Source organism: Taurulus bubalis (assembly GCF_910589615.1).
Source record: "Taurulus bubalis genome assembly, chromosome: 13".
NCBI classification, from domain to species: domain Eukaryota; kingdom Metazoa; phylum Chordata; class Actinopteri; order Perciformes; family Cottidae; genus Taurulus; species Taurulus bubalis.
The window spans coordinates 12042198-12112594 of record NC_136601.1 but is presented as its reverse complement, the minus strand read 5'-3'; the positions used below and the strand labels follow the sequence as shown (position 1 = coordinate 12112594).

At 41.1% G+C, this 70397-nt stretch overlaps 9 protein-coding genes across 9 annotated transcripts in view; 7 read left to right on the top strand and 2 right to left on the bottom strand.

The window, feature by feature from the left end:
• Window positions 1-9782, bottom strand: part of slc16a2 (solute carrier family 16 member 2) — a gene marked incomplete at its 3' end in the record, with an annotated part of 18071 nt that extends 8289 nt beyond the window's left edge. The window contains exon 1 of the mRNA XM_079229177.1: window positions 9350-9782. Coding sequence (XP_079085303.1) covers window positions 9350-9779 — 430 coding nt within the window. The 5' untranslated portion in view covers window positions 9780-9782. The remainder of the gene's footprint in view (window positions 1-9349) is intronic.
• A 9433-nt stretch (window positions 9783-19215) lies between these two features.
• On the top strand, window positions 19216-25273 carry LOC306745916 (thiosulfate:glutathione sulfurtransferase-like; the record flags this gene model as incomplete). Its single annotated transcript, XM_079228780.1, has 5 exons — window positions 19216-19228; window positions 20429-20491; window positions 24497-24625; window positions 24828-24990; window positions 25090-25273. 5 exons carry the CDS (start codon window positions 19216-19218, stop codon window positions 25142-25144), a joined length of 423 nt encoding a protein of 140 aa, XP_079084906.1. The 3' UTR covers window positions 25145-25273.
• A 2819-nt stretch (window positions 25274-28092) lies between these two features.
• Window positions 28093-29377, top strand: LOC306745566 (thiosulfate:glutathione sulfurtransferase-like). Its single transcript, XM_079228378.1, has 4 exons — window positions 28093-28142; window positions 28567-28695; window positions 28893-29055; window positions 29163-29377. Exons 1-4 carry the CDS (start codon window positions 28130-28132, stop codon window positions 29215-29217), a joined length of 360 nt encoding a protein of 119 aa, XP_079084504.1. The 5' UTR covers window positions 28093-28129; the 3' UTR covers window positions 29218-29377.
• A 184-nt stretch (window positions 29378-29561) lies between these two features.
• On the top strand, window positions 29562-35753 carry top6bl (TOP6B like initiator of meiotic double strand breaks). Its single transcript, XM_079228379.1, has 14 exons — window positions 29562-29965; window positions 30164-30287; window positions 30762-30815; window positions 30889-31010; window positions 31215-31298; window positions 31385-31440; window positions 31753-31824; window positions 31999-32194; window positions 32764-32887; window positions 34190-34342; window positions 34432-34553; window positions 34976-35086; window positions 35317-35415; window positions 35530-35753. The coding sequence occupies exons 1-14, from the start codon at window positions 29945-29947 to the stop codon at window positions 35575-35577; spliced, it is 1386 nt and encodes a 461-aa protein (XP_079084505.1). The 5' UTR covers window positions 29562-29944; the 3' UTR covers window positions 35578-35753.
• Window positions 35754-36124: 371 nt separating this feature from the next.
• On the top strand, window positions 36125-42171 carry pola2 (polymerase (DNA directed), alpha 2). The gene is made up of 18 exons (XM_079228235.1): window positions 36125-36370; window positions 36932-37056; window positions 37139-37227; window positions 37350-37407; window positions 37514-37623; window positions 38001-38200; window positions 38399-38487; window positions 38832-38984; window positions 39362-39424; window positions 39592-39643; window positions 39793-39911; window positions 40030-40068; window positions 40257-40330; window positions 40439-40547; window positions 40839-40945; window positions 41133-41189; window positions 41277-41403; window positions 41724-42171. The coding sequence occupies exons 1-18, from the start codon at window positions 36289-36291 to the stop codon at window positions 41874-41876; spliced, it is 1806 nt and encodes a 601-aa protein (XP_079084361.1). The 5' UTR covers window positions 36125-36288; the 3' UTR covers window positions 41877-42171.
• Window positions 42172-46826: 4655 nt separating this feature from the next.
• On the top strand, window positions 46827-50898 carry zdhhc24 (zDHHC palmitoyltransferase 24; the record flags this gene model as incomplete). The annotated part of the gene is made up of 3 exons (XM_079229106.1): window positions 46827-47131; window positions 47614-47891; window positions 49258-50898. The coding sequence occupies 3 exons, from the start codon at window positions 46827-46829 to the stop codon at window positions 49548-49550; spliced, it is 876 nt and encodes a 291-aa protein (XP_079085232.1). The 3' UTR covers window positions 49551-50898.
• A 1294-nt stretch (window positions 50899-52192) lies between these two features.
• Window positions 52193-55029, top strand: LOC306745914 (uncharacterized protein; the record flags this gene model as incomplete). The annotated part of the gene is made up of 10 exons (XM_079228778.1): window positions 52193-52338; window positions 52611-52722; window positions 53397-53447; window positions 53563-53640; window positions 53726-53782; window positions 53901-53960; window positions 54108-54172; window positions 54279-54414; window positions 54681-54745; window positions 54834-55029. The coding sequence occupies 10 exons, from the start codon at window positions 52193-52195 to the stop codon at window positions 55027-55029; spliced, it is 966 nt and encodes a 321-aa protein (XP_079084904.1).
• Window positions 55030-56635: 1606 nt separating this feature from the next.
• On the top strand, window positions 56636-66810 carry LOC306745913 (sodium/potassium/calcium exchanger 3-like; the record flags this gene model as incomplete). The annotated part of the gene is made up of 17 exons (XM_079228777.1): window positions 56636-56744; window positions 56970-57062; window positions 59815-59891; window positions 60020-60094; window positions 60718-60802; window positions 61635-61738; window positions 61912-61986; window positions 62126-62151; window positions 62311-62364; window positions 62543-62673; window positions 62980-63149; window positions 64179-64434; window positions 64827-64993; window positions 65209-65323; window positions 65569-65681; window positions 66405-66470; window positions 66700-66810. The coding sequence occupies 17 exons, from the start codon at window positions 56636-56638 to the stop codon at window positions 66808-66810; spliced, it is 1827 nt and encodes a 608-aa protein (XP_079084903.1).
• A 1739-nt stretch (window positions 66811-68549) lies between these two features.
• The window catches only part of LOC306745912 (zinc finger protein ubi-d4-like), a gene marked incomplete at its 5' end in the record, with an annotated part of 7504 nt that continues 5656 nt past the window's right edge, over window positions 68550-70397 (bottom strand). Inside the window, one exon of the mRNA XM_079228776.1 lies at window positions 68550-70208. Coding sequence (XP_079084902.1) covers window positions 70123-70208 — 86 coding nt within the window. The 3' untranslated portion in view covers window positions 68550-70122. The remainder of the gene's footprint in view (window positions 70209-70397) is intronic.

The following is a 70397-nucleotide window of genomic DNA, read 5'->3' as shown; positions in this document are numbered from 1 at the left end:
GTCTCCCGGGGAGCAAAGGTAGCTTTAATGTCTACCATGGTGTCTGGGCTGTAGGTCACACTGATTTAACAGCTCAATGGGAATGAGACAAGAGTGCAAGATAAACAGGTGGATGGACTGATTTACCTACTTACACACACACACACACACACACACACACACACACACACACACACACACACACACACACACACACACACACACTCTGAGTTCAGTGTGAAACATGAGCCCTACGACACTGTCACAGTCTTTGTTATGGCGGATGACCTAAACATTTTGTACTGTACAAGCACACGTCTGCCGGTACATGGTGTACACTACAAAGTAAGGTTTTGTGTATAAGGGTGGGACTGTTCCCAAGCCTTCCTATAGTTTATTTATCCAAATGGAACAAGACGGCGGGAATTCTCCTATTTAGCATGCACTTCATGAACTACCACCATTGTGTACATTTCCTTGCAAAATGTTGAGCCTTGAGGCGCAACATTCACACACACAAAAAAGTCTTTGTAAAAGTATTTCATATCACATCAAAGCATACAGCAAATGCTTGCAGTGTATCCATATGTGGATATCAGTGAAATAGGTAAAATGTTGTATTGAGTGTCAAATGGTTGTTGTACATTGTCCTTCCAACCCATTTCAACTGAAACATCATACATAGTATACCATTAAGACAAAGTTGCATGAGATCAGATTAGCCCTCTTTGCTTAATAAGGCGAGGAGTTTGGACTTGGCTTCCCATAAGCACCTTAGCGGTACAATTGCATCATACTCAGCACTTATAGAGCTAACCAGCACTCTCAGTATAGAACTCGGTGTGCTTCAAACTTAGTACTCTTCAGGTTGACCCTAACCCACATCATTCAGAGGCAATCTGTTTTGACCTGCATCTGAGGGGTATACAGTATCTGGCTCTTTAGCCGCTAAATGCTGATGGTTGTTCACCTGCTAACAAAGTCATATAAAGTCCCAAGTCGTAAAACCAAAACCCGATGAGCTGGAAGATTAGGGGAACTGCAGAGTTGGCTCACAATTCTCTGTAGGTTTATCACTACAAACAACCCCTTTTCACATTACACATAGTATTTTGATCCAATTGATGTCAATATAAAAATATTGACTACAGCAGTTTTAAATATAATGAACCCTTAAATGTTAAGTAATAACTGTATGTTATGTTTTGCTACACATGTGTTCTGTTTAGCTCTTGCACCATATTTGGCCTGAGGGGCAAACATATGGCTTTCCAGTAGGGAAATACCTAGATTAAAGTATTAAACTATTCAGACTGCTCTCTACAGATTTTGCATACAGCAAACTTGAAATCGGACTTTGGCCAATAATCACTCCAATAAGGGCTACTGTAGAAGAGATGTAGATAATGTAGATGATGTAGATAATGTAGATGACACAATATATACATAAATATAGGCTACATAAATATAGAATGGTTTAATGATGGCTCAAAGGAAAAAGCTATAACAGTCGTAAAATGACTCCCCTGACTATAGTGGTAATTGTGATCTATGAGAATAGACTGCAGACTCAACCGTGAATGCAAAGCCACATAGCCTATGTCAGAAATAAAACTGAAAACCTGAAAATGTAATGACAAATGTACAGTACAAAGCCCTAAAAGTTAATCGCCAGAAAAATGACCCAAAACTCCTCGGCTCAGGTTTAGTTTGTGTTGCCTCTGGTGCCGGGGATCCCTTTGGCCTTCCCAGCTTCTCGTATTCCTTCTGCTTGATGTCACTGAAAACAGCTCAACCTATCACCAGTACCACTTTCTGTTCCTTGTCCATTACCTCATGTCCAGATTGATTGTCTGAAAGAACCACGCGATTTAAAATCCTTTCACTCATTATTAATCGCCCCATCTGGACGTCCTGTATTTTGTGTACTCTCTTCGTGGTTCATCCTTGGAAGTTCTCATACAATGTTTTACAGTCGATATGGGGAAGTCTGGTCGTGAGTCTGATAACTACTCTTTCCATCTGTAGTTTTTTGTTTGCTTTTCTGTTACTGAACTTCAGTTCTGGGTACATTCGTTGTATAACAGGGCATTTTGCTGTTTTTCTAACAGAGGCTGGCACTCCAGCCGCAGTGGCAGCCACCATGGCTCAACACACACAAAAAAAAATCCAAGGAAATATACTGCATGTCACTCACAGTAGGCCTACTGTGTAAAACTGCTTAGTATCAAGGATGGAGACAAATAACAAATATCAAAGATTACAACATTGAACTAACACCGTTTGCGTACTGCCTATATCCCTGGTTGGATATATTATTGCAGGAGACGGGATCACAAAATGACAGCCTGTAGAATAATGGGGAAAAACTATAGAAGGAGACAGCATATTGTTGAGGCCAACTACACTGAACTCAAGGGTCAGCCTTCCACAATCAACTCCTTTCAGCATTTGCATTCTCAATCATTTGCCCAGCTTCCAAAAAAAGAAAATACTTCAGAGGAAGAAAATGGTGCAATTGGAAGCTGCCTTGTAACATGCAATCATAAGTAGTACCAGCAGTATGTCTCATTGTCGTGTTAGAATCAAGCAATTATTTAATTCAAGCCTGCATCCACATGTTTTCTTGACTGAACCACTGTGGATAAGATGATTGCAGTCCCTGTTAGAAAGTGCACTCAGTTCCTGTGTACAAATCCAACATATAAGAGACAATTTTCAACCAGAGCAACATCTCTTATTAATCCTCTCCCTCCTTTCTTTTCCGATTAACCCCACCTCCAAGCCCCAGTTTCCCCCTGTCCTGGCACAAGCTAAAGGTCTGTGAATAGACTGAGTGGAGTGTCCTCATTACAGTCTATTAGGGCTCCAAACAAAAGAAAAAGGACACAGCAATGAAAAGATGTGTGTGTTTGTGTGTAGTGGTGGTGAGGAGGCTGAACAAGCGTTCCTCTCTTGAGTCTCTTTATGGGCCTTCTGTACATTGGAGGAGCCATCTTCTCTTTGGCAGGGAAACACTGTTGGGGGATGTTTAATGTACTGAGAGAGTTTCACAAGAGTACTTAGTTTTGCTCCAGTTCCCTTTTTCTTTTTTTTTTAACTATGTTCATTTGTTTCAATGTACGTCATGACAAAATAAGACCAAACATATGTACAATATTGACATATATGTATGTACAATATTGACATATATGTATGTACAATATTGAAATATATGCTTAAGTGTCTACTTTGACTGATGCCATATGTGAGTATAGTTGAAACTGGTCCTAATTTAGTTCAGTATCTACATAAACATCCTCCTGCATGCTAAACAAACCCTCTTTTCTCCCATTGACTTATTCGTGTCGTTCAGGTTCTCCCGCGCCTTACAAAACAACTCTTACATTTCCACGTGTATTTTCATAGCTGTGATGGAACGATTACCTCAACAAAGCGGTTACAATATAAAGCCCAAAATGAAATACACAAAGGTTGCAGCTAAAAAAACTTGCAGCTACAGTGAAATAACAAAGTATTTGGAAAGTTTCTCCAGTTTGTTGTGTTTGCCTTATACTCCTAGATCTCTAAAGAGGTTAAAGCACAAACTATAAGTATTAAATTAGCAGAATTTGGATTAAAGACCTTTAGTTCCTCAGTTTTAGTGTTAAAGAAACATAAGAAGTTATTTCAAATTAAACTGTACACAGCATGCTCTTTAGATTATCCTTAGAGGCAATGGCATTATTTATGGAAAGGTATGTTGCTCCTGGCTGTTTTAAAAGTTGTCACTGTTTTGAGCAGTACCAACAAAATGTTATCCATCTCCATTGTAATTACAACTATCTGCTTAGATAGATGTCAGTGCAAGTAAGTAATAAACAATATTTTTGGTGAATTTCACTGAACCAACAACAAGAAATCCACCTCTTTGTCCCTGTTTCAATTCACATCTAAAGTGTGCCTTCTGGCGGATTACAGTATTATCTTGAGACACATAAGAGAAATATTCCATCAACTAAACAATGCAGCACATGTGTTTGGAATTGTCTTAGGTACACAAAGTTAAGGAAAACAATCGCCATACATATTTTTAAAACATTAACAGAAAGGCTGCGGTACAAGCCCATTTCCTGGATGCCGATTCAAACAACTGCCATTTTCATCCGTTCACCAGATTCCGTGGTACTTTCCCTCCTTTCCCCATCACTTAACTGCCACACCCCTCCACACACCTGTTCCCACTTCCCAAATCAGCTCTGCCTGGCCTGACCCGCTTACCTCCTCACCTGCATCTCATTCCTTTGTCTACCCCTCTTCACGTTTACCGGTTCACTACCTTTGTTCCCATGTCAGACCATCGTAGTCGCACTGCTGTGTACCGGCTGCCGGTTTCCTGCCCACTATTTAGACTTCCTGCCTGTGAGCCATCAACTGTCTGCATCTGGGTCCAATCCCTGTTGTCCTGAATACCAGCGTTGAAGTTGCTTACTTGCTACCGCTCATTAACCGTGATCAACTCCTTTAGATATTTACTAGTTATATATAGCTGCAAGTTACCAATATTCACTGCCGTACAAACAGCTTGTGTTGGCACTATTAATAATGCATGAGGGGGTTGAATAGGTTTGTATGGGATATGTTTTGTAGAGAGTTCAATGAGTGTATGTGAGTGTAGCAGCACAACTTGACTCTCAGACTTCCCTCCTGATACACAATCTGTTGTGCTACTCAAAAGCTTTGGTTATACTTTCCGCAAGGACGGTCACACAGACATGAGCTGAATCAGAATTGTGACAAGGAAAAGTCTTGTGATCCAAAGTTCACTATTTTCTCCACCCATCCACATCTGCGTAGTTAGAAAATGTTGGATCTGCAAGGACAAGCAAAAGCCTGCCACATCAAACGCTTGCAAAGGGCCGTGTCTGAAGATGCACATGCAACCCTTGTGGATGCATCAAGCATGACACCATATTTCCCACAGTTGTGAAAAGGTTGCTGTTTATCACCTATCCACTCCTTTGTATCGGCTGGGGAGAGTTTACCTTGTTTTTTCCTAACTATTTACATTTGCCCCTGCAAAGCTATAAAACATTCCATATTTAAATACCTTAATTTATTGACGTTAAAGTAAACCCACTTTCAACAAAACAGTCCATCCCTGTTTCTGATCATCTGTATGTACCTGTTTCTGAGTATGTGGAGCTTTAAGAGACTCTAATCCAAGCCGAACTCATTCCCCTGTCCTTTGGAATGCCAAAAATGCATTCCTTGATCTGCCAACCTGGGATTTCCAGCTGCCCTGAAGATGGTGAAATCCGGGGTAGCAGAACTATAATACAGCAGCATACTAATTATTGGAGATGTTTGCGTATGACAGCATAGACCCCTTTGTTAAATCTTTTTTTTCTCTCTCTCTCACTCTTTACAGAATTGAGATTTGAGTGTTGGCCACATTTGATGTAATACAAATGTACATTCTGACCACAACTTAAGAAATACATTGTTGAAACCGGCTACTATGTTATTTAATTAAAGGCCAAGGTAACCAACGGATTGACCATGGGTCAAATTGGGCATTGTCCTTTAAAGATTTGCTAATTCTATCCCCAGGTAATAAACACCTGCTAAATACTGTTCATCTGCAGCTTCAAACATGTTTAATGACTATATTTTATTACTAAGCCAAATCAATTCCAAACCACATTTGGAAGCAGTTCAAAAAAGAGATTCTAAACTAATTTCGACAGCCCATGGATATATAAAGAGAACAGGATACAGTGTTGTAGGCAGCGTCCCGTTCATTCCTATGAAAGTTGCTCAATGGTGCCAATGATGCTCTATAACACAGATGATGCTTTAGAAAGCAACGCCAATGGTTTGAAATGCTAAGTAGGCGTGGGCATTGCCTGGTGTAGCTCCTCTGGGAAGCGGTGCAAAGGTTTAATTAATAAATAAGTAAATATCTAGAACGTAGTATGCATATTTATAATATTTAATTGTTCAACACAGGCTATTTCTGTAGATACATTAAATATATGACAACAGAATAGAAATTATTTAGTTTGACTTTTATACGGCACTTTATTATAGGCAGACGTTTTCCTGGCGTCCTTACAGCCTTTGGTCCAAAATGGCGGAGGCGTAGCTCTGCTGCTGCACGCTGGTGTTGCAATGTAACGACCAATTAGCTTTCACTTCTTATCGACTTGACAGTGTGATGGTTTCGAAGTGTAGCTACGTAGTTACTGACTCAAGCAACCCATGCCGATGTCTGGACACACTAGGTACCAAGCCAAATAAGGCAGCATCATCAACTCAAGATTTAAACACATGATCTCTGACTACTTGTACTTGTATGTTACTATTGCTTCTCAACTATTACTGCAATCACTATGAGCTACTCTGAACTACTACGACGTGTGAGTCAATGTATAATTGTGGCACAGAGTTGCTTGTACCTTTCTGATATATTTCTATTTTCCCATTTTTATCAGTGTCTTTTTTAGCATTTAATGGAAAACTCCATTAACGGCTTAATGCTGCTGTCATTAAGACGTATACTCTGTCCACTTAACTGGAGTGAAACAACACAACAACCACTCCTTTAGCTCTACATTTAGACATAAACAGACACAATGTACTTGAATGAGCCTCTGTTTCTATGTCTCGTTTGCAGTCTTACCATTGATCTGTTTCACACTAGTGGCATATAGATGGGAAATCATTTCAAGTATTAAGAAAAGATGAATCACTTGCTCACTCAGCCCCTTTCTTTGCCGCTTCGCTCGCATTCCCAGTTTTGCAAACTCTGTTGCAGCCGGAACGTCGCAGCATGAATTTTTCTTAGTCTGTTGCACATGTGGCTCACCCGTGTTCAACCACACATCACCTCATCACTCCCCATGGATTATAGAAGCTTTACAGTTTTTAAACGGTGTTGGTTGCACACCTTTTACATGAAAGCAACGTTGTACATGTGGTAACAACAGAACTTAAACTTCTTACCGTGCCATGCTGTAATCATTGAGTAAAACACCAACATCTGCAACTCATAACCCCCAACTGCATTTCCTTCTTTTACTTAAAAAAAAGCTGTTTTGATCCCCCACCTTGATACCTATAAGCTATTTTGAAAATCTGTTGTTTACCCCTTAAGGCTTAATAAAAACCTTGTTGATTCAAGCTGGGTAAAAAGACCTAATTAATCGCTTTGTTGCCTTCTCTCCTTATGTTGTTTTAGGATGTTCTACACATGTGTATGTAACTTTTAATGATCTCTCAGACTGGATAGTTGTTTAAAAGGAGCTTTTACAACTGTGGCCATTGTTTTTAAACTGTTTCCCTCTGTTTTCTTTTATTGCAGGGGGGGAAAGGTCAGTACTTAGCCTACTAGCTTAATCCTTTCTCATATGAGAATAACCAAGAATCAAATCCAAGGAACGGCTTGAGATGAAATCCTTCACAAGCCAAAAAAAGTGGGAAAGCTGCCTAGTAATACCTTGACAGCAACTGCCCTCTGTTGAATGCAAGATATACTGTAAGTAATACATCTGGCCTGGAATCTGTTTTTAGGCCCAACACACTCACTGACTCACTGTCACGCAAACGCTAAAAGTAATGTGATGCCTTGTCAAGCTGCCCCAGGCAGTAGTTTCCTTCACATAAATTAGAGATGACAAGATTCAAGACGTCATTAAATAAATTAACCTGTGCCTAAATGAGCCTGATTATGCCTGAGCTTTTTGTTTTTCACTTAATGTTTTCTATTCCTCGGTAACTATTTGTCATGCTGATGAGAAATGTTTAATTTGTTCCAGGGAACAGTCTTAGAGCCGTAATCCCTTCCGACATCCTGAATTTAACCTTTGCTGGGGATTGTGGATCTTGACAGGAAGTTAAGAAAATACCTACTCCTGTTACATGCTACTCCCCTCCTAAAAAAAGCATTTATTTTCACTATAATCTAAAACAGACCATTTCAAAGTTTCATCCATCAGAAAATTCTTCCCTTAATAATGACCAATTTAGTGAGTAGTCATTTATGTGATTAACAACCTCAAAGCTAGAGGCCAAAGCTCTGCAAAACCATCAAGGGACCAAACCTCCAAAGATGCTTTACGGATAATTACATGGATGTGGAAGTTTTTTTTGATTAACATTTGGTTGGTATATGCAATATATGGGAACAAACACAAGCAAGAAAATGTCATTTATGGATGTTCTTTGTTTTCAAAGTTGGTCTGGAGACTGTTGGTCTTGTTCCTTGAAAGTAACATAAGTGATATTAAGATGTATGTGTCTGCTACAGTATATGGCTGTATCCATCCAGTATGTTGAGAAAACATTCACCAGAGAAAGCTTGTGATATTTAAATAACAGAATGGTTTCAATTGAAGCATGCGGGGAGACCGAGAGGTGAACATTGGCCTTATTCTGGTCATGAACGGCATGCGGCCAACAACAGCTTTACTGTGACACATATGAATATAAATTCCTAGAATTAAATTATCACGAGGTATTTTAGCTTATAGACTATATTTAGCACTGTGGTTATGTCTGTCTTGAGTCTAGCATAGGATTTGTGTCACATGCCACCCCTCACTTTCTCAATCGAGTCTTTTAACTGTAAACAGTCCGAACAATGAAAACCCATAAAAGAAATGTAATAATAGAAGAAATATTGGATATTTGACATTCTGTGAAATATTTAGGGGGTGCACAAATTTTAAACAGAAACTTTTTGCAAGTTGGAAAGTTGTCTGGGTCACACTTTTTGAGTGATTAAAAGGTCTGCTGTACATTTCTGTAACGTTCAGCCTTTGATCCACTGACAAAAGAGCCGTTTGTGACCAACAGAAATGTATTTGCTGCGTCTAGTTAAATGAGTTAAAATAACAGTGATGTTGATAAATGAATAGCGAGGAAAGAGCTGCTCAGCCAAACATCTGTTAATGAGTCTCCGAAACATGCAGCTGTTAACTCAAACAAGCATTTTTTTAGAATGCATGAACACTTTTTAAAACAAAAAACATGTAATGGCGAGGCCCGTTATGTAACGTAACACTATATGTTTAGTGGGCCACTTTAAGTGCAGGGAAAACCCACTTGAACTCTGAGATGACCCATATGTCTCTAAGTGATGAATGTGTGTGTGTGACACGAAACCTACACGGCACACACCGCGCTGCTGTTACATGAGGAGATGATGCTGATATTCTTTCAAACCAAGGTCCAATTTCCACATTTTAGCTTTTCATATGACATGATATGATTATAATTAACCATGCATGCATTCAAGACGAATCAAATGTCAAATCAAATGTCCGCCAGTTGATGTATTGTTTCATCTCGTCGTCGAGCTCGCCTCAGCAGACTGTCTGGTACTCACCCACTTTGAACTGAGACGTCTTGTCGTCTGGGTCTGCGTGCTCCTTCATCAGCATCATGTGCAGGATGCCGAAAGAGTTTTGAATGCCGAAGATCGACCCATTGCACCAGGTGGCCGCGAACACCACCAGCCAGCCGTAACCTCCTTCGGGTGGGACGAACGGGGCTCCGTGGTCGGGCTCCTCCACCCGGACCACTGACTCGGAGTCACACACCGGGGAGAGGGGCGGTTTGCAGTCGGCCTCCAGCAACTGCACGGAGCTGTCCTCCTGCACGAGCTTACACCCGCTGCCCGCCGCCTGGCCATCCTTCCCGCAGTCTGCTTCCCGAGGAGCAAAGAGTTGCTCCGTCTGAGGCTCCGCAGCTGTCTCCTCCGCCCGGGACACTCCGCTGGACGGCTGCGCCTTGTTGTCTAACCCGTTGATCCCCATGCTGTCTGGTTTGGCGAGGAGGTTACTGTGGGCTTTTGGCGCACATGCATGGGATATAGGTCACTGACATAAGAGCGCCGATTTGAATATCAGATTTGATTGGCTACCTGTCAAAAATGTGCCAGACAGACGGTCCTTGCTGACACAATCCTTTCTACACGCTGCTTGTAGCCTAAGTCTGAGCGTCAACTTCGGTGAATAAACCCCAACCTGCAAAACTGTAAATGTCTCATTCTGGTCGGAGCTCTGTGTTTTTCCAGGAATTAGCAGGCGCCGCCTATTCCTCCTTTAAATGTATGCCCGTGTCGGTTGAAGCCGCCTATAGACTACAATCATGTGGGCTACTTTTGCTGGCTCCCCAACAGATCATCAACCTGTGAAAACGTCCGCTTGGTCTCGACACCGCGTCGTCCCTTCACTCAGTCCGCGCGCAACATCCCCTCCCACCCCCCCTTCCCCCGCCGGCCCGGCCGCCCGCCTGAGTTAAAAGAAACGATTGGTGCGCTCCTCCTCTTTGATCTGACGCTGTTCCACGGTGTACATATACGATATGTAGGCCCGTGTAGGTCCCGGTGGCTGTCTCTGCTCTCATAAGTGTAAATAGAGCAACGGCCGTCATTCAACAGCCCGCCCCCGCCTCCCTTCCCCGGCGGATGGGCCGTTCCAACCAATGGCGGAGCTTCGGTACAGTTGTGGAACGAGTTTGCGCTTCGGGTTCACGTAAAAATCCGAGTATCACTCGGCTCTGACGCCGACGCAGCCGACTCAACTTCCTTCACACTGCACTCACTACGTCCTGTAGTAAAAGGCAGATGTAAAAGAGTCCCACTGCCGTGAATGCAAAGGTTTTATCAACGCATCGGTTTTTTTTGGGGACAAAATACGAATATATAGGTTTGTGGAGGCGGTGTTCATCCAACGCTTTTTTAAATGTGGTTTCTTTGACGCGTGTGTTTTATGTTTTCCTGCCCCGTGTACTGTACCTCGTGTTTCTGGTACACTGGAGTGAAAGACGAGCTGCATGTTCCTGCCCATTGCTGCTCTCACTCCAGCTGAAGTGTTCGCTCTCAACAATATTCAGATGAATATGTAACGTTTGGCTACATCTACTCAAGTACTAGGTTGGGGCCGAGAGTACTTGTACTTTACTGTAGCATTTACATTGTATCCTTCATTCTACTTCTGTCATTATAAGTGTGTTTTGTTAGTATTGGGTATATAATTGGATTATAATTACTCATGGATGAATGTGGAAACAGAATTTACTCCAAATGCAACATTTGGAGTTCATCATATTTGGGCTACGTGGTTGCAATTGTTGGTGTATCCACATAGTTGAATAAAACTATTGTAAATTGCTTTGGATGAAAACATCAGCTAAATACATGTAATGTTGTAAAATATAATCTGAAAAGTATCAACTAACTATTGTTGTAATCTATATGTAGTATAAAGTGTAAAGAAAATAAATACTCAAGTGAAATACACGTAAAACATAAAGTGCTTCAGTAAATGTACTGTATTTTCATCACTGTCATCTTATACTCAAGTAAAACATCTGGATGCTTCTTAAACCACTGTGGAATTAATTGTTTTGTATAGAATAGATGTTGAGATCAGGCCGTGAGGATCATTTAGTTTTTCCTCTGAACATGTAGGTCAACAACACAGCTGCCAAGCAAAATATGGTCTGCCTCATCTGCTTCATCTTTATAAAGTGAGTGAGAGTCCCCAGGCCGAGATCATTATTGTGAAGGAATTTCACACTTGAACAGAGTTCTCCAGTGGGAGAGCTACAAAAACACCACGTTGCCATGTGGAGCGTGTGTCTTTAGACATGCCTGGCTCCCTTCCCCTGGCACAAAGAATGAATCAAATCAGTCCATTTCCAATCCATTTGATTCAAGATAAACTCAAACAGAAAAGAACGACTGTCAGATTTGTCCCAGAGATATGCCAGGGGATTTATTTATTTGTGTTCACGTGATTGTAGCTGACAAGTACAAGTATTCACCACTAAGTGGAGCTATACCTCTTTTTAAGTGGTTTGTTTAGGTTGGAAGTTTTCCAATATTTAACATTCAGTGGAATTTATTTATTGAGTAAAGTTACAGATCTTAACTTACTGTAGAAATGTTATTCACGAAGCACAATTGTATTTTTTTTTAAACTGCATATACCTTTGTCATAAATAACAATTATTTTTTACAATCAACACTTGAAATGATGAAGGCACGGTAGACTCGGTAGTACAAAAATGTTTAATTTTTACCTCTATACTAAAGATTTTACTAAACATATTTTTTTGTCATTCTGACATGTCACAGTAGGTAAAAATAAAATAAAGATGGCTGAACTTAATTTAGCTGCTTCAGTTTCAGGGTCCTAATATGTGTAACACTGTCACAACTAACAAGGGCACTTGATTAGAACCGAGCCATCGTTAATGTTATTGGCAACACCTGTGCTTTTTTACTATGACAATAAGTCTAAATGTCTGCTTTAAAAAAGGCATGTTATGTGATGGCACGGTTGAGGACCAAAAAAGCATTTTAATGTAGTCAAATTGTTGTTGTGGTTTATCAGTCAGTGTCCCTGTTTCCCGATTATGGTTGCAGGCAGATTCAAATGTTTTCATTTCACGTAGAATAGCTGAGATGCGTGTGTTAGACCCCCACATGCTGTCATATAGAAGATTGTATACCGTAAATATCGATAATGATCCAGTCCCGTCGCTATAAACTCTCAGCAGTCCTACACGCCCACTTTTCACTCACATTATGTATATTTTATATTGTGTCATCTATCTAAGGTGTGTCATAAGATCACACAAACACAAATCAACATGTGAAGTTGCCATAACATCCCCACTTAATCCAGTCAAAGTTGCCTTGAGTTGTCTTGTATGACATTAATAGGACACATAAAGGGGTATTGAGCACATTTTCCTCCCCTAACAAAGATTAATGTCAATCAACATCCACGGAGCTTCACTTAAGCAGGGTGGATTTAAGATGAACTCCGCTTGTTGCAGCAGGGTTTCTGTGATTAGACCACTCCTCTACATAGTTTTTAATGACCCAAACATGCTGCGGCGGCAGGAATGTGGGACCTCGTCATCATCAGATGGAGCTGCTACATCATCACATGTCTGCTTCCAATTAGCCCCGTGTGGACCAGTGGACTGCATTAACTCCACAGTCTTTTTTAAACCTAAAAATAGACGTTCACACAACTTCCACACAAGAGTCATGGTTGCAAGACTACCCCAGGATTCTTTTTGAATGTAATAGAGGTCAAAGGTGCTTAGTAGTGCTTCCTGTTGAAATTGGAATACTTCAACTCCTTAGAGAGGTGTGGGTAGGAGATGGAATGAGCATCTGTGAGAGGCCCACACATTTCTGAGTTTGATAAAGTCATACTCTGAGGCTTGAAGGCTGATTTGACTGAGTGCATGTGTAAATAAAGTGTATTTGTTTTAACTTGCTGAAGAGGCGGAGGGGAATTCCTGCCTTAAAAGACTGTCATCTTATTGAGGTAAGAAATAAAGATCTTGTTTCTCACAGAAGCAACAGCACTTTAGGGAAATTGTGATCTCCAATCAGATGATGGTGATGGGGATATATGCAGGTTGTCTGATACATGTCGAGCAGCATGCTCTGACATGCTGAGGTGGTGATAGATGGGAAATGCAATGACGGGCTAGTCATTATCTAGACTAGTATGACTCACACTCAGCGACTTCCTTTATTGCCTTGGAGCCACAGTTTGAAGAAAACTTCAGCATGCTGGCCTGTCACTAGCAGCAGGAAAGCACCGTCTCCTCAGTGATGTCGCCTATTTTGAAGAAAACTATTGAAACAGTTCAAATGAGTTCAGATGAGTCAAGACATTCAACAGGGATTGACTCACCTGCCCATGATCATGATTGCTACTGAACAGTTCATTTGTTTTTCCCACTGATAAGTAATATGAATATGACAGTCGGAGGAAAAGTACAAAGAGACAAAAAAGACGATCTGAAGAAGATGGTTGGTGGTCTCGGTAAACATTTCACATACTTGTTTGTGTTTCCCTCTTTCTTGTCTTCTTCCCTTATTTGAACAAGATAGGAACTCTTTCATTTTCAGATGTAATCTGACCCACGCAAGTACAGTATGAGCTCATTCATAGAAATAGCATATGAGCGCGTCAAACTCTTTCTAACTCACTTCTACAATATTAATAGCTGAATTGATCACAGACTAATTCTGTGTCCACCCACTCACAAATAGAAACAGTGACAAACTGCCATTACCATATCCCCACAAATCGCTGATGTTATGTTTGTATATGTGTGTTTTTTTGTTTTTTAAACTTTGTTTATTCAAGTACAGGGTCGGATTTTTCAACCATCACACATTATAGTGTGAGTGTAACAATGGTATTACAATAAGAATGAAGAATGTTGAATGATGAATGCTGAAATGCTGTATAGCTTGGATATGTGAGAAAAGACTGCTGCAGATGAATTGTTTCACTCAGGAGTGGATGTTGAAATGAATCACTTCACTTCTTATAAGTCACAGAAACGTGTACCATCCAGTTGCAAGCAGGTTGTTGAGGCTTATCAGCTCCTGACGTTGAGGAGCGGAGGACAGGCGGGGGACAGGCGGGGGACAGGCGGGGGACAGGCGGGGGACAGGCGGGGGACAGGCGGGGGACAGGCGGGGGGGGATGGTTGTCTCATGCAGCCAAAACAACCTTAAACTTCAAGCTGGAAAAACTGACGGTTGTCTTAAGGAGAAGCCTCTTTGATTCACATCTACATCATTTGATAAACAATATAGCAATATATGCCTTTCTGAATTTTCCTCTCTAGTGTGTTGCATTATCATCCATAATAAATACAGACTAACCAATACACATACATATAAATGAAATTGAAGTATGATTAGTTAAGTATTTCAGTCTGCTCGAGGAAGTTTCATTCAGCCCCTCTTTTCCTTCTTCGTAGACATCTGGCTGGAAGCAGCCAGCCGGCACAGGAGAACACGGCTGTGTGTGTCATCCAGCCCGGAGACAAGATCATTCAGATATAACATGCCCTCCAGGTATGACAACAACAACCAAGAGGCCACCAACCAAGCTGGCCTCCACAAAATGTGGAGGAGCGGAAACGCGTCTCTCAACTTGCAGTCCACACATTTTCCAATTAATCACACATGGTTATTACCACATAACTTCAGCCTCTTTCCAAAAACCTCCCTCACCACCAACACATTTTACAATTCTTCTCCCTTCTTCATTCATGTCCCGCCCATATTCCCTTCAGCATGTTTGCAAGTTCAAAATGAGCAACACTGAGTCATCAATATATGTGCTTCATGAAGGTGTGATCAAAAGCTACATGTAAGCTACTCCTCAGTTTGTTCAAAGTTAAGTGGTTTTATGATTTGGGATTCTTTTACATTCAATCTTGTGGACAGTCTTGCAACCTCTCTTAACTGTGGTCTGCTTTAAGTTGTTGGTTTTGCTCCCCCAATAATTCCTTGTATAGCAGCCTATATATACATCCTCGTAAATCAGCTCAAGTTTAAATGAAGCCATTTATTTGAGGAAAAAGCAGATTAAGTAAATCTTCTAGTTTTTGAAGTTGAGAAAGAAGAAGGCTTCTGCCGTGGTACTTTTCCCCTCATCAGTGCATGTGGGTACTTTCAATAAGAAAGAACGTGCCCTCTTTGCCAGCTCGACCCCTTAAAAGGACGAGAGAGGAGAAAGCCTGTATCGTTCCCCTCCAGCTTGTCACAATGGGGGCTACAAGAGGGGGAGGGGGATGTCTTTAATAAATACACATGCATTCCTCACCCCCCACTCTCAAAGGCACACATAAACACACTGCAGTGACCCAATGTCCTGTTAGTTTCCACAAGAACACCTGCAAAGTAAGCAGAAAGTTTAGCTCATAAAGAAGTAATCAAAAACAGGCCACTGCACCTACGGATTAAACAAACACATACTGCAACAAGCACATGCCTGCCTCCTGCTGCCAGCCGGCAAATCAATATGCAGAGCAGCCCACGGGCACATGGTGGCTCTGAACCCCCCCTTCCACTTTTTCAACACACATTCACACAAAAATACCAAAGAAAAATAAAAGAGCAGAGGCGGCTGGTTCCAAGTCGAGAAAGAGAAGGGGGTAAGACATGAAAAGAGAAAGAGAGAGAGAGAGGAGAACAAGAGAGGCAGACCACGACGGAGAGAAATGGGAGGGAGAGGCACTCAGGGGAGAAAATGTGGGGGTGTTGAGGAGGAGGGGAGAGTCTGAGGGAAGCAACTTAAGACAGTGAGAGCAGAGGATTGTAGTGAGCACACGGTGAGAGCAGACAGAGTGGGAACCGGAGAAAATAAAGACTTGAAACGTCCACCAGCATCAAACAGGTACGCTTTTCTTTACTTTAAAGTCACATTTATCACAATGCTGATTTGTGTGTTCACCAGATGCAAAACACTGGCATGGTTGGAAGTTTATTCTTAGAGATTTAGTCATCCGCCTATGCAGGTCCTATAGTATTAGGGTTATTTCCATGTATTATTAATAACCAGAAAGTGTAAAAGTAAAAATGTAGTCATGGGTTCACACAGAACTAATTTGGCTTGGTGCCAGTAGAAAATAGAAGTGCTCATCAGATCACGTCAATTGTTGTATTTCTTTCTTCCAGCACTCAGCATTTATTTATCTTAAGTTGTTTACAGGATGGAAACTAGAACAAATGTTTGATTAACAACAGATCCATTTCCAAGCCAGAAACTTTGGTAAAATAGCCTCTTTGTCAACAAGCCAAAGTTTAAAGTCTTACCACTCTCAACAAATCTTTCTTTAAAATTCTCACATGATCTATCTCTTATCCTTAGTACTTTTGATCCTTGTTGCATTGCTTATTATTATTATTATTATTATTATTATTATTATTATTATTGTTATTATTATTATTATTATTATTGTCTGGTATTGTAACTAAGTTCTGTATTTTGGTTTCTGTGTTTTGACGCAGTGACCACATTTCAGTTTCTTTACTCCAACTTATTTACACTTTAAATTCCTTCTCATAACTGGCCTCTAGGTAAAATTAAATGTTACAAGGTCAATAGAGAATGAAGGCGTATTTCCTTCCTTAGACTGACTGGATGAACATACTGTTCATGGTGTTAAGGATGTGTTTGTTTATCTATTTTCTGTATTGTTTTTGCAATGATCAATATTTTTTTAATGAATTCTTATAATTTGTCACTTCTGTCTACAGAGATGACGTCACTGCGTAAGAACCTGGCTGTGCTTCTCCTTTTTCTGAGTGCCTCTCCATTCCTCCACTCCCACCTCTCCACCCATGCTGCCTCTACTTCTTCCCCTCCTCGTCATCGGATCATATTCATGACTGACTTAAGCTCAGATGATAACTATGACGATGATTACCATGACAATGATAACCACAGCTCTCCTCCTGAATTGCTGCACACAGTGAAGACTACCTTATTCCAACAAAACCCGCAGCTCTGCGAGCACAACCCCTGCTTGGAGAATCAGGAACCCTGCAAACAAATTTCAATAAGGACTGGGTGCCTCTGTCCTGGGGTCAGCGGAGACAATGAGCCTCCTCAAGCACCACGCATCCTTGTGCTGCAGCCAATCAGTGAAGGGGCTGACAGAGGGAAGATAGAGGTCCAGTGGTGTGCTCCATCTTCTGTGGTGTCTGTGTACAGAGTGTTGATAGAGGGAAGTGAAGCCCTGGAGTTTCAGGAAGTTTTGCGACGGGGTTTGGTCGGATCTTTGGAAGTTGGCACGAAGGTGTGTGTGGAGGCAGTGAACAGTGCAGGACATAGCGTCCCCTCAGACTTCTCCTGTGTGCGATACGATCTTCCTCAATTTGCTGACCATAAACTGTTTGCTGGGGTTATAGGAGGAGGAGTTGCCCTCCTTCTACTTCTCATCATAGCAGCTGTGATCCTCTGGAAGCATCAAATGCGTAAAAAGGCAAAGAGGGACTCTGCTGATGGACTAGGGAACCCTTCTTACAGCACAGAGGGGACTCTGTGATCAAGACCAGTTCAGCACAGACAATTCCTCCCAGTCACACTGAACAGGCCCCTGGAGACAAGGGGCACAGCAACAGTGACATTATGAACAAAAGACAAACATCTACAGGGTGGTGTTGATGATGATTGATTATAGAATTCAGAATCAGAACCATTTATTGCCATGTATGTTTTCACATACAAGGAATTTGTAAACAATAAACAGAGTGCAAGAAATGGGAGCATGAAATATACAATTAAATATACAATAGAATATAAAATTAAGATAAAGTGCACAGACAAAACTGATGACAGTAATTAAGAAATTGTTCATACTCCTGTTCCAAGGAATATGTAAACATATTGGGGAAAATTGGAATTGTTATAATAGAATAACACTAACAATTGGTACGTCTGTTTCATTGTGGTTTCAACTACAGGGTTATTTGCTGGCAAATTAAGCTTTGTAGGTTTATTGCAGTGTGTTTATATAGTGTCATGGTTGAATTTATTGTAGATATTCTTTTAGTATATAGGTACTGACTTTTATAAGAAACTAAAACTTATTTTAATAAAAAACAATGTGTCAAAGGTCTTGGTTGAATGTTTTGCTTGATGTGTTGTGACATACAGCAGGGTGACACCTTTAATCAATAGTGAAAACAACACAATGTGTCTTCATAAGGTGTACAAGCTATAAAACAGCTTTAATGTGCATTGGCATTAAGTCGGTCCAAACTGCACCACACGACATGTCTACATTGATTTGAATGGAAATCTGGTGAATGCTGAAGCCACATGATTGTCACCATTTTAACCTATGCTTTTAGTGCTTTTCAGAACATTCATTGACCCCTTTTATGCTGTATGAAAGCATCTGCATTTGTCATGTTTGTCTTTTCATTTGACCTCTGGCATATATCTGTAATCAATGGCGCAAAGTATCTCCCTTTAAGAAAGGTAGTTTTGCTTTTATTTATTCATTGTATGTTCTTCTCCACTACTATTTCAGAGAGAAATATTAAGTTTTACTCCACTACATTTATTTCAGAGCTTTGCTTACCTTTTTTCGTTTCAGATTAAGATTTGACATATTTGCCTTGTATAGATGAAACTTGTCAGCATGGTATAAAATTGGCCAAATTTGCAGAGTGTACTTTGAATATTTATACTTTAAGTAAGTGTTTTAAATAACTTAAACTTGGCAACTTTTATTTTGAAAATCTTGTAAAAGCGCAATTAGTAGGAAGATGATTTTATTGTCTAACAACTGGAGGTTCGTCCCGCCTTTCGTCGGCGTTTAAGCCAATGACTGCTCACTAAACAATAAGATGAAGATGTATTTAATGTTAACAGCGTGTGACATTTATTACCAATAAGCGGAATGGCGAGCCCAGGTGAGTCTCATGAAGTTATTGAGAGTGAGACAGAAATTATTGTGAGTGCAGAAATAAATGTAAACTTCCCTCATGTTTACTTGTTTAGCTAGTGAATAAGTATCTAATAGCTTACAACAATTTGTGGTAAAGTGACGTTACGTTGTTGTGGAGGGATTGTATAAACGGAAGGTCTCTAACCTCAGTTGTTGCATTAAGTAAACTATCTTTAGCAGATATTTAACCATCTAATGAATATTAAACGAAAAGGGATTCTTATAAGAATATGAAGTTATTCACTGCTTAAAGATTCAGACAGACTGAATGTCTTGACAACGTCAAACCGCAAGCTTTCCTCAGGGAATAATGGTTGCTGTTTGTTATTCAACCTAGAAACCGTTTCATAATAGTTTACTCCCAAATTAAGCTCAACACGACTGCACACCGTAACCTGTTAATCTAATAAATCTAATAAATATTAACTGAAGAAGGAATCCCTTGTTATAAGAATATTAAGTTATTAACTTCTTAATGATTCAGACAGACTGAACGTCTTGTCAACGTCAAACCGGATGTTTTCTGTATCCTCCGGGAATGTCAGCTCGTTATTCAAACAGCAACCAAGAAACGGGTTTCATAATTCACTACCAAATTAAGCTCAACAGGACTGCACACCCGTAACCTGTTTCATCAAAGGCCACTCAGTGCATTGTACCTTTACTCCTAATATTTCAGTCACACACACACACACACACACACACACACACACACACACACACACACACACACACACACACACACACACAGTCTGATAAGAACAAGTATGAGTGCCATGGGGGAGCAATCTTCTGGAGAGGAATGTAACCTGAAGGTGGAGGGTGCATCAGGAATTTGATCAAATCTACATTTGCCTCTCTCTCACCCTTTCACAGGCACAGGTCATAGCTTAATTCTTTTCCTTTTGTCTTTATTTTATGCAGCAAAACGTTAACTAAATACACAAATAATAAACTGTCACACGGTCGAAAAGCGATATGCTCCCATGCCTGATGCAGCCCTTTGTTTTGCTGCTGCTGCTGTCATGAGCTCATTAAATGACAAAGTGGGAGCATCTAGCATTAACATAAATGTCTTTCAATATTTTTTTCTATAACTTTTTCTTCATCATCTGATCTTCTTGTGTTCACATTGCTTCTTGCAGTAAACACAGTTTATTTACAGGTCTCTCCAGCGTGCTGGTTTTGGTCTGCAGCATCACTCTGCATACAGCTGCACTGGAGTCAGGTATGGTTTGGATTATCCTTCCCATTATCCATGTGTTTCGTGGTGACAAACTGTCAACTTCCAGCACCACATCTCCATGCTTAAAGTTTCTCTTCAACCTTTTGCTAACTGTAGATGTACATCTGTCTTGGAAGTCTCCAAAGAGAAACCTTTGCTTGGCAGTTAATAACGTTAACAAGATCAGCAAATCTGGCTCTGTCTTCCACTTTCCTCGAGGTCAAATGCGTTGCGCCAACTCTCTCTCATTTTATTTGGCAATTTGGATACTACAATTCTCATATTTGTGGGGTTATCCATCTCCTCCATGAACTCCACATCTTCCATTGTATTACGAAATCCAGTCAGAAAAATAGCATAAGCATTCAGTGCTTTCCCATCTTCAGACTTTATTTGTGGCCACCTTAAGGCCTGTCATTGTAAGCGCTTGCTATCATCAGCTCATCTCCATAGTTCTTCTGAAGCAGTCATTTTGCTTCCTTGAACCCTCTGTGTGAGGGCATGTGCTCACAGCTATACGTACAAGTTCCTGCGATTCTCCTGCAGTGTATTGTTGCAAGTAGTACAGTTTGTTTTTGCTTTACTTGAATAATGTCATTACTGCTTCTGTCACACTTGTCTGTCTGTCTGTCTGTCTGTCTGTCTGTCTGTCTATCTTGGCCTCACAGTTTGTGGCTCTGTAAATTGCTGCAGCCGGGTTGGAACTGAACCTCCATGTATAGTCATGTTAGTGTGTGGGGAAAGTCTTTGCTCCTCCTCCTTCACTTGTAATTGTCTTAAGTGTGAGTGAAGATAACTATTCATGCCATCCTCTGATCTCATAGTCTTTCAGTACTTTTTTATTTTTTCAGCGACTGCTGTTTCCAAGTCAGCCTTTCCAGCTTGGCTTTAATACGCGCTTCCTCCAATTCAAGCTCCTGCTTCTTCTGTAACCACTTCTCCACTTGTGAAGCATTATCCTCAGGATCCACATCTTCTTCTCTATCTTCATCTTGATCCATGTATTCATTATCAGCAGCTGTACTTTCTTTGCTTATTTCTTTTTCACTCAAAGCACACATCCATTGTTCAGCTTCTTCTGCAAACTGTCAAAGTCAGCTTTATTGTCAATTCTAACATGTGAGACAACATATATATTAAGAAAAACTATCATTCTGTATTTTAGCAGCAGTCAGACATAGGATTCTAAAAGAGAGGAGGGAGTGGGAAGAGGGTTCAGCTCCCTGAAGCTGTGGATGAAACAGTTTATGAGAGTCTGGTGGTGTGAGCATGGAGGCTCCGGTATCTCCCTCCAGAAGGCAGGAGGCTGAAGAGACTGTGTGAGGGTAGCAGGAGTCGCTCATCATCATGGTCACTTTGCGAGTGAGGCGGGTGTCATATATGTCCTGCAGGGAGGGGAAGTGAGAGTGAGGCACCAGTGATCCGTCCAGCTGTCCTCACTGATGTCCACCCCCAGGAATTTGGTGCTGCTCACTTTCTCTATATCAGCACCATTGATGGTCAGTAGTGGGTGTTGAGTGTGGAAGTCTCCGGAAGTCAACAACAATCTCATTGGTCTTGCTGTTATTCAGAAGGAGGTTGTTGTCTCCGCAACACGTGGTCAGAAGGCTGACTTCCTTCCTATAGTGTGTCTCATTATCCTTGGTGATGAGATGTGTCGTCTGCACACTTGATCATGTGATTGGTGCTGTAAGGTGTTTTGCAGTCGTGTGTCAGGAAGGTGAAGAGTAGTGGACTGAACACACAGCCCTGAGGGACCCCTGTGCTCAGTGTGATGCTGCTCGAGGTGTTGTTGCAGACACATACTGCTTGTGGCCTCTCACTGAGGAAGTCCAGCAGCCAGTTACACAACGAGGTGTAGAGCCCCATCTGATCAAGTTTGCAGATGAGTTTTTGTGGGATTATGATGTTAAATGCTGAACTAAAGTCTATCAACAGCATTCTCACATATGAGTCTTTTTTGTCCAGGTGGGTGAGGGCTGGGTGGAGAGCAGAGCAGATTGCATCCTCTGTGGACCGTTTGGCACGGTTTGCAAACTGGAAAGGGGCCAGGGGGGGAAGAATGGATTTGATATGTGAGATGACTAGCCATTCAAAGCACTTCATTATTATGGGGTAAATGCCACTGGACGATAGTCATTAAAGCAGGACGGAGTGGATTTCTTTGGCACAGGTATGATGATAGTGGCCTTGAAGCACGTTGGAACAACAGCTTGTCTCAGAAGTATTAAAGACATCCGTGACGACATCCTTAAGCTCCTCTGCGCAGTCCTTCAACACACAACCAGGGATGTTGTCTGGACCTGTTGCCATGCGGGTATTGATAGTGGAGAGTGTCCTGTTCACGCTGGCAGCAGGCAGGCACAGAGCCTGATCGTGGGGAGGGGGCGGAGTCTTTGTGTGCTGTTTTGTGCTTCAAATAGTGCAAAGAAGCTGTTGAGGTTATTTAGCAGAGAGATGTTGCTCTCGCAGGTCTGTGGCACGGGTTTGTAGTCCGTGGTGGTCTGAATGCCCTGCCACAGGCCCTGTGTATCTCTGCTGTCTTTAACGTGACAGGTTATCTTATTTCTGTATTCCTGTTTTGCTTTCCTGATGCCGTGGAACAGGTTGGCTCTTGCTCTTCTCAGGCCAGTTTCATTCCCGGCTCTGAAGGCCTTGTTTCTGGCCCTCAGCAGCTGATGGACTTCCCCTGTCAGCCATAGCTTCTGGTTAGCCCGAGGGGTGATGGTTTTTATATGGGTCACATCATCAATGCACTTACTAATGTAAGAAGTAACAGTGTCTGTGTACTCCTCAATGTCTGTGTGATTGTTGTATGTGGCTGCCTACTTAAACATTCCCCACGCTGTTGAGTCAAAGCAGTCTTGGAGAGCGGAGGAGGCCCCCTCTGGCCACACCTGTACCCACTTCAGAACCGGTCTGGAGACTTTCACTCTTGGTCTGTATGCTGGCATTAGAATGATGTGGTCAGAGAGTCCTATTTGGGGTAGGGGTGAGGCCTTTGTGAATAGTGTAGACTAGATCCAAAATGTTGTCCCCTCTTGTTAGGAAATCAACATGCTTTTTGTTCTTCAGACAGAAGACCTGCCACTTGCCCACTGATCTTTTTAAGATCACTGACAAGAGTCACACTGAGTTTCTTTTCTTTTTCCAGCTATCCGAGCTAATATCCTGTCCTGGTTCCAATGAGCCTGTGCAGCTTCTCCTCCAAAGCTCTCTCAGTTAACTTTCTGGTTCTCTTAGATTCCGTTTTTTTAGCATTAATTACCTCCTTATCTTCAGCCATCCTATCAAAGCAATGCGCAAATTGCGTGCAAAGGATAAAAAAGTATTTCCACCTTCTGAAACACACAGATACTTCAATGGCTTTTAATGAGGAGCGCTGTCTGATTTGCATGAGAAGTCTTGAATAAAGCGAACATCCTGAATTATATTAGCAAAATATAAACGAAACACACAAATAATAAACTCTGTCACATGGTAGGAAAACGATATACTCCCATGCCTAATGCAGCTCTTTGTTTTGCAGCTGCTGCTGTCATGACATCATTCAATCACAAAGAGTCAATCATTAACATATCTTAGTCCTACACAATGAGCATAATTAAGAAAGTCCTGAAATTCCACTTAAATAATATATACACTTGTGGCTCTTACAATCCCAAAGCAATCTATTCTGTTTTGCTCTTATGATGCCGCTTGAAATACCTAAACTCAATATATTTTCTGAGTCTCGACACCAGCGCTTTCTTTTTCTCCAGATTCAACATTTGTATACCTGACTCAAACTTTTTTGTCGATCCACTATTTTACTGCTGTGTGCACCTCCAAGAGTGGAGAGCCAATAAGTTTCACAAAGTGAAGTATGTTCATTTTTAAAAAAAAATTAATAAAATCTTTTATCAGGCTGAATTTAAAAGATGTAAACTGTACACTTTAACGGGAGGTCCCAACAAAGGCTCATCATACTCTATAAAGCCTTTAATGTGTTTCCTCTCTCATTTGCAGTCGCCAAGGAAATCTCCTATGAGGATCTGAAAGCACTCCTGGGAAAGAGCGAGAATCTCCTTGTGGTCGATGTTCGCACTAAAGAGGAAGTGGATCAAGGACACATTCAAGGATCTGTTCACATCCCACGTGAGATCATTTTTAATTCATTAACATGTAGGGGAAACAAAATATCAAGGTTAAACATACAGTAGGGCTCTCCCATATTGAATAGTTAATTTATTTTTAACTCAATTTAACCACCTATCATAAACCTTCAGAGCAAAGTTCTCCTGGATGTGTGCCATCATCTATTTCATCTGAAAATATTTGTCTTCCCTTTTTTACTCAGTTGATACAGTAGAGGCTGCTTTTACAATGCCGCCAGGTCAATTCAAGGCCAAGTACGGAGTAAAAAAGCCAAAATTGGATGCGCGAGAGCTGGTGTTTCACTGCCAGATTGGCTTACGAGGGAATATGGCCACAATCAAGGCCTACGAACTTGGATACAAGTAGTAAATACGTTATTGGTTGCTATACATTACACACAAACATCACACAGCCTGTCTTGCTTTTACGACTAATGTACACTTATTTATTTTCTTCTGTTTCAGTGCACGTAATCTTACCGGAGGATACAAGGAGTGGCTTGAGAAAGAGGGAAAGTGATTTGTGTTGGAGGAAAGTTTCATAAGTTAAATAGTGACTTTTAACCCAACAAAATCGTCCTATGCTGTTTTGTTTTAATACTTCATTGTATTAATATGAATAGTTACAAATGTAATAAATTAAGTTATCTTCTCAGATTAACCTGTATTTGTGGGGGTCATTTCAGAGAGCTGAATGTCTAGACATGCAAAAACAGGAGCGAAAATACACTACATGCAAAAAGGTTGTGCACAGTGGTGGCATTTAATGTTGTGATGTACAAACAGACATATACAGAAGAAAAAGTCAGCTGAGGAATACAACTCAAGAAAAAAGGTTGTGACTGGGCCTTCAGTAAATACCATGTCCTCAATAGAAATATATATTGGAAAATTATGATAATACATAGCAGTAACTAATGTGCAATATTTGTTTTATTCCTTTGCAGTCAGTTATTATTTTTATTGTGTATTCTTTACTTTATTTAATTTCCCTGATCCTCATAGTACGAGGTAGTTTTAGCCTGAGAGCAGTTGGGTTGATTATTCCTTCAATGACAAAAGGGCCAATGTAACAGGGTGACAGTTTCCGTGAGTCGGTCTTCAGCGGAATATTCTTGGAAGAAAGCCAAACGCTGACCTGTTTCCATCGGCAACAAACCTGTGGCAGCGCTGTTCAGAGAGTTGTAGGCATATTCCACCCATGCCAATTGTGAGCTCCAGGTGGTGGAATTGGTGGCGGTTACACACAATAGAACAGACTCAAAGTCCTGGTTAGCCCTCTCAGTCTGGCCATTTGTTTGCGGATCAAAGCATGAGGCGAGACTGACCATTGCACTAAGAGCTCGGCAGAATGACCTCCATACATGCAAGATGAACTGGGGTCCTCGATCAGAGACGATGTCCAGGGGTATACCATGGAGGCAAAAGACATGGTTCACCAAGACGTCAGCGGTTTAACGGTCGGTGGGCAGCTTAGGGAGGGCCAGAAAGTGAACAGCTTTTAGAAAAACAGCACAAGGATGGAGTTTCTGGTCAGAAGTTGAGCGTTGCGAGAGGAGAGGAATAGGGCTGAATCAGGATTGGGGCTGAGGTGAAGCTACTCTTTAACTCAGAGAAGGCAAACTCCGCCTCAGGGGTCCAAGCAAAGGAGATGGAGGTGGATGTGAGTTTGGTTAGGGGAGCTGCAACCCTGCTGTCTCTCATGAACCGGCAATAGAAATTTGTGAAGCCCAGGAAGCACTGTAGTTGCTTTCGGTTGAAGGGTCAGGGACAATCGGTCACTGCTTTGATCTTCTCTGAGTCGGCCCTTACCCGCCCACTCTCAATGATGTAATCCAGAAAGCCGACTGAACAGGCGTGGAACTCGCATTTCTCTGCTTTGACGAAGAGCTGGTTCTCCCGGAGTCTCTGGAGGACCCGGCGGAGACGGGAGACATGGTCAGACGTTTTCTGGGAAAAAATAAGAATGTCGTCCAGGTAAACAAAGGCAAAACGATGGAGGGTGTCTCTTAGCACAATAGTTAACCTAGTGAGGCCGAAAGGCATTATCAGGTACTCAAAATGTCTGAGTGGAGAGTTGAAGGCAGTCTTCCATTTGTCCCCTTCCCGGATTCTGACCAGGTGGTAGGCGTTCCTGAGGTCCAGCTTAGTGAAAACTGTAGCACCCTGTTGAGGCTCAAAAGCAGAGTTTATTAGGGGTAAGGAGTACTTGTTCTTCATGGTAATACTGTTTAATCCACGAAAACCAATACAGGGTCACAGAGAGTGATCCTTTTTCTAAGGGCGACTTGGTGTGGTGACCTCTGCAGGGGGCAGTGCTGATTGCAATCAGGCAAAGAGACAAAAAGGTCTCTCTGCAGACCAGTCGATGTGTGGGTTGTGCAATCTTAAACAGGGGTGACCCAAGACTAGCGGGGAATTAGGGGAAGAAATGATGTTGAGCCGAATAATTTCCCTATGGTTACCAGACAGGACAAGGGACAAAGGGGCTGAACGATGGGTTCTAAGGGAAAACCAGCCTGGAGAGCCACGTCTTTGTCTAAAAAACTATCCTCTGCTCCAGAGTCGACCAGATTGCTCCTGTCTTTTCAGGTACAAACTACTATTACTGAGAGCCTTAGCAATTTTCTTCATCTCATTAAGTTACTTATTACTTAATGGATCAAACTTATCCAAACGTCAAAAAGTAATGCTACACTTTCAATTTGATATATTTTCTTTAAATGTGATTATTGATAAATGATCACAATCACTCTGCACTGTATAGATGAAAGATGCAAAGCTTTTCGGTCCAGGGTGCTGTGCTCGTAGATACTGCACCCATTCAGTTTGGCTAGAACCGTTTCACTCAAAACTGCCTGATAAAGTCTGCAAGGATTAATTTAGTCACGCTGTATTACAAAGAATGTATCTATGTTGTTTAATAAAGTATGCATTATATTAAGTTACTTTATCAAGTTGCTATGTTTTGGCTGTTATGAGTTAGAGCATAGTTCAATGGCATGCTGTATAGAGTATATTAACCTATATTATACACTTGGAATATTTATACTTAAGTATTTTTTGCTGATAATTTTAGTAAGATAAAATAAAATAATCCTTTATTAGTCCCGCAGTGGGGAAATTGCAGGATTACAGCAGTAGTGCACACAAGAGACACAGTAAAATAAAAGACAAGTAATATAAATAAACAGTAAAACAGTAATATGAAAATAAATCACAATAGCAATATTATATGTAGTATATTTAGACATGTACCTCACAGAATACCTTTATATTGTACTATCCTTCGTTTCACAAGACCTGAGTTTTTAAATAACTTAAACTTGGCAACTTTTATTTTGAAAGTCTCGTAAAAGTGCAATTACTAGGAAGTTCATTTTATTGGCTAACGACTGGAGAACGTCCCGCCTTCCCTCGGCGTCTAAGCCAATGACTGCTCACTAAACGAGGAAGAGATGTATTTAATGTTAACAGCGTTTGGAATGTATTACCTTTAAGCAGAATGGCGAGCTCAGGTGAGTCTCATTGAAGTTAACTCATTGAGAGTGAGACGTCAATTATTTTACTGAGTGCAGAAATAAATGTAAACTTCCCTCATGTTTACTTGTTTAGCTAGTGAATAAGTATCTAATAGCTTACAACAATTGCGGTAAAGTGACGTTAGGAACGTTAAGTGTTGTTGTGGAGGGATTGTATAAACGGAAGGTCTCTAACTATAGTTGTTGCATTAAGTAAAGTGCACCTGCACACACGGGTACAAGAGTGGCGAGCCAATAAGTAAAAAAAAAAAAAGAAAGTGTAATAAAATCTTGTATTAGACTGTTTTCTCACTTGTAGCCTAACCTGGATTTGAAATATGATAATGGCACACTTTTATGGGCGGTCCCAACAAAGGCTCACCATACAAAGCCTTTAATGTGTTTACTCTCTCATTGCCAGTTGCCAAGGAAATCTCCTATGAGGATTTGAAAGCACTCCTGGGAAAGAGCGAGAATCTCTTTCTGGTCGATGTTCGCTCTAAAGAGGAAGTGGATAAAGGACGCATTCAAGGATCTGTTCACATCCCAGGTGAGATATGTTGACTAACACGTAGGAAAACAAATATCAAGGTTAAAATATATACAGTAGCGCTTTCCCATAATGAAAAGGGAATTTATTTTTACCTCAATTGTACCACCTATCATAAACCATCAGACCAAAGTTCTCCTGAAGGTGTGCCATCATCTATTTCATCTGAAAATATGTGTCTGCCTTTTTTCACTCAGTTGATACAGTAGAGGCTGCTCTTGCAATGGCGCCAGATCAATTCAAGGCCAAGTACGGAGTAAATAAGCCACTGTTGGATGCGCCAGAGCTGGTGTTTCACTGCATGATGGGCATGCGAGGGAAAACTGCCACAACCAAGGCTTACGAACTTGGATATGTAAAGTAAATAAGTTATTGGTTGCTATACATTACACACAAACATCACACAACCTGTCTTGCTTTTACGACTCCTGTACACTTATTTTTCCCCCCTCTGTCTTCTGTTTCAGTGCCCGTAATTTTACCGGAGGATACAAGGAGTGGTCTGAGAAAAATGGAAAGTGATTTGTGTTGGATGAAATCTTCATAAGTTAAATAGTGACTTCAAAACCCAGCAAAATCTTCCTGTGCTGTTTTGTTTTAATACTTCATTGTATTAAGATGTATGAATAGTTACAAATGTAATAAATGAAGTGATCTTCTCAGATTAACCTGTATTTGTGGGGATCATTTCAGAGAGCTGAATGTCTAGACATGCAAAAACAGGAGTGAAAATACACTGCATGCTAAGAAGTTGTGCACAGTGGTGGCATTTAATGTTGTACAAACAGACATATACAGAAGAAAAAGTCACCTGAAGAAGACGACTCTAGAAAAAAAACTTGTAACTGGGCCTCCAGTAAAGATCATGTCCTCAATAAATAAAAAGTAATGAAAATATATTGCAAATTATGAAAATACATAGCAGTAACTAATGTGCAATATTTGTTGTATTCCTTTGCAATCAATTATTATTATGTAGTTATTTGATGGGCATGTCTTCTGTTTTTGCAGTGTTTTCTTTGACATTTTCTGTTTACTTCATTTTGTTTTAATGACTATAAACATTTAGCAGGTTTGGCTGGTGGAATCGGACCTCAGTGTTTCTAAATTCCTGACTACTTTGAAGGTGCTTTAAGAATTCCAATGACAAGTTAAGTGGTCATTTCCCCAAATGTGTTGTTGATTCAACAGGCACGTGCTCAAACTGAAAGGCGATTCAGCGCGCGCATGGTAGTTCAATTAGCTGAAGATGCTGAGAGAAATACAGCAGGTAAGGTAAAGGTTTGAATAAGTGCTATTCCAGTGTAATTAACAGTGTCTAATCTGCTCGTAATGATATATAAAATGACCACCCATCTCATGTCTGAAGCTAGCTAGCATAATATCATATATGCTAACGCTATATAGTTAGCTACAACTTTCACTAGCTAAACTAACTTAGGTGTTTGGTGCCTCATTACCACTTCAGGTGTTGCGATTGGTCATGCTTTTGGGAAAACGGAACCAGCAGCTTCGTTTAAAGACTGCAGGAGGGCTTTTGGTACTTCTGTGGACGGAAACGGGAGCTTCTGTTCAAAGTATGAACTGCACTGGTAAGTTTAAAAAACACACCATGTGCTCATGATCTGAGCTATTTCATCAGGACTAACAGTGGAATAAAAGCGCCAAAATATGTGCTTGAACACCTGTTTGTTCTGCTAAAAATCCATAAGGCTTCAAATGAATAGTTCCAATAGCAGAAACTGATGGTTTCAATCAAAAATGGCAATGCTAACGTGTAACCATGAAATACATTAACATTTCAGATAAAACAAACAGTACATCACGCACTGCATATCAGAGAAATCTGATTGTGCAATCCCCCCAAAACAGAAATAGAAACAGATCACCACAATATAAATATGTGATTAATTTGTTGACATAAGCAGGGATGCATTTAGCCTGCACGTGATTGCTGAAAAGAAAAACTCGATATGGATGAAGGAAGGAATGTGATTGTTGCCAGCAGCTGTTAGGATTTAGCCCATACATCAAGTGTTATAACATTGTTCACGTTTGTGGTGCAGTTGCAGCTGCTGGTCCTTGGTGCGCAGGAATTGAAATGAAAGTACTCCAACCTGGTATGTACACACGAGCACCTAACATAATCACACATCTCCAGCTTCTGTACATCATCTCCTTTTACCACATCAGTCCTCACAGATTTGAAGGAGAGCATGTTGGCCTGTACGCGGTCGAGTCCTCAGCCTGATCCTGAGGAACTGTGTGCCTTCACTGACATGCATGGTTCTCTCAGATTGCTCCTGTCTTTTCAGGTACAAACTACTATTACTGAGAGCCTGAGCAATTTTCTTCATCTCACTAAATTACTTATTACTTATTGGATCAAACTTATCCAAACGTCAATAATGAATACTACTTTTAATTTGATATATTTTCTTTAAATGGGATTATTGATAACTGATCACAATAAGCCTGTGAGTGAATATCATCTCTGTCTATTTCTCTGCACTGTACAGATGAAAGATGCAATGCTTTTCGGTCCAGAGTGCGGCGCTCGTATAGAGGCGTTCCTGCACTCATTCAGTTTGGCTAACGCACGGGTAGGATAGGTTTCCACAGTATGTATCCACCATATGTTTTTTTTTTTAATTGGCCGCAATCATTTTACTGCCCTTCTTTTTTACAGATCAAAATCCACTTTAAATTCAAATTCAGCCAGCAGAGCTTCCAGCGAGACTTTAGGTATGAATGCCAACGATGCAGGCAAAGCCTTAGCTTTCTTTTTTTATTGATTCAGGAAATTTCCCTCATGTTAGATGGCCACATGCTAACTCAACACAACTCAACACAGCCTGATAAATTCTGCAAGGATTCATTTAGTCACTCTGTATGACGCATCATTTATCTATATTGTTTAATAAAGTATTCATTATATTAAGTTACTTTATCAAGTTGCTAAGTTTTTGGCTTTTAGGAGTTAAAACACAACGGCTGATTATTTTGTTAAACTCCCTCCCTTTTTATTAAGTGCTTAACGTGTTAATATTCTTGCAGAGTGAAGATCGAGAGAAAAGTTGCTTGTGCAAACAGAACATCACTGATCTTGGATGTCACATGTAAAACACAGTCAGTAAAGCTGTTTTAAGCATTATTTCATGTGTAGTTGTCTTGTGGATCAATTCTGTCTTGTCATGTGTAAGCAAAATAACTTTATTTTCATCTATTATTGCAACAAAAACTAATATACATTTGTCTACTGTTGTTTATAGAAAGTGATTCTCTCTCTCTTTGGGTTTAAAGGCCTCCAGAGTGCGTGAAGAAAGGATGCTGGTGTCATGGAGGACACCCTGTCCTTGGAGGCAGGTTGCTACTCAGTATCCCACCTGCAGCCATGGACCATGGCCTGTTTGGGGAGCTCAGCATCCAGCCTGTCACTCTCCTGAGCCCTTGTGTGCTTCAGTACCCTAATCTGGCAACACAACTCACTGACATACAAATATCCTTTGCAGATGTTATGGCCTGAGGATTGCGTCCCTGCTCATTTCAGATGACGTGGTTCAGCTGTCTTCGTAAAACTATGAATTCCAGTGCACACTGGGACAGTTTGGGGTTTGAAAGCCAGGATGAGGGTTAACTCCTCCACTGCTCTCTTCGAATTGGGAGTGAGTCACTTCTCCAAACAACGGCGTTCAAGTATCTTGGAGTCTTGTTTACGAGTGAGGGTAAGATTAAGTTTATGCTCGAATAGTTTTGCGAGTTTATGCTCGAGAGACAGCTTATTTTCTTACATCAGCACAGCTGGCCAATCACGGCATAAAGTGATTGGCCCGCTGTCGGTTTGGGAGAGTTACAAAAATGGTCAGATAAAGTCCCTGTTCCCTTTGGTGAGCTACGTTCCAACCACTTACACCAAATTAATAAGCTTTAGGTAATGACCAAAGCATTGAAATCTGACATCTGGGGGGTGGGACTCAGACTTAAACCGCAGCTCACATGCGTCGACTCAGTTGAGATGTTTCGGGCATCTGATTTGGATTAGTCTTCCTTGACATCACATGAGTCCAGGTTTTGGTTTGCGGCCCCAGTAATGTTCCTGTCACAGGCCCCTCCGGCGTACTCCAGAACCTCCCTGCTCATCTGGACTGTCAGGACCTGGGCCTGCATGGCCTTCACTGCTCCTCCTTCAAAGGTAGACAACAACCACTGATGGGAACCACACGTACTGATGGCCAGTTTACATTTCATGTAATTTGCAAGAGGAACTAGGAACACAGTGTATCTGTATCTGAAACGCTTGATGAGGCCTGAGTTGGAGACTAATTTCAACCACCTGTGTTTACTTGTTAGCAAATGAGCACACAGCCCTGGCCTAAAGCTGCCTATAACAACTTTATTGGATCGCAAAAGGCCCATGATTTAAATCATTTGAATCCAGATAGAACAATGGACGTAGAAAAAAGAACACACATACCACATAGTATATAAAACCCTTAAAGGGACAGTACTTAGAGAGAAAGGGCTCCAACACTGTCTGCTAATCTGGGCTCTAGCAGCAAAATGATTGTTACTGTATTTTATCGACATGTCTCCTGGGACTTATGACCACATGCAACCAATCTTTGAACGTTTATTGAGAACAGTTAGTTCTGATGGAAGAAGTAGTTCTGCATCCATATCACAAAAATCTCACAGCAGAGATTTAGTGTTTGGAATGTGTTTGAGTTGTAAACTGAGGGCTCAGGTTTCCGTCCTGTCTTAAACTAAACATCAGTATTTACATTTGTCCCATGGTGTTTCCCTTACCTTACCTAAGTGGGTTTAGTGGCCAATGTTAATGTCTGAAACTTTGCATTTTCCCCAAAATACATTGTGTTTACCGACCGTGTGAGAGACTTTCTGGAGAACTAAGCTTAATCCTCACTGAACAATCTTTGTATCACTTATACAATTTGACTGGTTTCTCAGAAACTCAGTGTTTCTTTTCCTTTCACATTCACACAATGAATTACACGCAAAAAACAGAGGTCTACATAAACCACAAGTAGCTGATTCATTCCCAAGACAGAGTATTTACTAAAAAATGGCCCTGTGATACAAACTGGTCTATCTTTGCCTGCTAGAGAGAAGACCCAGTGTGACAAATATTCCATTAGTGAAGTTTGATTTACTCTAGCCTGAAAAAGGATCCATTTTGAAGTCAGAATTGTTTTGGAAACATCTGCTGACTCATTCAACATGAGTCAACTAGAGTCACTAGAGTTGTAAAACCAAATGTTGAAACAATTATTTGCCCAACCCAAAAGGTGCGTTTTCCATTGCCCCAATGTTATACATGTTGTGATCGTTAACCCTATGTTGAACCAGTGTGCCTTCAGCCAGTGTAGACTTGCAATGTTATCTGTTTAAAGTCAATATCGTCACTAATAATCATGTTTTCCTTTAACTTCCTTTTAATTTTATACTTATATTTGAACATTCTTTGCCGATCTAGTGCACAGGAGTGGCACTGTGTACACAGTAGAGCAAGAGAACGGTGTGGATCCAGAGCAAGATTCAAGTCTCCCCCTCATGCAGCAGAGTCTCCTGCTTTACCTCTTCCTGCAGCACAGTGACCCCTTCACCTATCAGCTCTCTGATATGATGGGTGAGAGACAGCTGCATGTATAATCCCAGAACGCTGAGTTAAAGTTGGTCTTCCTTACTTCTTTTTCTGTGTCTGTGATCCTCCCGCAGCCACAGAGGTGCTGATAGAGCACCACCTTGAGGCTATTCTGAACAACAACAGGCAGGCAGTCACAGCAGCCCTGCAGGCTGAGCTGAAGAATTCACTGAAATCCCAAAAGCACAGAAAAAAGGCAAGTCTGACATACACTGTAATCACCAGAGAGGAAATCATTTCTTTGAATTGTATATTATAGTGTGTATTACCTCAACAATTAATTGACTAATCGATCCAGAAAAAACAACATTTTGATAATTAGTTTATTGTTGAAAGATGTCAGACATTTGTAGGTTTCAACTTCTCAAATCTTAAAAGTTGCTCCTTTTCTTTCTTTTTTCATTGACAATTATAATATATTTGGGTTTTAATCTGTTTGTTGGGCAACATACTTAAATTGGAAGATGTCACCTTTGGGACATTGTGATGATCATTTTATTCATTATTTCTGACATTTTAAAGATCAAACTGAATCAAATTAATTGGAAAAAATAATCAATGGATTAATTAAAATTAGTCATTTATTTGGGCCCTAATAGTATATGTTTGGGTGTTCAGGTCCAAGAGACGCTGCATTCAGCTGCTGAGGTGATTCTCAGTTCAGCCATCAGTATTGTGAGCTGCAGCAGCAACATGGACTTCAGAAACGCTTGTCTGAACAGCATGAAGGTTTGACTTTTTAATTTTTTTTTATTCATGTGCATATATTTATAGTTCATTTTAAAATAAAAGTGATTCACTTAAACAACTCATATTTTAGAAAGTTAGCCACTGGTAAACATGTAATTAGATTACGTGCTACACTGTTAATACACTTGTTACTTACAGGGATGTGCATGTGTTGATAGTGTGACAGAAGTCAGACGTGCATCCACAATGGACACTTATGTGTTTTTCAGGTGAGGGACACTCATGAACTGTCAGCCTCCCTCTGTGAATCACTGAGGAGGGTGACATCATGGAAATTCACTCCCAGGGGCAGGTGCTACTCAGCTCAGGTGAGTGGGATGTTTGTTGTTCACTGATACCAACCAATTACTATAGCAGCACTTCAGTGGTTTCAAACATGTGATTTTAACCCACAACCTAACGCCACATTTTTACTTTCACAGATGGAAGACCATCCTGACTGTGATGATCCCACCAGAACAGAACTCTGAGCATGTCTATGTGGAAGCAGTTTTCACTGAAATTTATATTTGTGGCAATTTAAAGTCTGCTAGTAGTCAATGTCGTAAATTTGGTGGTGATTAAAATAGCTATTTAACATGTCATTTTACATTGAACTGAATTTCTGATCTGAGTTAACCCTGAGATGCTTTTTAAATATGATTATGTACCCCAAATTAAACATATGGTACAATAACATGAACATCTGTCTAATATACTGTGATACTGTGAGCGTGTACATTATTGAGACTGTAAGGTACTGTAATTCACGCTACTGTGTGTGTGTGTAAAACAAGTTAATCCTGGATAACCAGACGGTTAAACATTAAACTATTTAGACATGCCTGAGGGCTCAAACTAAACATACATACATTGTGACCACTAGACGGCGGTAGAGGCTTTGGTTTTTGTGACGAAACTGACTTCCGCTTATTATTGTTTTTGAAAGTGACGTATTTCCGGCCGCCAACACCAGCAGCGCTTTTTTTCGCGGCAAAATGAAATGAGCCTCTAATGATTTATTCTGCCAGCTAACGTGTAACGTCGGGTTATTGTTGGAGAGAGTATTTAGAGATTATGATGAGCTCTTCGGCGCTGCTATGAATTCATCGTAAACAAGCAAAGTTTCAAAAATAAAGCTGCATCGTCTGACGTTTTAACCTCCACAACTATCCAATCTGTCAACGGTACAGCTCAAAACAATGGCACTAGTGACCGGAGAAAGCCTCAAAGCAGAGCTGGGAATGTTCGGCATAGATATCCAAGATGTCGTCCTCGACAAGAGTAAGTAACTCACTTTGTCCTTTTTGAGGACAATTTGTTCGGCAAACGTAGCGAAGCCATTGAGTGTAATTTACCTACTCCAACATATATAGTCAACGGGGTGTCACGTCACGCGATTGCACTGCTACATGTTGTATAACGTCCCCATAACGTGTGTCCCTTTACGCTGTGTTTTAATGATGTTTGATGTCACTTGTGCTAATTATGTAATGCCTTGCTCATTTATTTCTTCAAAAGCCTAACATCAATATTTATAGGGATTGCAGGTGGACAATCTGACAATTACGTAACAAAATCAAATGTATTTAATGCGCATCATCTCTCAGTGGTGTATAAAGGTATCTAACTCATTAGTGTAATTTAAATGTGTGCATGTCAGAGTGATAATGCACATTTAGCGCTTCTGTAATTACCCTCCAGAGCGAAGTCACAACATTGTGTCATCTTTGAAATGTTACACTTGTGGCGCCTCTGTGTGCTGTATTTGCAGTCATCTGAGTTATTACATTTTCCTTTCTTACTTTCTCTCCTTCCTTCCCCTCATACCTGCTCCTCCCTCAGTGGTGGAGCAGTGTATCTGTAACAGGATACAGGCAGAGGAGATCGTGCTGGAGTGGGTGGCCTTCAGCAGCACGAAAAATGGACTCAAACTCACCACGGACACCCTGGACCAATTTGAGCATGAGGTACCAGCGCTACTGATACCGTTGCTTTGAACTTGTATGTCAACACATTTTTTCATTGACGATGAGTTCATTTTCTTTGAAGGTGTTAAAAAAGAAGAATAAATCCAAAAAAAGCATCAGAAAAGAAGAAACTCATAACAGAACCAGAGACATCCACTCGCTACAAGACTTGTATCCTTCACAGTGAACTCTTCATGCTTGCCTCTCCAGCAGCGTCTCTTTCTCTAGTTATCTGTTGTCATGGGGGGGATGGAATTGCGATTGTGTCACCGTCCTTGACATCGTTTGATCAGAATCAAAGCGGAGGAAGAGGAGGAGAATCTACTGGATGCGTACTCTACTCCTGCTAAGGTAAGCTGTCACTTTTGACCTCAGACAGTCATTCTGTTGAGATACCCATTTTTAAAGCTTAGCGAAGTCGTCGCAATTTACTTGTTGACTGTGTGTTCACGTGTAGGGTTCTCAGAAACGAGCGCTGACCACTCCTGAACACCCTCACTCTAAAAGAAGTGCAGCCCTGCTGTCCAGCCCGGGCCTGCTGCTGTCTCCTGCTCGCTTTTCTCCCAGGTACTCTGCGCCTTCACAGACTAACAGTCAGGGAACTCCTGTGAAACCGGCTCAGCCCACACGAACACACCACGCTTCCTGGTTTTGATGTTTACCCACTGTTCACAAACAACGTATTTAAGACTCTTTTGGACAACGTCTTCATTCATTGCAAAGTCTTCTTTACCACCGGCATCCAATGTCAAGTTGCTGTTTCGTACGTTAGCGGACACATTTTCCTAATCTTTCCAGGTCTTTAGACCGCTATGGAAACGCAGACAACAATAGGCTGAAGGAAACTTGTAGTTCCTTGGACAGTCGGCCCAGGCACTAACATTTCGAGGGACTTCTTGGTGAAAACGCAGCTAAGGTTGACTCTTCCCTTCTCTCTTTGGAAGCACAACACCCTCGCAGAAGTACAGCCAGCGAGGAGGCAAAGGGGAGGTGGTGGTCTCATTCGGGGTCGTGCAGGGCCCCCGCTGGGCCGGCAGAAAGAATCTGGGTGCCGGCGTCCAGCTGCAGCTCCTGGAAGGGCCCGAAGACTCGCTCGGCTGCAGCTACAAGTACATGTTCCAGAGGCTGCGCGATGTTCGAAATGGTGAGACACAAAACCATACTAGAAGACATAAAAGTACTTTGTATCAAGAGTCCTTTAATTGTGTATTCTTGAACAACATGTCTCCTGCGTTAACCTGACATTCATACATTTGGACTGTACACCCTGGTCAGACGATCCGAAACAGTTGACATGATTACACCTCGTTGGAAGTTAAATACGTTTGCGTCTGTTTCACAGTGTTGACGGAGAAGATAGAGGAGCTCGGAGACGGCCTCAGGACTCACTTCAACATCGAAGAGTTTGCCCCCGTCTCGCTGCCCGCTCAGGTACAGAGGTGTTCCTATTACATGGATATCTTATAGTTATAATTTGATATTTTACTTTTAAAGTTGTATTCCTCGCTACTGTTTTACTTGTTGAAAAACTTTAGAGCTTGTTCGTGCTAAACTTTGTACATTTGAATCAGCCGTTGAAATATTTGATCTTAGATGCAGGTAAATGTTATTCATGATATGTTTATCTCTGCAGGCAACCTGTCTAGTTATTTCTAGGAAAGCTTCATTGTGTGCTCCACATTTATTGCTTTAGCTCTCCTAAACTAGATACAATTTATGTATTTGTATAATTAAATATTTCCTGACTGCTCCGTTTGTTGTTTTTATATCTCTAGGACAGTATAACAGTGTTGGGTCAGGTTTGCTGTGACAGTAATGGCAAACTGAACGCGCAGTCGGTTCTGTTGGAGGCGGGGCCAGAGCAAGGCGGTCAGCAAGTACCTGTAGACCTATCAGAGCTTAAACAGTACTCCCTGTTTCCTGGTCAGGTGAGCAGAAGGAAACTTCTTGTTGTTGCAGGTTAAGCTGCAGATGGGTCTGCTTTAAAAGTCTTTCTTATTGTATTAATTTTTATCGATATTGTTCAGTCACAAAGAACCATACAGCTTTGTATTCCACCATTCTAAGTCACTAGAGTAGAGGGCATTGTGAAGGCTGTATTGAGCGGTGGTCCTTCCTTTTCCTCTGCACTGAGCTGTGTGCAGCAGGTTACACGGCCACCAAGAGTAACGGAGCATGCCAAGGACCTGGGCAGGAGACTCGCCCAGCGTCTGACCGAGAACTCTGACAACCGATCTACAATTCTCACATGACGATAAATGCCTGCCACCTGCCTGCAGTGTATGAAACTGTTCTCCTTCCTCAGGTGGTGGCGTTGGAGGGAATGAACACGACAGGGAAAAAACTGATGGCTTCCAAACTCTTTGAGGTCAGCGACAAGTTAACAAGTTTTATTGACGCATGAAGAGAGATAATGCTTTTACAAAATAACATTTACTTGAAATATTGCAAATTAAGTGGTTCAGAGTATCTCAACTTTTAGAATTAGGGCACGTTTGTGTGTCTTCTGTTAATAGTCTTGTCTTTTTTTTGTAGGGAGTCCGTCTTCCTTTCTACTCTTCCGAGATGAAAATGGAGATGGATGAAGGCAAGTGTTGGTTCATAATATTTGTAAAATTTTCTGGTAACTTGGTGATTTAAATGTTTATTCTTAAAGCCTTTAACCAAGGAGTGAGCCGTCTGCGTGTGTCCCTAAATGTAAACTGCATACATACTTGTCGTATCATGCAATTGCAGAGCCGGTGAATGTACTGGTGGCATGTGGACCCTACACTCCCTCTGACAGCCTGACCTTTGACCCTCTACTGGACCTGATCAATGTCATTGTCAAGGACCATCCTGATGTCTGCCTGCTGGTATAGTTACTTATTTTTTTTCTCTGTTTCAAAATTGTTTGTTCTTCCACAAGCGAATGCATGTCTTGAAAGATGCACAAAAAGCTCATCTTTTCTAATTCTCCCTTCACTTCTCCAGCTGGGCCCGTTTGTGGACTCCAAACATGAACAAATTGAGGTACGTTTATCAGTGGAGAGTTTGTGTCTTTGTCCTATAAACCCACTGCTCCATGATCTAATGTTTTGCATGTTACAACAATCTAACCCTTTAAACCTCCTCATCCAAATTCAATGCATCAATTTATTTTAAGTTGGTTTATTATGTATTTATGTGACCATCTTTATTCCCACCTGTTTGTGGAATAGAAAGCTCAGGTGACCGAGACATTTGAGGACATTTTCTTAAGATGTATTGAAAGCATTGTGGATGGAACCAAAAGGTATGTCATATCTCCCCTAACTATGATTACACTATTTAAACTCCTAACGCTCCTTAAAGAGCAGCATTTTCCTGAACCATAATGACAGCTAGAGTTTTCTTTGTCCAGCGTTGGCTGCCGCTTGGTGTTCGTGCCCTCCCAAAGAGACATCCACCATCATTTCATCTACCCACAGCCTCCCTTCACCCTGCCGAACCTCAGCAAGGACCAGGCCCAGGTCAGACACACAAGCACCTGACTGCAGCATTGTAAACTACATTTAAGGTTTATCATTTGCTGATGAGCACATACAACAGGCTTGTGAGCAATCACGGAAAAATTTTAATTGTAATTAATAGTATAGCTTTAAACTTTTGATTTGTGGAGCTGCTGGTCTTTAATTGGGTCAAGTAGCTACACCTCCTTCAGGCTTGTTGTGACCAACGCTCAAGCAGAAGAGCCGAGGAAACCCCCAGTTTAATGCACAGGCCGATCAGTCTCACATGGTGTTCCTCTTCATGCTCTGCAGCGTGTCACCCTGGTCCCTGACCCCTGCACCCTGCTCATTGATGGAGTGACTTTGGGCTTGACGTCCACTGACATCCTGTTCCACATGGGCGCAGAGGAGATCAGCTGGTGAGCAAGAGTTCTCATTTTCACAAAATTTGTTAGAAATAGATTTGAGAGTAAAATGTGTCGATGAACTTGATGTTTAGTGTGATTCTTAAGCGTTCAAACCTCTCAGCTACACTTTCCTCGGTATATTTTAACTAACGGCATCACTACAATGTTGTGTTGAAACTGAAAATTCATTGTGTTCCAGCGGCACTGGTACGGACAGATTTTCACGCATACTGAAACACATGCTGACCCAGAGAAGGTAGAGTCCTAAAAATAAGTTTCCTACTCTCTATTTTGAGGATGCTCCAACATTAATGACCCCCATGTTTTGTGTTTCCACCCCCAGTTACTACCCGCTGTACCCGCCTGTGGAGGAGGTGAACATGGATTATGAGAAGATTCAGAGCTTCGCTCAAATGCCGCTGACTCCTGACGTCCTCATTATTCCTTCAGAGCTGCGCTACTTCGTAAAGGTACAGAACTCCTGTTTCTTCAGTACAACATTTGGTCCAGTTACAGATTACGGGCCATATTATGCATTGTCAATATGATTAAGTGCAGCTTTGAGTTCAGTTTTATAACACACACAAAAGTTCATTTAATTTAGAGATGAGTTCAAGAAACGATTCAAAACAAAGTTTAACAACATGTTGACGTCGGTAAAGAAAGTTGTTTTTACAAAAGTTTTCATTTAGAGATTTTACTGAAGGCCGAACATTTTAAGGTGTGCTTTTCCTTTTTTAATTATTTGACACATGATGTCTTTTAACACCTCATCTCAACTTGTCCTCAGGACGTGGTCGGCTGCGTATGTGTCAATCCTGGACGGCTGACCAAAGGCCAGGTGGGCGGGACCTACGGCAGGTTGCTCATTCAGCGCAGAGCGGCATCCGAAGACGGGAGCCGAGTGAGCCCCTGTTTGGCAGCTCAGGTGGTGAAAATATGAATCTGAAAAAGGAAATTAAGACTCTGAATGCTTGTTGACCAGTTTGCAAGCAGCTTTGAACGCTGTGCTCTCCAGGCACGCTGATGTAAAATATGTTTAGAAAACCAACAATTCACTGTACCGTCAAAACCATTTTGCCCATTGGTCTATTTTTACATGACAAACATGTCTGTTTGTTGGTGTCATTACTGGGCAGGAGTATCAGTCTCTCAGGCACAACAGCAATAACAATCTCTTTTCAATAAATTGTTTTTTTGTATTGTTTTGTTTAATAGTGTCGTAGTAGTGGAGTAATGGGTGGTTGATAATTATACATTCAAGTATCAATCTCTTATCAAACAAAACCATTAATATTAAACCATTACAGACCTCCTTTTTCAGAAGTTGTATCTAATATTATACCGTTTCTGATGTAACACTAAATTCTGAGGTAGGTATTTGTCCTTTGATCTCAGATTTGAGACAAACATTTAACCCCAAAAGTTGTCAAACTCATCAGAGTCACTTGGGTGATCAGACTTTGTCGATTTGTCCGGCTCCACTTGAAAAATCTCCACGTTGTCACAAATTTCTGGAAAAGAAATAACAGTACACCATCTTAAAAAAAAAAATTGTGTACATCCTGCGCGTCTTTTAATTATAAACACTGGCGATATGATACTGTACTTTTCGGTTGCTCATCTGCTCTCAGGTCCTTTTCTCTGAAAATATGTAAAAAGAAGAAAACATTTTTTAGACTTATTTCAGGATGTAGTTTTTGCTATCAGTAACGTCAAAAAAGGGACTCACTCTTTTTTCTCTGATAGTTCTTGCGGTGCAAGTAGATTCTCAACGTCGTCGTCATCACTGATCTCATTCGAGTCATCGTCAGAGGATCCTGTTTTATTTCCTTCCTCTGCCTCCTCATCTTCTTCACTTGCCTCCTCGGGAATAATGTGCATCTTTTTAGACCTGAAAACAGATTGCATAAAGTTTAGGTGATGTTTGTGTTTGAGATGATTTATATTCTTTACTTTACTTTTCCTGTGGTGAGATGATACTGTCGTCTGAGTCTCTCTCCTCCTCTGGTTCCCCTGCTATGTCTCCTCTCTGTTCCTCTTCGTCTGACTCCTTGTCCTCCACGTTGTCCTCATCTCCGTCACTCTCGTCCTCGTCCACCTCTTCGTCCTGAGGAGATGCAGAACCCTTTTTTCACTTCTCACCATATTCATTCTTTAACCTGACTGACTTATTCTTCTTCGCGGCCACCCTTTCTTTACCTCTGAATCCTGCTCCTCATCCTCTGCTCCGGTCTCCTCATCTTCCTCTGTTGCATTGTTTCTCTCAGAAGCTTCATGATCCTCCTCCCCATCTCTCTCCTCTTGCTCTTCATCTGTCAGACTGTTCTCATCTTCTTCTCCATCTTGATCTTCCTCATCCTTTTCTCTGACAATGCTTTGTTCTGAGCTGCTACTCTGCTGCTTTTCTATTTCATCTCCACCTCTGCTGTCAATCTTCATACTGACACTTCCTGATTCTTCTTCCTTCTGGGATCCAGACTCCTCTCCACAGCGTTCTGATTTATCGCCAGGGTTTTGATCCTCTGCGTTTTCACGCCTAGATTCCACAATTAGACTCTCTAACTCCTCACTTGTAGACTGACTCTCCTCGTTGTGACTCCCTGGCTCGTCTCCCTTGCTTCCCTTCACCCCCTTCTCATCCCTTTGTGATCCAACAGCAAGCCCCCCACTTCTCCTCATTCTCCTTCTTGTGCTGGTTCTGCCTTTCTCTGATGAGGCTTCACTCTCTGAGCTTTGGACCACTTTGACTGCAGCAATGACGATGGCACTGGAAGACCTAGATGAGGTGAAATCATCAGTGAATGAAAAACAAAATTGCACTAAATAAGAGGACAGTGAATTTGTGGATTTTAGGCAAAACAGGTCATACAAGTGTCAGATTTGTATTTACAATTACAAATGAGTTCTTATAGAATATTATAGAGAGAATTACTTACTCCTGAGAAATGCAGCTTTGGCTGTCTGAGGAGGAAGACTGTGATCGTCCTCCTTCCTCACTCTTCTTTCTGTCCTCTCTGCTCACCTGGCTGGGCTCCCTGGTGCTCTCACTGCTGTCTGTGATACCACCGGACAGACGAACTAGGCGCAGTACGTACACAGAAATTACATATCAGAGGTGACTGAAAATTCTACTGAGGAAGATAATTTGCATAAGAAAAAGGCAGATTCTCATATTTTCTTTTCCCACCTGGTTTGATATCCAGCTCCTGGGATAAACGACTGCTCCTGCTTCCACCACCTCTCTCTCTCTTTGAGTTTGTGTCAGTCTCCTGCCTCACCACCTGCGCTTTCCCCACATCAGGAGGAAGCTCCTCCGTGTAGAGCTGAGCCTCAGAGCCAGAAGGGATCCCAGCTGCACCTGCAGCCCAGGGGTAGTCGGGCTGCGGGGAAGCCCAGCCTGGTGGATTTTGCCTGGGTCTGTGGTGTCGATCACCGGGTGAGGAGGTGAGGTGGTCGAGCTGCAATGAGTGAGGATGTGTGAAGATGTGTGGTGGGAGGAAAGATGGAGGGACATGAGAGGAACCCTGAGGTTGATAAAGTGCTCCGATAGGAAACCTAGCCGTCTGGGATTGAGGGCGGGTCTGCCAGGAAGACTGCACATAGGAGAGATGAGGGGAGCCATCTTGGTTGTAGTATAAGTGGCTGTTTGGACTGTAGCGCTTTAGAGGTGCAGCAATATTGTGATTCATTGTGGTGGAGCCTGCAATAAAGATGAAGATGCATATTAGATAATAGTGTGTATGTGTCTTTAACACACCATTCAAATTTGAAAATTCATATGATAAAATAATTTCTTTGAGTCAGTGAAGAGAAAGACAAACCTTGAACCGGTAAATGATCTGCAGATGTTGTCTCTCGTTCCTCTGTGTTCTTTAGACATGACCTCAAATACTCCAGCCTCTGTGAATGATGCATTGTTTTACACTGATAGAGCTGTACAGCATGCGGTAAAGGTGAACAGAAATGCCTTTTACATGTATAGTGAGAATTTATTTTCATATATATATATATATATACGTACGTTTAATTTTATACACAAAAAATCTGTCTCAAATTGTATATTTTGATGGCTCTTATGATCAAACCAGCTGTATGTATTGTCCCCAAATGAAGTGAATTGTGACTGATTTGCTTGTACCTTCCTCTGAGCAGCTTGTGTTTTCTCCTTGAGTTGCTGCTGCCAGCGGGGGCAGCTCTCCTCCAGGTACCGCTCATACTCCATCTGGAGGGATTGAAGTTCAAGAAGAGGGTTCAACACCAAGCTTCCCAGAGGCAGGGGTAAAGTACAAGATGGGAAGAGAGTGTGTGTGTGCCTGTTCACCCGGATAGTTTTCATGGCTGCAGTGAGGGTTAACATTTCTTTCAATGTGTCCTGGGCTTCTTCAAACTGCTGCAGCATCTGCCTGTTGTTTTGTTGGGCTGTAAGCTCTCTCTCCTTCAGCTCCTGCCAGCGCTGTTGCAGATGCATCCCTCTGCTGCAGGAAACGCACAGAGTCAGTTATTAAAAACATTTACACCAACACACAGGATGATGCATCTTGCTGCCTTTTGTATTTGCACTACAGCTGTTGCTGACTCTGAGTAGTTGAAAAGTCAGGTTTTCAAACTACAGATGCCTGTTGATACTGAGATAAAGCATCATGTAACCCATCCCACACATACATACATACACTTCTTCACCCTCACACACAACCATAAGTTGACAGTACTACTATAATTAAAAACAGCACTAAATGAGCTTACCTCACTTTTAGTCTGTGCTCTTTTTGTTTTGTGAAAGTGTTTCTTTTTGGGCCGGTCAGATGCTCAAGAGACAGTAAATTCTCCTTCCGTGCAGCCATGACTGCAGGCGTTCAGTGGATGCAGAGATTATCAGGGATTAAGGTCTGTGTTTTGGATGGAGGGGGGGGAGGAGGAGGGACCAGAGACGTGCGCCCAATCCACACATGGTCATGGTAATGGGGTTAATCAGTGGTGAGAGATTTTTTCAATGTCACACAGATAAAAAAAAAGTTATTGAAACTACTTCATCTATTTAAATAGGGTTGGGCGATAATTCAATATGATAATCTTTCAATGCAATCATATTGTGATGAAATCATACATCAAGATATCATGACACAGTTATGTCGATAATAACAAGCACATACTAACTAATACTTCTCAGAAAATCTGATTACTTTGCACTAAAGTTATTTATTAATTAAATGACCAAATATTAATTATATTGTGTGAATATTTTAATAATATAACCCTGTGGCTATTTCATACGGACCCTGGTCACGCATCTTTCTCACTCTCTATGAAGCAAGATGATATTCAAGACAATTTATTCCTGCAATAACAGAGCCCACAAGTTGATGCTGGTTAGGTGGAGGGAACCAGCTGCATTTAGCAGAGCAGTGAAACAACAACAGGCTTTTTTTTTAAACTCAAATATCGATCAAACAAAAAGAAGACATGATACTAATATCCAATACAAAAGTATAATAAAATCGACATAACTTATTTTAATTAGTATTTCAAAATGGGCATACACACCGAGGAGACGTTTTACACGCGGAACAGGTGTGTTGTTGCATTCCGGATGTATTTTCACGTGACACTCCAAATGGAGTAGAAGCTTGATCCCGTCAAGTAGCAGAGATCGTGACCGGAAAAGAGTCAGACAGCGTAACATTTCAACTAGTAAATGGCATTAATTTGTCCGGAAGTCATATGAAGTATCATTGATGTCATGCGGTTCATTTAACTTCGCAGAGAAAGCTTAACGGAGCGGTTATTTATTGTATTTTGGGCTGACGAAGCTAATCAACGGTTATCACGGTGCGTCGGTCAAATCGGTCCTTCCACTGAGCTCGCATCGCGGAGAGGCGGACGGACAGGAAACATGACGACTTTTGCCAGTCAAGTTTTTGCCAGGGTGGACAGGTTTTGTCGCCCCCTCCCCATGGTCCTCAACACCGTCTTGGTCTTCTCCATCACCGGGGAGGTGAGCTACCTGGTGCTGGTCGAGGCTCCGCTGGAGGCGGACCAGAAGAAGACTGTGTGGTCCGCCTGGTGGAAAGCGGTCCACCTGTTGGCTCAGTACTTCATGCTGGGGAACATCTGCTGGAACGCCCTGCTCTTCCTCAGAACCAGCCCCAGCATCAGAGGGGTATTTTTGGGCGTAGAGGGCATGGGCCAGGGGTGGAGGTAAGGAGGAGCTGGAGGAGTTAAATTACAGAAATTACAGAATGTATCACACAGCATTGATTTGTGGATACATAGAACACTATATGGTAAAAAGTATTAGACATCCTTGTCTACACTTGTCTGGTCTGTTTTCATGGTTTAAGACAAGCCCCCTTAGTTACAGATTGTTCTATTGCATATATTTTAGACAATAGTGCTCTTCCAAATTTGAGAGAATAGAGAAGATAATATGTAATACCAGCAGTCAGACGTCCACACATTAGAAGTGTAAACGCCACAAAGAAACTCAGTCCTTCAGTTTTTCACAGGTTCAACAGGTGAAAAGATAGATTTGTTTTAAATTAAGACTTCATGAGAATTATTTCCATGAGCTCCAGCTGATGGCCACAATCTTTATGTTTCAGTTAGATCAAAAGTCTGTGAGAAATCTCTGCGTCTTGGACCAAAAATAATAGTGGTTTCTCTGTTCTTTCCCCTCATAGATACTGTTACACATGTGAGGCACACACTCCTCCTCGGTGCTCCCACTGCTACGACTGCAAAGTGTGTGTGCTGCGGAGGGATCACCACTGTGTCTTCTTTGGCCAGTGTGTGGGCTTCCGTAACTACCGTTACTTCCTGAGCTGCTTGCTATTTATGTGGTCAGGGCTGCTGTATGCCACTCTGATGAATGCAGAGGTCTTCATTGTCATATTGAAGGAGGGTGTGACGATGCACAGTGTCCTGCTGCTGATCATTCCCTGGATTATGCTAGTTTCAGGTATGTAGCTGTGCTGCTTACCAGCGTAACCTATACTGTACACACGGATAGGTAGAATGTACTCTATAAAGTTTTCTATATTGACTCAAAAATGCCCGTCACATTTTTACAGAGACAAGAAGGACTTCTATGATGTCTAGTTTTTATTAAACAACAAATATAATTGATCTTCTGGTCATTAACTAATTAATTAATTGACTAATTGGGTTAGTTCCCGCTTATAACCAGACATCCTGTGTGAGCTGTCCATGCGCTCCATTCTTACAGCAGTGTAAGAGGGACAACCTTCACCCATTGAGGACCAGCTGGTTTTTCAAGGTGTGGTCATTATGAGTAATTCCACAGGAGGAGTATGAGTGTGTATTGCCAGATCCTCATTATATACATTAGAATAAATGTACACTTTTAATTGTTAACAATGCCCTCTATCCTAAGACCCTCAATTCAGATAATCCCCCACCCCCTCCCCAAAAAAAAGGCAGAAACCTCAAGAAGAGCAACAGAGGAGGAATTGCTCCTCCAGGATGGTCAGACAGGCAATAGATGTTTTTTGCTGCCTGCTTATGTTCTTGTCTGCTCCATTTTGTTGTGTGCCAGAACCCAGTTAAGAGAAAGCTTGAGGCAAAGTGTTACATTCATCCCCTCTAGTGGTCTACAGGGAAAGTCACATTCATAATTGTCTCTGTCCTATGTAAGGCAAGGCAAGGCAAGTTTATTTGTATAGCACATTTCAACAACAAGGCGATTCAAAGTGCTTCCCATAAAACCATTAAAAGCATCAAAACATAATGCAGATTTAAAAACGGTTAAGAAAACATTAAAACAGTCAAAAAGCAAAATAAAAAATAAAAGTTGAAAAAGCAAAATAAAAAATAAAAGTTGAATAAAAGTTGCAGTGCAGTTTAAGAAATAAAATGCAGTAGTGAGATGCAGTAATTGAATCTGGTTCAATTAAAGGCAGCAGCAAACAGAAAAGTCTTCAATGTGGACTTAAAGAAGCTGAGGGTCTCAGCAGACCTGCAGCTTTCAGGGACCTTCTTCCAGATACGTGGAGAAGAAAAGCTGAACGCTGCTTCTCCATGTTTAGTTCTGACTCTTGGAACAGAAAGTAGACCCGTCCCAGATGACCTGAGTGGCCGGGATGGTTCAAAAATTGTATTTGTTTATTTTTGCACACACACATCTCTTCAAATTTGAATGCAGTGGGGTGGTTTATTTATGCTTGTGGACACATTTGTTCAGTTGTTTGTGATGAGATGGATCCCAATAATGTAACCAAATATATTTGATGTACCAATTTAATCCAGGCTTGGATTTATATCACTGGCTGTGACTTAATCAGTGCGGCTGTCTCTTCTCTCCCCAGGCCAGGTCTCAGCACGTGCATTTGCCTTCGCCTTCATCGCAGATACATGCGTTGTGGGCTTCCTGCTGGTGTCCGCCTTCTTCTTCTTCCATCTCGTCTTGATGCTTCGGGGACAGACCACCAGGGAGTGGTACTCGACCCGCCGACCCTACAGCCTCGGGTTCCGGGGCAACCTGCGTAACGCGCTGGGCCTTCGCTGGTACCTCTGCTGGCTCTGCCCACTCATCTCATCACCTCTCCCTGGAGATGGGATAAACTTCCAGATCACAGGATTGCTGCAACCCTCCCGGTAACAGCTGAAACAGGCCACGTGTCTTTGCTTTATTGGTGATGGTTAATGTTATTGGGAGCAGCAGCAGGGAAGATCGCCTCAGTTCAAGAAGAGGCAGCTTGGGATGGGAAGAAGCCAAAACGGTGTGTGGGTGTTATGATGTCACTGGGTATAACTGTCTACACATATCTTCCCCGTAGCCTTTACCTGTGCTGAGTCAAGGAAGTTATGGTTCTACTGTGGAAGGTACATTGATCTAAAGGTAATCTGTACAATCTTTGAGGCTTGCCTCTGAATAGTGTTCCTCTGGAATACTGAGCACTGAAAGTGTATGTAAACGGCACTAAAATGAGAATGTATTTTATTGATTGTAAAGAATATATACTTGACAACAAGCACTATTACTACCCCTGGTCATTTAAGTGGTCACTTAAATTGTCCTTACTATTATTGTATATTTTGCCTAAATGTAAAGGTCATCTAAATTTGCACTGTTCCTAAATACTTAAATTGATTATAAATCCGCTTTTGTGTGTTAACAGCCATGATCTTAATGTTCTTGTGCTTTCCACTTGTCTTCATTCACTCCTAAACTTCAGCTTATTTTTATTACATTGAGCCTTTTACTGGATACTTTTGCACCAAGTTAGATAATGAGAGAGGGTGGACAATTATGTGGAAGAAAACAATCAACAGATACTGTACATGTTGTGAAATCTATTGCAGTTTACATGTAAAGTCATCTAGTGAAAACACAGTTTAAAATGTACCCGTAGACGGCACACGTGAACAGCTTTTCTCCATGTTTCACATTATGTTTTTTATGTTTTAGTCAGTACTACTACACACTAGGAACCAGCAAACACTGTTTATGATCATTATATCATCCTGTTTTGCAGTAAGTGTACAGAAAACCAACATGCACCACTAATGTGTTTAATATGTTTGATACAATAAACTTGAGGTACATGTTTTTCAAAAATATGTAGTTCTTTTTTAGTTTTCTGAGGTGGTCTTCAGGCTGTTTCACCTGACTGTCTGCTATGTAGAACACACTAATGGCTTGAAACCTGCTGTGATTTAGTATGTATGATTTTGAATGTAGTCTGGATTTGAGACCCAGCTAACATGCCTCACATCACTTGATGCCAACTGGACTTCTGTTAACTTCAAAAGTTTACTTAATTCTGCTTTCCTTTAAATGTAGTAAATAATTTCAAGCCTTTGTTTTGACGTCTGCTCTTACTTTACAGCAAAAAAAAAAAATTGTATTATTAATTGCCTGCTTAAAGTCTGCCTTTTTCACTTTTTGCTATTTCACTATAATGTTTGGTTTTGCCATTTGAAAGTGCTGAAAAAATGTGTTTCACAGGAAGTATGGAACTATTAAAGAATGCTGAATATGTTATCTGTTGTAGTGATGTAATACAATTTGGGTTTAAAAATGTTCTGTTCCAATCATTGTATTTTATAATTTCGTGCTCGAGGGAAATCCCTGTTGATTTCAATCTGATACAGAGAAACAATTCCAAAAAGTACCCGTACCATTTTGAATGAATGAACCAAGAGAATGTACAACACGGTTAAAATGATCGTATGAATGTGATCATAATTTATAGAGCCAGGAAACTTTCTGGTCCCTGAATCGTGCACCGGAGCGGTCCCGTGTCTGACGTCATATCGACCACGTGGTACCGTAACTGACAGGTGTCTCTTGTCGGCCTTCTGTGTTTGATATGGCAGCCTGAACTAACGTTAGTTATATTTTAGTGAGCTGCTGTAAACTCCTTAGTTTGGATTTATTCGCTGGTGAGTCATTGTGTTCATTTGTAAAGCGAAAATCGGTAGAAAACAGTAGTTTTAGCGGTAAAGTAAACAATAAAAAAGTTAGCTACCTGAGAAACCTAGCTTGCTTTTGCTAGCGTGTAGCTAAGATACCTGTTGGCTAAGTCTGTAAAACATAAATGAATGCTGACTACATACATTTAGACGACATGTGGCTGTAACCTAAGTTAGATAACGGTAGCTATGGAAAGTCAACGTTAGCTACTTTTAAAAGCCTTTTTTTTATTATAATGAAATTGTCTTCCACGTTTGTTGACTTACAGAGATGCAGATTTAGCAGAAAAGGGCGGTTGAGGACCGTCACCCCCCTCTAATCAACTGAGATATAGTAGGTGAATTGCATTCCCTGAATCTCTTATTCTGTTTAAATATCGGATGAAATCCACTTGAAAAATGCTCAAATATGTTCGCGCCTCTCAATGAAGGTATTTTTGCTTTTTATAAAGTGCTTTCAGGGATTATTATTATGCCAGTTAGATTTAGCTGGATCTAACCTCCATGAGTTATCGGAATAGTAACACTATTCAGTGGGGCTTAGTCAAAATCTGTACATTTTACAAAAGAAATATAGTTTGGAAGAAAAATATATGATATAACTTCAAAGCTGTGGGTCACTCCTTTTGGACCATTTGTTGCCCACAGGCACCAGGGAGGAGGAGTCGGCCAGCAGGATGGATGTCACCGAGGAAAATATGTGAGTGATCACTGAATAAACTCAAACACAAAAAATGGTTTGTTGAGTTATTGTGTGTGTGTGTGTGTGTGTGTGTGTGTGTGTGTGTGTGTGTGTGTGTGTGTGTGTGTAGGGTATATAAGGAGATGCTTGAGAAGATAGCAGAGCAGAAGTATAGTCTAAGCCAGAAGAAGGACTTGATCGCTAAAATGAGGCACTGGCTGGATGTTGCCGATGATGACATGGCAGTGCTGCGTTCTGAAAACACCACCCTCAGAAAAAAAGTTAAAGCGTAAGTAGTCACACGATGTCTCTACTCATTTAGCAGAAGGATGCCTGAACCGTTTGACTATCAAACTTAACCTGTCGGTTCATCTTCATCTGTTTGAGCTCCCTGCTGTCTTTGACACAGACACGTTGTCTTACCTCCAGCAGAATGTGTTTTTTTGTTATTCAATGCTGTTATCTGTCAGCCATGTTATCTTTGTTACTTACTACTTTTGAACCAATGCTCTAACAAGACGGTGGAAGCACATTCAGGAGCATGTGTATGTGTATCTGCAGCCTGGAGAAAGCCATCAGTGAAGCTCAGAAGGTTGAAGCAGAGCCTTGCAACGGTCTCCTGGCTGATGACCTTGGTGTAAAGACATGCAGGGAAAAAAAGATTCAGGAATTGGTGTGTTGCCAGAAATTTTAGTGTTACATTTTGTATTACTGGTGTCTTCAACAAAGACATTTAGACATTGGATACAAATATAATGCTGCATTTAAGACCACACGAGCTAAATCAGCACATCAGGCAAATGAAAATCTTTGATGACATCTTGTTTTACATTGTGTTGATAAATGGCCCTGCTCTATGCCAATGTGACTTCAGGCAGAGCTCAGCTCTACTAGTAACTTTTAATAAACATTGAATGAATTTTTTATATTTCAGAAACCACTATATTCTTATTCTTAACATCCTCATAATTTGTTAAATTGTGTCCTTTATTGTCGTCTGATCCAGGTCCATGTATACAGGCCACGTGGCATGTCACTTGTAAAAAATATGCAATAACACTGAAGTATATGTCATGGATCTTCAAAATGTAACATTTCCGATTTACGTTTTTTTATCCGAATTATGTATTTCATTCTCTATGATTTCATTCCACAAGATCAAGTAATACAATCTAGATTTATACAGCACATATACAACAGGATAATTGCACATTACTTTTGATCTCAACATCAGAGCATTCACAGTTGAAGTGAATCACATGTCACATTGTATAGATGTATGGTTGAACAGATGGTTTACATTTTAAATATCTCCAGGTAAACCTTCAAGCTGTTTTTTTTGTGCAGGAAAAGGAAGCCACCATGATGAAGAAACAGAATAAGAAGCTAACTGAAGAGGCATGGTGTCTGTTACTTTTCACATAGCAACTCAAATCGGTCATACTACAGTTAGAAGTAGTATCAACATTTCAAAAACACTTGACACAAATAAATGTAATTCTGCGTTTTTCAGCTTAAGATCCTCCAGCAAGAGAGAGAGCAGGCCCAGATCAGCTCCAGCAAATCCAGGGTTGCTCTTCAAACCATTGAGGTAGCCCTATGGATTCAACATGGAGATATTTAACTCCTTTTCTCTAAAAATGGCTCCTGATTTGTTATGTCATGTGTTTCTTCAGTGTGCGTTGGAAGAGGCTCAGTTAGGGCTTGAGAATAGGGATGAGGTTATTTATCAGGTAGGAACAGAGACATCAGCACAGATTTTTCTCTTTGGAGTTCAACAAGAATATTTTGAATGTTCTCTTTTTTTCATTATCTGAACATCACATTTTTGTTTACGTGTGTTTGCGATAGAAAAACTTGCACATAAAGCACTTGGAGGAAAGGGTCGAAGAGAGCTCCCATGCCATGGAGGTAAAGATGGTCTCATTCATCGCTAATCGGTTAAGAAAGAGTAGAAAGAACAGTATTCACTCAGCCACAGACTGCTGTCGGATAATATCTTGATACAATGCGCTGTTGAAGTGTGTTTTGTAGTCTCATCATGTCTCTCTACTCCAGTTTTTCAGGCTGACAAATATGGAGCTGAAAAAGCAGTTGGAGGACAGACTGGATGAGGCCTCATTGTAACCCTGATGCACAATATTCTCTTGCTTTGAAATAATACCTTGACCGACACTGAATCACCTGTATGCACTCATACTGTACTGTGATTCTGCTGTTGGTTTCCAGAACTATTGTGAATGATCGGATGGGAGATAAGGAAGGATTCCTCAGTCCCCCTTTGTCCTTTGCAGAGGAAATTAAGCTTTTGAACTCTTCAGCTGAAGTGGAAACCATCGTGTCAGACTCCACAGATCTTAGACATGTAGGACCCCTCCCTCAGTGCTTAGACTTTTGAACTTGAGAGAATGTTAATTCAGTTGCCAGTTTATTGGGTTCCCCTGGCAGTCTTAATACAGTCCTGCAATAAATCCTATGAAGTGGCAACTGAGTGATGCTGGATCTGATTGTCCTGTACTTCTACAAGTTACCACTATAGTGTGCCACTACAAAACCCAGATTCAAACCCTTTCTGTTAGAAAGTAGATGTAGAAATTATGAGATCAGTGATGTCTGGTTCTGTGTCTGTAGGAGGAAACTCAGACTGAAGAGCTGCTGAAACCTCAACGTTGCACACTAGACCTTCAGACTAAAAGGTACCTTAGTTTAAAATGATAAAAAACACATTGATTTTTCTTTGTTTCCTCATTCATTGTCGCCCCTCTGGTTTCTTCGTTGTCTAAGGTGTGCAGGTGTTTTGGAGGCAGCCGTCCTGACAGCAGTTTTTCTGGTGTTTGTCATCGTTCTCTCTGTTTTGGCCTTTGTGCCTCCAAGAAGCTGTCCAGGAAACCTTTTCCCCATCAACACCCTGCAGAGCTTTACACGCCTGATTTTAAAACCCTACTGCAGTTTGCATCATGGGGCCATAACTCCTGTTTGAACTAAACACTCCCTCTAATAAACATGTTAACTCCTTTTATTTGACTGATAGTCAAGTTTTTTTATATATATGTTCTGCTCAGCAGCTCATAGGTCATAATTTTGCAAATGTATTAAGACTTATGGCAGCTTTTGATAAAATTGCAATCATTAACTTGACAAAAATGTCTGCAGTGAAACATACTAGATATTATATATTGTATCAGTAAATGTCTCAATTTATTTTGACTTGGATATGTGTGAATTGAAAGAACAGATATCAACATAATGTACTGTATACCTTTTTTGTTTACATTTTTTGATTTGGGTTTAGATGAGGAGATAGGAATTATCGTTATTTTTTTACATAGAAGAAAATCCTGCTCAACCCATGTGTAAAATTAAAAGAAAACTATAAAATTAATAAATAAATTAAATTACACCAAAGTCGATCGATGAAAATAGTAAATAAACATCTGTAGTTTTATATCATATGTAGTTTTTGTTTGCTGTAATTGTTTCTTCTGTTGCAGCACAATGAGGGAAATTGTCCTAAATTGGGAAGAAACCCACTTAATGTTTCATACTATTGCTCTTTCAATGTAGTTTTCTTTTACACAGAAAGATCACTTTGGATTCTACTATCATAAAAATAGGGAGGGATGTCTTTGTGGCAAGTATGGAGAAATTGTTACAGCAGCCCATAAATACATGTGCATATTTGAGTATTGTATGAAGATTCAATTCAATTTCTTTTGTATAGCCCTTCAGAGGGCTTCTCAATCCGTACACATGCAACCTCCTCTGTCCCAGGACCCTCACATTGGTTCAGGAAAAGCCCCTTTAACAGGGAGGAAAAGAGAAGAAACCTGAGTAATGATGGATAAAGTATGACTGCTAATAACAGCAGCATTGGATTTAGTAGAACGATGATAATAAGAGCAGTAATGGTATCGGTAATAGAAACAGTAATGTGACTATTAATGATGTAGCAGTCACTGACCACGATCCATGGTACACTTGAAGGAAGTGTATATTGAGTTATTAGTTATTTTGTGAGAACCTAATTACCAGAAATTGGTAAGTATGCCAGTAAGAAATGACTGAATATCTTTTCAGCAGCATCCGGCCATCAAGTATCAGGTTAGTTCCCTCCCGCCCCCCCAAAAAAGCCTGCCAGTCTCTCAGTCGCCCCTCCCAGCTGAAGGCGCTCCCTGGTGGTCTTGTCCACGACTGGAGGAAAACACCCCCTCCCGAGCGGAAACGCACCGAGTGGGGGGGCATATGTAGGGCAGGAGGGAAGGAGACGATGGTCTGAATCCAGAGATGTTTTTACATCGGAGCTGGCTGCTGATTTCATTGTGTGTCTGCTGGAGTTTGAGCTCGTGGACGCGGCTGCTGCGTCGGTGCTGACTCGCGCTGAGATGCTGCTGGCGGGCCGAACCCATCACGCGCACGCCTGGATCGTGGATGGAGCCCAACGCTGAAATAACCGAAAGAAGATAACTCGGAAACGGGAGAGGCCAGTTTGATCCAGCCTGGTAAACGAACGGGGGACCGGCTGCTCGAGGAGCGGCGGAGGCGACATGTTCTGAGCGGAGAGCCGGCGAGCGAGGGCGGCTGGCGGGATGAAGGCGCCGCGGAGACCGAGACAGACGCGCCTCCTCCCGCGGTTGTGCGTCTGTGGACTCGCTCTGCTCGCGGTCGCCTGGATCTTTAACTTCAACGATGTTACAGGTGCTTCACCAGGAATGTACAGATACATGTGTATGGTTTCATCTGCTCTAAGCTTATTCGTTACTCGTTGTTTATAACTATGCAAATAACATGTTAGATTGCAGTAATATTACAGTTAATTACAACCATAACATGTCTTAGCAGGACAGTAGACATATATCAATACGTCAAAGTACGGCACATTTTGTTTTGTATTTATCTATACGTCAATCCCTATTTTTTTAGGTTTCCACGCATCCACTGTGGGTCATGACATCTCCTTGTCCAAGAGAGAGTTCATCCAGCAAGAAGACGACATCAAGAATGTTTCTGGATCTGGTGAGATATTTAATCGTGTGTGAGTGTGAGAGAGAGAGAGAGAGAGGTGATTTATTATTGTCTATTCTTATAAAATAGAGCACATTCAGTCTTGTGAGTGAGTTGAGTTGGCCTGGGGACCTTTTAACAGGCCTAGATTTTTAGGTTTGATTACACATTCATTACAACATGAATATCCAAACCCACGGTGATGATTTTAGTAACAAAAATATGTGCATGCGTGTGTTTTGTGTGCCAAGGCAGGGTGAGAGTGGTGTGTTCACTGTTAAGTCTATCTTCTCTGCGCATCAACCTATAGCTCTCCGCTCCACCTCATCCTTCAACTCTGCACATCTTGATGTTTAAACAGTTAGGCCTTTGAGGGGACCCGGTTGCTAGGAAACTGAATGCTGAATTTGTGGTTGGATGGCATGTGTGCATCTGGATCTGTTTAAAGTGCCTCTGCCCTGTCGTCATGACCTGATGATGAGTAGCCTCATCAGCAGTTCTCTCATCGCCTGTGTGCTTGGATCCATTCGGCTGTTTGGAAAGACTGAGAGAGAAACAGTGACAGCATCTTACGATCTGAGAGATGAAGAGATGTTGTGGCCAATTACAGATAATAAAGCTGCATGTATTGAGCTCTAAAGCCTGCCGGTGGGAAATAAAGTACAGATTAACTTCAAGACCTCGAAGACATTATCTTCCAATTCCCATATTACTTATTTTCACGAGAATCATCTTGTTCTTGGTGATAAAAAAATATCCAGTTTGTTCTGTGTCCAAACAAAACCATGTGACATAGTATCATTTGATATTACATGACATGATGCATGTTTGGTGATGAAGGCACAATGTTGCCTCTGTGCAGGATCCCATCCACCTTCGTCACACTTGTTTCACTCGCATGTTTGTTGCTTTTATTTTCAGTGGCGGTTTCATAAATCTTGACTCACGAATAAATCTGAAAGTCAAAAAGCAAAAGCTTTCTCTTTTTTGACACAGTGAGTTGTGGCATTTGTTTGAACATTGTCTAACATTGTCTAACGCTTTTATGAAAGAGCTGAAAAAGAATGCAGACATAAATAATTGGGTGCAGATAAGCATCAGTGACGGATTGAAATCACAAGATGAGAGATTTCAAAGGAAGTGTTGGAAAACCTCAATTATAATGTAGCTGAACTGGGGTTGTCACATGACTTCAAGTTGTCTCTGCCCTTGTTGCTAGGGGATACAACCGGACACACGTTCAACAAAGTCATTCACACACACACACACACACACACACACAAAGTGGCAAACTAAAATTATTTTCATTATTGATTAATCTGCTGGATATTTTTCTCCATAGGCTGATTTAAAGATGCAACATATTATTTTCTGAAGCTCAATGCAGTGTCATCAAATTGCTTTTTTTTTATCTGACCAAAAGTCCAAAACCCAAAGATATTTAGTTTAAAATGACACAATGCCCAGTTCACACTACACACCTTTAGCGCAGATTTTTAGCTCGACGGGGAGTCTGTCACGGATCTACAGCCAATGAGAGAGCAGGACACAGATTGAGCAGGAAATTAAAAGACACAAAAAAAGTTGTGTCGTGTGAACAGTGCAGCAATCCGATGAACGTGAGACAAAGACCTTGGAAGAGCCAGAGGTCTCTGCGTTGCAGATCTGAGGCTCTTTTCACAACAGCCATGGAGCTCTTTTCCCATCTTTATTCAAGAGCTTGGTTTTTCAAGAGCACGACTTATTGATTTCATGTTCAGATTTTGTAATTTCACTCAAAACCCTGTCCTCACACTCAGTAGGCCTTGCTCGCGCTTGGATTTTCTCTGTTTCTGCTCAAACTGCATGCTTGAACACACATCTATATAGATGTATATGTGTTCCTTCTCCTCGCTTGGGCTGCTTCTGTTTGCTCGTTAGTAACCACCCGTCAGTGACGCTCTATGAAATACAGCAACGAGGCGGGAATAATTTAACTGGTCAACACTTTACCTGGTATTCCATTGGTTGGGGCATTTCAACAGGGTTATTGCCCCCCAAAAAACTCAAGAGCAGAGGAGAGATCTGAGAGCAGATGTTTTTGGAGCACACAGAAGCAGCCCAAGTGTGAGGAGAAGGGCTGAAGCGGGCAGCGCATGAAATCTGTGCAAGCAATAATATAACTGAGTGCAAGCTTACAGTTTGAGCAGAAATCAAAGCGCAAGCCAGGGCTAACAGAGTGAGGACAGGGTTTTCAGGGAAAGAGTTATCAATGAGTCATTCTCTCGAAATGAAAGACCACACTCTCAAATAAAGATAGGAAAAAAGCTCCATAATAACATTCTTAAAGGTGCTTTGTGCTGCTGGAGGTGTCAGTGAAACAATCAGAAAATGTAATTTCTCTTATTCACTGCTTTGTTGTCGCTCACGCCGCTCCCTCTCTTGAATGCAGTGTGTTTACAAACAGCAACGGACAATGCTATTATAGAATTGAAAAAACATATAATCTAACATATACATTTTAAATGAAATCGCAGAAGGGACAGGGAGCCCATGGAGGGACATATTAGCAACACATCTTCTGATTTCAGAGGCTGGATCTTAAAGATGTTAGGCATTTTTGTTTTGAAAATGACTGAAATGTTTAATTGATTCAGAAAATTCTCGCCAACTGATTCTTCTGTGATCAACCAATCGATTAATCCACTTATCGTTTCAGCTCTAGTTCAGGAATTTCCCTCATGTTATACATAACTATGTTCCTGTCTGGCCATCTCTTCTCCAGCTATCAGTGATTTCCCTGAAGACATCTTCACTCCAGAGCAGAGGAGGCAGGGAGCGGTCCTCCTTCATGTTCTCTGTGTGAGTATCGGCTCTGCCTGGAAGAAAGAATTTGAAATGAAGGAAGCTTCATTTTGTTGCATTAAACTCACAAAGAGATACGTGTGTATAAGCCACAGGGCCAATAACGTGTCTCCTGTATTTCACAGGCGATCTACATGTTTCATGCGCTGGCCATTGTGTGTGAATTTTACTTTGTGCCATCACTGGAGAAAGTATCAGAGGTATGAACTAAAGACACATCTAAATAAATAAAAGCATGTAGGATTTATAGTATAGTTTGTCTACTATTGTACTATAGTTGATGTTGTCACCGGGGTTTTCACCAAAGCATCTGTTTATTTTCTTTCCCTTCAAACGTTTCAAAGATAAAGATGGAGCTATTTTCTTACTCTCTATATATCCCATGAAATGAATTAAACCAACAAGGCATTAGTCCAGCTATGTCAGTACTTTCTGTCCTCCCCCTGTCCCAAGCACATTCGTTTTCACTGAAGAGGCAAATCTTTCATAACGGATCACATATGCATTCTTTATTTGTATTATTATGTTTAAAGGCATAATCGCCTAAACAGTTTTGCAGTTTAGTTTTAATCAAATATCACTCACACATGAGTAAATAGTGCATTTGTTGGGGACTATTTTCAAATGGATTAATATTCATCTGGGACACTGCCATGTTAATCTTATCAAAGGAACTTGTCAGCCAGTGCAACATTGTGGCTCATTGATGTGTTTCTGATTGGCTTTGGATACACACTCTCATTAGTAAAGAAGAAAGAAGCATGTATAATATCACCAGTTTCATCCTTTAATGTGTTTAAACTCGTCTTCCTTCATCCTCCAGAACCTTCACCTCAGTCAGGATGTTGCCGGGGCAACCTTCATGGCAGCTGGGAGCTCCGCCCCCGAGCTCTTCACCTCTCTGATTGGTCAGTACGGCGCTCGTCTAATCAATTACTCACTCTAATGGGTGAGCCCAATGAGTGCTACTTCAGTTCTCAAATTAACTGCAGTCCTATGCATCTTCACCGGCTTCAGACTGAGTCAAGTGAATGCGGGCAGATGCGCTGATTTCAAGCAGGAAGTAGACATGAACAAAGATGGCGAGAAGAGCATGTTTCCTTTTGCTTGATGGTTTGCCAGCTCACCTGCAAATCACTTCAGTGGCCCAGATGTTCTCACAAGTATTTTTCTCAAAAATCATTATTGATAGATGCGGATTTAAATGTAAAAAATACACTTTGGGTCGAAAAATCACAGAAATATGGATTTTTCTTTTTTTAATCCAGGAATTGACACTGAAGAAATCAATACCCAGATATAAAACAGAGACAGAAACCATCGCACACATGTTTTGGAAATGTGATAAATTGGAACACTGTTGGGATATATATCCTGAATACTGTTACTTTTAATAGAAGACATATCATACAGTTTATTAAAACAGATACATTGTTGTAATTCGTAATAATGAAAACGTTGCTTCCGAATCCATGAGGCTTGAGGACATTTCCTCACATATTGCCTCTTAAATAATCTATTTTATTCTCAAAAGAAAAAAGGATGGCTCTCATAAGTATTGGAATGGCTTTAGGCAATATTGCAGTGAATATTCCACATGAGGGGCATAAGATAAAAGATATCTGCTCAGCCTCTGTGGTTATGAACCGAAGATGCAATATTTCTTCATTTCCTATAACCACATTAAATACATGTTTGCTGATGATTGATGGCTTCTTTTTTCCTGTTCTGTGTTTTTAGGGGTGTTTATCACAAAAGGAGACGTGGGTGTGGGAACTATCGTGGGATCAGCTGTCTTTAACATCCTGGTTATCATCGGCCTCTGTGGCATCTTCTCTGGACAGGTAGAGCTCAAGCTAAAAGGAGGACTAATATCACTTTTTATGAACTAATTAAACTCATACGACAGAAAAGCCAATGGGTGTTTTTAAAGCTTTTGTTTAAACATGGTTGCATCATCTCATCCCAATATGCTTGATTTCACACATGAAAATGTACAACATGTGTCTCTTTCCAGCCCATCACTCTGAGCTGGTGGCCTTTGTTCCGTGATGCCGTCTTCTACATCCTGTCCATAGTGGTGCTCATCATGGTGAGAAATCCTCCAGTGAATTCCCACAGACATCACCGCCTTTAATTCTACATTTACAAGACCACAAACAGTATGTATGGCTACTAATAGAGAGAAACTACTCACTTCACATTCTATTCCCATTTAATTGTTTTTGCAGGTGATCTATGATGAAAAAGTTGTGTGGTAAGCCTCTGTTGATTGGATATCGGTTTGCAAAATAACTGACTGTCAGTTTAACAAATGTGGTATTTATAAGTGTGTGTGTGTGTGTGTGTGTGTGTGTGTGTGTGTGTGTGTGTGTGTGTGTGTGTGTGTGTGTGTGTGTGTGTGTGTGTGTTTCAGGTGGGAGAGCATCATCCTGATCTCCATGTACGGAATATACATACTCATCATGAAGTGAGACACTTTTTATTTCTCTCACATTTACATACTGTTGTTATGAAGCAACCACACTCTCTATACCTACTAAAGACACAATGTGTGTGTGTGTGTGTGTGTGTGTGTGTGTGTGTGTGTGTGTGTGTGTGTGTGTGTGTGTGTGTGTGTGTGTGTGTGTGTGTGTGTGTTTGTGTAGGTTCAACAGATCTCTGTGCAGCCTGGTAGAGAGACACTGCTCAGGTCAACCATTTCTGAGTAGCCTACGACGGACGACTGCTGTTGGAAATATTGGAGACTGTGACAACGACATGGTGCCGCTGAAGCCAGGTGCTGGATGTTGTGTGTGAACATTCAAAACATGAGAACGTTTCCCTCAGGCTCTGAGCAACATTCAACAGACCTAGAGGCACATTTAAGACTGACAGTCAAACCCATTTTTGTCGCCTTGAGGATTTTCAACAGGCTGAAATAGAAGTAGACCACATTGATGGAAAATATTTGTTCTATCACTCTGTACTCTTTGTGTTCTTGTTTGTCTGCTATCTATTGTTTACTATCTGTCTTATTAAACTATCCTTTCCACTGATATCTCCTGCTAACGTCCATCCATTCCCCCCCACACACTTTCCCCAGACTCATGTGTGGTGGCAGGCCAGGACTCGGGGGTGGTGATGGTGGATGAGATGCTGCACCTGCATCCCCACCAGCTTTCCTTCTCAGAGGCAAGCCTCCGCCTTCTCATCACCCCACATTTCCCCCCCTTCACCCGCCTGCGCATGGCAGCACGCATGGTCATCAACGAGGTACACTGCACTTGCTTGCACCCTTCACATAACATCAAGTTCCACTGGGTTTTCGGCTAGGTTGGTGGGTATTTAAATTTAAAAAGTGCAGCATTTTAAAAAACAATTCATCACTGTCAAATAAGCAGGGTCATATTGGTGAATTTACCTTATATATAATGAAGAATCATTGCACCTGAACTGGATTGGTTCGTAAAGTCCTCTCTTCATAGTTACACAATACTTGCTAGTTTCTTTCCTAAACTGTGTTGCACCATTAAAACTTATATCACAAGTTGTAAAATAACTGCCAAAAACTGTTTTAGGGGCCTTTGCTATGTTTAATTTCAATGTTTACATTGAGAAATGTGTGTTTCAGAGTTCGTAGTATCCACACAGTTTGGAATGAGTGGGAAATGCTGAACCAACTGACTGTAAGAGTGCCATTATATGACTTTTTGAAAGAAACTGCAGATCTCAGTGAGAATGTTGTTTCTCCATTGTCGCTTTCTTCGCTGAAAAGAAGCATAGAGGTTTTTATTTGGAGGTGACTTGGTGGTGGTAGTATATATGATAATTGTGTTTTTAGTTGCTACATTGATTTTTTTAATTTGGTCGTGATTTATCAATTCCAAGATACTATTCACAGCACAACTTATGCACAGGAGTTAGACAGAAAGATAAGGAGGATACATTTTTCTGTCATATTATCAAAGAACATCCTATTTGCTGCCACAAACACACAGACTGCTGCCTAGTGCATAATATTAACCCACAAAAACAGACAAGAACTCAATCTCCAAATCGGCTTCCTCTCTAGCGGCTCTCCTGCATGTATTGTTTGTCAGCTCCAGGACCAAATTAAAGTGTTATTTCCCCGGCTGCTCCTGCTCTGTACCCTGTCCTAAATCACTGCTTACCTAATCCGCTCTGGTGAAGACATGCGTTAGCTACACTCAGATGAAGTTACTTCTCATTTCATTGAGATTTTTTGTTTTTTTTCCTTCCTTCTTTTCTATGACTTAACCCTCACTCCCTCCCCACTCACAGAGGCAGAGGCTGATTCGGTCCCAGGGCGGTCCGGAGGAGGGGGGAGCTTCAGGGGAGGAAGGTTTGGGTGCTAACGGGTTGTGGGAGAGGGAGAACGGGACGGCGTCAGACGGAGACAGACAGCCGCTTGAGGAAGAGAAGGAGAGGGGTAAAGAGACAGGGGGGGAGACGGGCGGGGGAGTGCAGCCTAAAGAGGAAGAGGAAGAAGAGGAAGGAAAGGAGGAGTACACGCCATTCAAGCCCTTCATCCTGCCAGGTGAGAGGTGAATGACATCAGACACTCACATTATTATGCACACATTGCCACACTCTTCTTGTGTCAAATATCTAAATAAAGCTGCAAAATCTCTCAAGTTCTAACTGACATTTCTTTTGACATTTTGCCATAGCAACAAGCAAATTTATATCAATCCTAACTCAGACTATCATCATTGAGGCTGACAGAACAGCTTCCTCCTTGGCTTTTTTCTATAATGTTTTCCAGTGTTATAGATGGATTCATTGCTAATGGAGCTAATTAAAAAATGATGATACTAAGATTATCAAGCCAGGCCACATGAATAATTTACAAGTTTGGATGAATCTGTATTGATCCCTGTGGGGAAACTTGTGTGCACGTGTGTCTGTGTGTTTTCATCATTTCTCCAGATGGTTGGTGTGTGTGTCTGAAGTGGCTGCTCTCTTGGCCGGTGAGCGTCCTGCTTCACTTCACCATCCCCAACTGTAGCCTGCCGCAGTGGGAGCGCTGGTACCTGCTCACCTTCCTGTCCTCCACGCTCTGGATAGCCCTCTACTCTTACCTCATGGTCTGGATGGTAAGAAACACAGTAATGCACCAGTATACTTGCGTACACACGTACACACACACACACACACACGTACACACACACACACACACACACACACACACACACACACACACACACACACACACACACACACACACACACACACACACACACACACACACACACACACACACACACACACACACACACACACAGCCTCCTCCCTCTGTGTCTCTGTCTAGGTGACCGTAATCAGCTACACACTTGGGATTCCAGAAGTCATCATGGGCATCACTTTTCTAGCAGCCGGCACCAGCGTCCCTGACTGTATGGCCAGCCTCATTGTCGCCCGACAAGGTGTGTTTGCGTGTGTGTTTGCGTGTGTGTTTAAACTGTCTGAGCACACATTTACATAGTTGAATCATTTATACCACCTCGCTTTATTTGCACATTTCAGTATGTTACAAAACTAAATCACATTCACAAGCACACTTTTGACAGTAAACTGGAAACGTGAAGCCGTTTGACTGGATGTTATTTGAATGCCTTCGCACTTCATGAATTTCACATGATTTTTATTGCGTACACGTCAAATGTTGCAGGGATGGGCGACATGGCTGTGTCCAATTCCGTTGGCAGTAATATCTTTGACGTGCTGCTGGGTCTGGGCTTCCCCTGGGCACTAAGGACTCTCGTCGTCAGCTACGGATCAGTGGTAACCCAAATAGTTTTCTTTATGTACAGCTGACTTGACCCATGATCTTAATAACATAGCAATATCCTATCGGTGGTCCCGTCTCTCCCCCTTGTCCCCGCTTGACTATCCACTCATGCCCTCTAAAACATACGTCTATAAAATAAATCTTATATCTGAATATTGTTCAGCATTTCAAAGAATAAATGTTTTTAAACGTGAATCATGCTTCATTTTGGGGGCTCAGACCTTTGTCGAACCTCTTCATCGATCTCCCAAGCCCTATCAGTCCAAATAGGGCCTCTGGTGTGATACAGCAAAACAAAACGGCACATCCTGGCCTTACAAGTCAATATAAGTCAATTGTTCATGTTTATGGCACTATTCCACAATAAATATTAGCATAAACCAAGTATGACTTAAAAAACTACTTTTCTTTTTTTTTAATATATTTTTTAATTTCCTTTTCTGTGTGCTATCATAACCTAATATATCACTTACACATATATGAATGTATTATCTATGTTCACAAGGGTTTTCTGTATATTATAGCTTTTTTAATTATTCACATAGACCTTGGGGTTGAGGAGATATTCAGTATTTAGTTGAATGCAAACCATTCGCAATTTTCGCCATTAAATTGCTGGGGTTAAGAAGGTGTATCGAACAACACCTTGAATGAACACACATTTTATGAATGGAATTCATCAACATGTTAATGCTCTGTCATCTCTGTTTTTTTAGGTGACAATCAACAGCAAAGGCTTGGTATACTCAGTGATCCTCCTGTTGGCCTCAGTCATCCTCACTGTGAGTTAGATCCCCATCTGATCATTGTTGTTAAAATTCAGTTCAATCATCTTATTATTTCTTAAATTGTAACATGAATAAACAAAGTGTGCACCACCTTCTTTAATCATTTCTTCTTATATTTTTCCTGTCAAGGCCTGAGAGCCCTTGTCTCTTTTTTTCAAACTCAGGGAATTATATGCAGGGCAGTGCAAAGGAAACAAAGCTCTCTCTCTCTTTACTCTCTCAGGTCCTGTGTGTCCACCTGAACTGCTGGAAGTTGGACCGCAGGCTGGGACTCTGTCTCATAGTGCTTTACACCATCTTCCTCCTCTGCTCCGTCGGCTTCGAGAGTTTGTAGACTCACGTACAGTCAAACAACAGGACGCATAAACAAGATGTCTGACTTGTTATCCACCTTCACTGCTGCCATTATTCATCAGATGTACGGACTGATGCGTTTTCCTTTCACTACACAGTGGCTTTACATGTTTGAGCAGCATTACTGCATCACCGGCTGCCTGAAAGCTGCATTGTTTACCTTTGATAAATAAGTATTTTACATAGTTTTGTACCGAGCACCTCCAGCCCAGAGTTTGTGTAATCAGACCCAACTGGTAATGCACTATGTCTCGCAACACATTTATAAAGTATTGTATTTGTATTCTAAAACCAATATTGTAGAAGGAACCCCAAAGTGTGTAACTTTACTTATTAATGTTATGACTGCCACGAGTAACCTCAATGAGCAGTTGATTAACCGTATTAATTCATGTAGTTGCTTCTCAATGCTTGAAGTTATTTTGTGTCAAAGTTAATGTTGTGTCTGTAGTTGTAACCAGCAAAGCATGGCTGATCATCACGCTCCCTATAATTGCACTAAGCCACTGTTGTCTTGCCCCCTGTGCTGGAACAAAGGCAATGTGTTTTTGAATGTCTGTGTTTGGAGAGTCCTTGAGTGTGTGTTGTTGAGTGAAATAAAATGTGTTCTGTGAGGTTTTGCTTATGTCTTTTGTAAATTGCCTTCACTTGCGCTTATAAGTCAAACATGTGACAAGAATAAGACGACGTGAAGAATCAAACCAAAGCATACACCATGAAATGAGTCTTGTATTTAACAACCCAATGAAAGGAAAACAAATAAGGCATACGCAGTACATATACTGTATGTACATGTATTTGTCCTCCTCAATTGGGGGGGTGGATACTATATAATTTGACATTTTACAATGCTTAATACAAACATTACATACTATACTGTGACTTTGTAGTTGACATTTATTATGGCATACTATATACTACTAGTTTTTTCATAAGTTGTTCCACCTAATGTGTATTGTGGTTACGCCACAAATATTAATACTTGTTTTTAATAGTGCTTCAATATAATTCATGGCAAGAAAAGACAAGTTCTGTGGTTGCAGGAAATGGTGCCATAGTATAACAGACTAATGTAGTTTGCAGTCACATAGAGCTATTACCTTCAGTACTTCAGCACTGTGGTCAGCTTCAACGCCTTCAGCTGGCTGGTACAGGGAGCTGTCCAAGTACTGAAGCAGTACACAAACCTCAATCATCCAGATTTCCTTACACAATGAATGGTCATTGCACACTACATACTGACTGCATACATTACACAAGATGTAACGAATTATACTTCTCATAGTACACCATCTTTGCTCTTAGTATAGAAATAATCGGTTTTGTACCATCATAGTGTACCAGCGGACAGTGTTAAACCTCACGATGTTTTTCCAAAGATTTGATATATTTCTGTTTTTGTTGAGGGTTTTCAATCACCATCCATATTTTTTTGAGAAACATTTAACAGCTGTGAATAACCGCTTCATTCCCTTTGTGCGTTTGTCACATTTTCCTATGTGAACACACTTGATACTTAAGACTAAGGCTTAAAATGAGTTGGTAGTGTGGATGTGCACAAACCGAGCCCCCACCACAGAAGCAACACAATACTTTAACTGCAGATGGCTATAAACTAGTCAAAATGTACATTATGCAATTCCACCAAGAGCATATGTATTAATATGTAAAACAATTACAATGTGCATGTAATTCAAAGTGATTTTTATTTCAGTCAGGCTAAATTGGCTTTGATACCAAAGAAATGTAAAAAATAAAAATAGTACAACAAAGTACATCATTTTACAAATACTCATAATGGAGGTCTGACATATCAGAATAATCAAATAAATTCAAACATGTCACAGTCATAACAAAAATAGAAAAAGTCAATACAGTACATAGAATGCATTAGGAGCTATATTGAAGTGTTTGCTATACCATAGACTTTACAAAATTCTACTAGAAAAACTCCCAATACCAATGGAATATCAGGTAATATAAAATGTAAAAAAAAAAAAAACATTTGTGGTGTGTGTGCATTCATACAGGTGCAATCTGCATGCAAATCTGCCTCTGTGACAAATGATAAAAGCAGCTACAGTCTATAAATGATACTGTGGCATCAGTTAAACAGCAGATGTTGACTTGAAGGGTGATTTCACTGCAAAACTGTTTCTTAAAATCTAGCACAAAACATCTTTGAGAAAAGGATGCACCTTCATGATTACTAGTTTCACGTATTGGTCAGTTTCTTCCAAAAACACAGCATTATTTGACTTATTAAAAGTCATGTTTTTCAAAATGAGTGGATGTTAGCTCTGTCTGATGGAGAAAGAATATTGAAGAAAGGTTTCTGTCTCGTCATGAATCCAACTTACAGTATTATGCTCCGTTGTATTGTGTTTGGCTAAAGTAACAGATCCAACCAGTAACTGAATCAAAGATGGTGTTGGTGCAACCCTAAAGAAGCAAGGCCAAAGAGTTTGTACTAACAGTTTAACGAGTCAAAGCCAAAGTTTTTTGTTGGGAAAAAGTTAAGACTTTTTTTTTTTTTAATCATCTTTGTCCCACTGATTTAAAATTAAACAAAGATGGCTGACGTGGTTATGATAAACTCCATAGGTAATTGTTGTGTGTATTTCTTATGACGATGGACCTTGGCACTGACCGGCTCCCCACAGGGACACCTTTAATTAAAAGATTTACGCTCCAATGGATCAGACAAAAGTACACAAACAAATGTCACTACAAAAGTCCACTAGTAACCAGAACAATAACAATAGTAGTAATAATAATATTCCTTGACCGTATAAGTGGTGATTTTTTTTTTTTCTTTCTCCCAAATTCAGGGAGTAAAAATAGATAATTTGGCAGAAAAGAAACTGTGTTGTCTCGACAGTCCACACTGTGTCCGAGTGTGAAAGCGTGCAGATAATTAGCTGTGAGGCTAATCCGTTTGCAGACAGCGGTTACTGTGGTTGCTGCATGCTCTCTGTATCGTGTGTGTGTGTGTGTGTGTGTGTGTGTGTGTGTGTGTGTGTGTAACAGTCCCAAAGAGTGAGTGAGAGTGTGTGTGTGTGTCTATACTGTATATACACTCACAATATGTATGTGTTTGATGGCAAGCCGCGGGGGTTTTGCTGGCAGGTTGGTAGTGATAGGTTGATTCCCATGTTGACCGACACTGTAGATATTAAGACTTCTAAAGCTGATCTGCAATCTGGCTCCGCTACATCTGGACAGAGCCTGGTGCTCTGGACTGAGAGGAGGTCTGATGTTTCCATCGGGGGCGAGACTTGTTGATATGATGTCACTCAGGGGTGGAGCTCTGATTCTGCTGGTATATGGAGGCTTTGTCCTTCAACAGAACCAGGCACAGGTGGCAGCTCCAGCTCCCTGTACAATATATAAACACAGTGAGGCCAGCTTCCTAAATGGAGACTTAACAAATTATTTGTACAGTCTTTCTACATCCTACACTTTCTGTGGTCAAGTATTTGAACCGCTTGGTTAGCTCCTAGCACCAGTGCTGCTGACATTACTAACATTAGCTGTGCTCCTGTCGATTTCAACATGGATTTGTTG

Excerpts from the sequence above, each read along its gene's own strand:
- LOC306745566 (XM_079228378.1), top strand. Across the intron at positions 28,696-28,892 it reads AGGATCTGTTCACATCCCAG|TTGATACAGTAGAGGCTGCT; the intron begins GTGAGATATGTT and ends TTTTTCACTCAG. Across the intron at positions 29,056-29,162 it reads TACGAACTTGGATATGTAAA|TGCCCGTAATTTTACCGGAG; the intron begins GTAAATAAGTTA and ends CTTCTGTTTCAG.
- top6bl (XM_079228379.1), top strand. The coding sequence starts at position 29,945 with ATGCTGAGAGAAATACAGCAG. Across the intron at positions 29,966-30,163 it reads TGCTGAGAGAAATACAGCAG|GTGTTGCGATTGGTCATGCT; the intron begins GTAAGGTAAAGG and ends TTACCACTTCAG. Across the intron at positions 32,888-34,189 it reads TCACTGCTCCTCCTTCAAAG|TGCACAGGAGTGGCACTGTG; the intron begins GTAGACAACAAC and ends TTGCCGATCTAG.
- pola2 (XM_079228235.1), top strand. The coding sequence starts at position 36,289 with ATGGCACTAGTGACCGGAGAAAGCCTCAAAGCAGAGCTGGGAATGTTC. Across the intron at positions 37,057-37,138 it reads TGGACCAATTTGAGCATGAG|GTGTTAAAAAAGAAGAATAA; the intron begins GTACCAGCGCTA and ends TTTTCTTTGAAG. Across the intron at positions 37,624-38,000 it reads CCTGCTCGCTTTTCTCCCAG|CACAACACCCTCGCAGAAGT; the intron begins GTACTCTGCGCC and ends TCTCTTTGGAAG.